A 72,089-nucleotide genomic window follows, 5' to 3' on the forward strand; every position below is an offset into this window, starting at 1 on the left:
TCCTCTAATACATGTCAACTAGCTCTTTAAAAGCAAAAGTCTTTGTCTTTTCTAAGTTCCCAGCATTTTTCACAAAAGAATTATAATGCAAAATTGAAGTGCAAAGTATATTTAGTGAGCTAAATTCAGAGCAAGGAGCTGACATCATATAATGTAGTAAGGGCATAAGAAGTAGGGTAATTATGAATGACCACACTGAGCTTGAGAAGTAAGCTCCCCCTCTCCACTCTTAGTTTCTTATTAGCCAACAACAGAACCCAGCCTTCCATCACACCCTGTCACCATCACCCAACAGACATTGACTAGTGCTACCTGGTGCCCAGACTCAATAGGACACCAGAGGGTGGATGTGGAAAAAAAAGCAGAGTGCACATAAGAGGTGAAAAGTCATGGAGGAAGGGAGGGGGAGAGAGAGACAGAGACAGAGAGACAGAGAGAGAGACAGAGAGATGGATGGAGATGGGGGAGAGATGGAGATAGGGGAGAGAGAGAGAGAGAGAGAGAGAGAGAGATGAAATAGAAAGAGATGGAGATGGAGGAGAGAGAGAGAGAAAGATGGAGAGGTTGAGGGCCAGAGAGATATGGAAAGGGATATGAAGATATAAGAAAGAGAGGCAGAGGCAGAGCTGGAAATATGGGGACAAGCAGAGAGAAAAGAAAAGCAGAAAAAGAAAAGTGGAAAATAGAAACTAGCAGTAATGAGATATTGGGAAAAATCACTGTTCCGAGAATGAAGGATACCAACGGTATTCATTTTGTCTGCTCCCTGAAATCTGAATCTTCATGTTATACTTGGAAATGCTTACATATTGAAAGTATGCCACTGTATGCATTTCCTCTCCCCTCCTTTGCCTCTCTGTTTCAGTTTTTGGCCTCTCACCTCAAAGATTGCATGATATTGGGTGTAAATCTCCAAGTCATTCCAGAACTAGACCCTTCTATGTCACTGGATACCCTTTCCTTCCATTTTGGGATTGTTCTCAGTTTTAAACATTATCTGTACTCATCAGTCCTTGTTGGGCCCTGTGACTTCCTTACTTGAAGATAGAAGCTATTAGTTGTATTAGGTTTGCTGACTGTGACCACAGGACTTCCCACTGGCCATGCTACTGTGACCCTTTTGAGTTTGCTTTCCCGAATGTTTTCCTTAGTCTACATTTTACTCATTCCACATTTTTCCAGAATGCATCCACCCTCACTGCTAATGGTAATGGTTCAGACTCACAGAATCTTTTTGTCTTACTAAAAAATTTTTAAGTGTTTATTTATACCAAAGTCAATGATGACACATTTTTATTAATTATAACTCTTTGGCTATGAGTGACAGAAATCTTTTTTAAATTATTTTTATTCATTTAACCAAAAGAAGACTTTATTGGCCTGTATAATTAAGGTAGATGAAGGGCTACTCAAGCTGGCTTAAGAAATGATGGAAACCAGAGGCTCCTGTGTAACCAAGAACTCCTATGTCCCTTCCTATTTCTCTATTTTCTTTTTTTGAAAAAAATTTATTTATTTATTTACTTGAGAGAGGGAACACAAGTGGGGAGGGGCAGAGGGAAAAGCAGACTCCCTGCTGAGCAAGGAGCCTGATGTGGGACATTATTCCAGCACCCCAAGATCATGACCCGAGCCAAAGGTAAACACTTCACCGACTGAGCCACCCAGGAGCATCTCCTTTACTCTATTTTCTGTCTTCCGGGCAGGTTCCTGTGCACAAAAGACCTGGTTTCCATGCATCCATGCTTAGCCCATTATTGTCTTGCATATAAGAGAAAAGGAGCCTCTTCTTTCAGCTTCGGTTAGAAAAAGCTTGAGAAAAAGGTATCAGGAAAGACAAATCAATAAACACCCATTACACGTGGTTGAAGCAAGTAGTAAAATTTTGTTGGTGATTTCTCCCACTCATGATTAGTTATCACCAAATATGTTACGAAAAAGTTATAACTGAATTCTAGTACTACGTTTAGCCTCTCAGACAAAAACTTGCTCAAATTAAAAATAAACACAAAGGGTGCCTGCCTCAGATTTGTATTCTACAAGGATGTGTCTACTTTTCACTACTACTGCTGAGCAGTTGATCCCAAGGATACCTGCATAGGTTATAAGATTCAGAACATCAAAAGTTGTCTAATCCTATCTCCTGTTCAATGCAGAAGTCACTAAAACAGACAAACAAACATGAGATTATTCATCTACTTGTTGAGAAACTGAATAGCTTCAAAGTACCGAGGTCATAATAATTTTGTCAATTTATAATTCACAAATTTATATTTCTTTATAATAAGCCCAATATTTCTCCTTAAAACTCCTTCCATTCCTCATAGTTTTAAACTTTAAGACTCCATCTGTCTGTCTCTTGCACATAAACACACAAATACACACACACTGAAAAACCCATTTTTTATATATATTTAAGATAATCATAATGTCCTCCAACCCCAAACACTTCATATTTTCTCTTTTTTATGTCAATATATTAGATTCATTCAAATATTTTATATAGTTTCTAAATGCCTTTTCACCTGGTTAACATCTCTGGACAAATTCTAATTCAATACTGTTTTGAAAATGTGACCTCAAAACCAAATAAGCATAAGGTGTCCTCACTGAAAACATGATGAGAATGTTGACTTTATATGGGCATACTCTCAATAATAAAAATCCTACCAGCTTTGGAAGACATGCACACTTATTAACTCTTAGTACACTGCCCAGAGAATTTCACCATGGATCAGGCTGATGCCATTTCCTAGGGAAATCCAAACCCATTTCCTAGGGAAAGTATCCTGAGGGCCTGGGGCCCCAAAAGATAGATTACAAATCAGACTTTGAAAATCAATAAAGAACAATGCAAAATATCAGATTCAATAGTGAATGAATTTATTAGGTCAAACAAAACTGGACCTCCATACATTTTGTAAGAAAGATCTATGTAATTCTGAGCCAATTGTTTAAAATTGTAGGCACACACTTAATATTGTGGTCATTCATTAATTTCACTGTCTGAAGGAAGTAATCTATCAGCTGGTATTTGATGCCAGACAAAGGGTGAAGAGCTGGTGATAAGAGGCTTTAGCTAACATGCCTGAGAAACTCTATGGTAGCAGCTCTAAGTAGAGGCTGAAAAATTTTACTCAAAGGGTCTGGAAACTCAACAAGTTGATTTACAGAAAGCTGATATATAGGTTGGCCTGTAACAAGACTGGAAACTTCTAGAAGCCAAGGAGGTCGGGTAGCAGCTTCTGGATCCATAGCCCAGGGAACGGCAGCTGCTAGACCCCAAACCCAGAGACCCAGAGCAAGTCGTCTGGCAGGGACTGCAGAGCGTGGAGGTCCTTGGGCGATAGCAGGACGTCGGGCAAGGTCTGGACACCACACAGGATGTCTGGCAGCTGGTGGGCTTACAGCAGGTCTCCTGACAGCCACTGTGAAGGGAGGAGCCCACCTGGCAGGTGCTGGGAGAGCAGACGTCAGTGCGGTAGACCAGGTTGCTGGGGTGGGATGAGCCACAGGAGGAGCTGGGGTAGCGCAGGTATCCCCCAAAGGAGCGGGAGGAGGAGAAGTTTCCAGAGCAGCAGCTGTAGGACATGTTGGAAGGAGATGTGAGTTCAGCTGAGGAGCAGTGAGGAGATGCTCTGAGTTTCAATGCCATGGTCTGGACTCCAAGTTATATATACTCTTAGACGTGGATGTGTCACCGTCCAGATGCTCCCTCCTCCTCACTTGTCACCCTATGTCAGAATGCCTCTCTCGGTTATTGCTTAACTCTAATTTATCACATCTTCACATAGTTAATTGTGTTTTAATCACTCTGATACACTTTGGGAGAAGCTACTCAGTCTTTCCCCAGGAATTCTCTGTGATTTGACCTTTGAAGTCCCATGTCATCACACTTCCAAATATCCTCCCCCTTTTAATCCACGTGGACTGTGAGTCTTTATCCCACCAAATGGACTTGCATAAACTTATCCTTTATTTCCTTAAGGCTAGCAGAAGCATCAGTGGTTACTATTCAACATACTTTGTCCTTTTCTTCACAAGCATATCACAATGGATTTCTCCAAATACTAACTATACTTAGCAGTATAGCAGTGAACCTTTTATTCTTTTCTCTTTGAATTAATCCATGTAATTACTGATATCCGTTAATTTATCTTAATTAAATTGTGAATTCTTTGGCAAAGCACTCAGCCTGCCTTTTCTGTGATACACTTGACTTTCTCATATCTTGAATTAAGGGGTATGGATATCATCCCTGCTGACCATGCCATTGGACTTCCTTAAAGGGAATGGGAGCCTAAAAGGCTTCCTTAGAGGATGCTTTCGCGGGGAAAGGGAGTCTCTCTATCTCCGAAATATAACCAGTCCTGACTTCTCTTTTTCTTTTCCCTCTGTCCTCTTCTATTCTTCTCTACTCTTCTCTTCTTCTTCTTCTTCTTCTTCTTCTTCTTCTTCTTCTTCTTCTTCTTCTTCTTCTTCTTTCTTCTGCTTCTTCTTCTTCTTCTTAAGATTTATTTATTTATTCATGAGAGACATAGAGAGAGGCAGAGACACAGGCAGAAGGAGAAGGAGGCTCCCTGCGGGGAGCCCGATGTGGGACTCAATCCCAAGCTCCTGGAATCATAACCTGAGCTGGAAGTAGATGCTCAACTGCTGAGCCACTCAGGTGTCCCGAGAGGATGGTCTTCTAAGAAACAATAAACACAATCCTTTGAGTGAGACTTTAAAAGGAAGTGTTTGCTGGAACTGAATTTCTGTGTGTATTTTCTGAGAAGCCTATCTTGTAGCAGGCATTATTCTCTGCTTATGCCCTAAACCAACTCAGTTTTTATTGTTGTTGTTATTTGGTTTTATTTCTGAGTGAAGGGACATATTCTCAGTTGCAGTTATTAATTTATATCTGAAATTATACTTCAGGAATTAACGTCTAACATTTTCTGAAGCAGCTAACTTGAAGCATTAGAGCTACATGGGTCTTTGATATCTGTGGTCAAACCATACATTGAAAAATTATGCCAAAGAAAGTTCAGTAAATTCCTGCTAACTGCTAAGAAAGATAGAAGCTCAAACCATGGTCTCCTTATGCAGCATCAAGATCTGAATACTCTGCAAATATAAAAGCAAATTTAAATTTAACTTGTCTCAGAAAAGAATCTATTAAGTTTATTTATACTAAGATATAAAAGCCTAATAAAGCCTTATTTACCTCTCTTAAGAATATTTGCATTAAATAGTGTTCAACAGAATTCCATGCATCACTGATCTTTATGCATTTAAAATATATTATACATTCTAGCACAGAAAGAGAAAAGAATCTGGATAATCCATACTTAGATTAATGAAAAACAAAAACAAAAACAAAAAAACCAAAAAAAACAAAAAAAAAAGGAAGAAGAAAAAGGGCTTCTTCTTATCTGGTTTGTGCCCATTCATCTTCTTTAGAATCTGACATTTTATTTGGTTTAACTAAGGGGAATGGCATTTACAATTGTCATTGAAAAGAAAGCTCCTTAACTACCTGAAAATTAACTTGCTGAATTCCAAAGCACGCTGCTTCGGAGCACTTAGTTACTTTGTTTTATGATTATCTCTCCCATGCAGAATCCAAAGTGTGGCATGCATCACATGAAGTGCCCTTGTGCAATACTTAAACCATCACTCTGATTCACAGAAGTAAAATAAGTTATGCTTTATGAATGGACACCTATTAAATTTACTGAAGAAATATGTGCCATCCCCAACACATGGGATTCCTTAAAATGCCAGCCTTTAAACTCCTTTAGAATGCACAATATTTCTCTCTCCCTATTAATAATTGATTCTACTAAAACTAAATAAATAAATAAAAAAGATCTTGCTTTTTCAGGCCAGCTCCCCATGCCTGGGAATTAACATTAAAATAACTCGAGAATAAGTCAATTCCAATTAACATCGCCCCACACCCATTCCTAATTAGGTTAACACTTTTCATTAGTCATTCGTGCACTTTGTACAGATACTAGTGAATAACTCAGAAATGCTAATAAATGTGTTCCTCTGAAAGGAAGAAAAAGCAAAACAAACTAGAGTGGTTTTAATAGTTCAGAAGTGGATCCTGAAACTAATAAAATGCTCTGTGTACTCTACAAACACAGGCAAAGTTTTCAAGAAAACAAAAATCACTATCTGGATATGTCAAAAGAAAAATGCTATATTGCAATTTTTTTTTCTTTTTTGGAAATGGAAAAATACCAGTAGTACATAGAACAAACAAGCATTAGAGGGCTCAGAAGCCACAAGGAACTTTATGACCTGAATTACCTGAATCATGATTATTTTTCCAGGTCATCACTTTAATAGAGTTCACTCTTTACGCTGACAGTCCCCTTTTGCAATGTTTTCAGAAATTTTTGAATACCTTTCAAATCAGGTGAATATTAGTAGAAATAAAATAAATCATATATTCCAGCCTATACCTTTATCTTTCCCTTTCACTTCTTTCTTATATTCTCAAAACTGCCTCCTCAAGACCTACAAGGGCCTTTTATTGCCCTGTCTGCAAAGGTTCTTCTTCCTAACAGCTATTGCTCACTTGGATTTTACTTTCCAAATTCTCTCACCGAGGGAGTGATTTGTCTGTTAAAGGTTATCGCTAAGTATAGGCTGAAAGACCCATCTGTGGGTAAAGGAGAAGAAAACCACTCAACCTCTCTGCTCTGGCTTCTGGCCCAAGTACCAAGCAAGATGGCCATGAGCCACTACTTTCCCAGAGGTCATCCTACCCCATGTCTCTTCCTGCTTCAAACTGACCAAACGTTTTAAGTCTGCAGAACTGCATCGTCCGTAACTTGTATTTTAAATGAAAAAGCCAGTGTAGCTGATTTCTGGACTCTGCTTCCAGACCTCGCTGATCTTCTGACATTTGCATTTGCCTGATTCATTTTGAAAATGGAAAAAAGAATATGTAGAGTGATTAAGCAAACTCGAGTGGTTTTCTAGAATGCCTAAACTCCAATTGTTACCATTTTATCATACTTGTTTCATCTCTCTCTCTCTCAATTAAAGAAATACAACACTACAGATATGATCCCTGGGTGGGCCAACCTCAGTTTCCTGCTTTTTCCTATCTTTCCACTAATGCATTCAGTTTGAAGGAGTCTTCCAGGAAATTTTTTGCACACATATTTATAAGTGTATATACTTTATTACTTTGTTATTATTATTATTATTATTATTTAAGATTTCATTTATTTATTTAAGAGAGCGGTGGGGAGAGGTGCAAAAGGAAAAAGAGAATCCTTAGACTCCCTGCTGCGTGCAGAACTTGTGAGGCTTGATTCCATGACCCTGAGATCATGACCCGAGTTGTGTAGTCAAGAGTCTGATGCTTAACTGACTGAGCCACTCAAGCACCCCTGTTTCTCTATTATTGTTTTACGTTGTAAGAATGCAGTCTTATTGCACATATATTTGTAAATGTCTTTTTATGAAAGAATACTTTTTTATTTCTAAAAAATTCCTTTAAAAATATATCTATGTTGATATTTATATATTTGGGTATAGTTCTATTATCACTTCAGTGGTGCTTTTGAGTCCCAGGCACTGTTCTAAGCATTTTATTATAAATATTAGTTCATTGAATCTTCATAACAATCCTATTCAGTAAATATTGCTATTGTTCTTATTTTAGAGATGATAAAGTTGAGACAAACAAGTTGAGTTTCTTGCCCATGGCCACTCATGTAGTAAGTGGCAGAAATGGGATTTGAACCCGGAGATTGGAACCATTGTCAGAATTCATGCAAATAAGCACCTTATTATAATATAAAGATCTAGTTTCTTTCTTGTTATTACTGTATAGAGTTCTTCCATAATACCAAATTTTATTGATCTATTTCCTTATTATTTTTGATTTCTTACTATCACAAATCATGTGACAAAGAACATACTTGTACTTAGGCCTACATCTAGGATTTCCATCAGGTAAACACTTAGAAGTAGACTTGTTAGGTATTTTTCAATTTCATTTTCAATTTTAGTATAGTAATTAGGAGCAGGGATCTTGGACTCAGAATCACTGGATTTGAATCCTGACTCCATCATTTGCTAGTTATATAACTCAGGCTCATTCAAGTTTATTCTTTTATTATTACCTTTTATCAATTATTCTATAGAGTCATTTCCCCTTTCAAATTAGCTTTTTTAGGAGTCTTTGTATATTCTTTATTTTATGTCCTCATCTTCCATATGTTATAAATATACTTCTCCACTCAGTTTGACTTTTTTTTAAAGCTCAGCTCTATTGAGGTACAATTTACACATAATGAAATTCACCTCTTTTAAGTATACAGTTCAATGAGTTTTGACAAATGTATAGTCATGTAACCACCAACACAGTGGAAATATAGGACATTTCCATTATCACCCAGAGGTTCCTCATGCTCATTTGTGTCAATCTCTTCCCACCATATATCTGAATTTCTGCCTTACAGTCTTTTCTGAAATGCACCGTAAATGGAATTGTCCATTACACAGTTTTTGTGGTTGGATTCCTTCACAGAGTACACTGCTTTTGAGATTCATTTATGTTATTGTACAGTTCAATAGCTCCTTCCTTCTTATTGCTAAGTGGCATTTCACTGTATGTATGTTCTTCACTCACACCATCCATGACATTTCGATGATTTCCAGTTTGGGGCTATTAGAGACCAAACTGCCATGAACATTTACATGCAAGCTTCTTCATAGACAAAAGTTTTGGGGTTTTTTTCTGGATAAAGACTTGGGATTGGGATTGCTAGTTTACATGGTAACTGCATATTTAGCCTTACAAAAACACTGCTATGCCATTTGCCACTGTGGCTGTACCATTTTGCATTCCCAACAGCAAACTATGAAAGTTCCAGTTGTTCCAAATCCTCAATAGCACCATGCATATTATTATTATTATCATTACCATTATCCGTTATTATTTTGCCTAGCTAGGAGGCATGTAGTGGTGTCACATGTGATTTTAGCTTTCATATCCCTAATGATAATAATCGTGTACAGCTTTTGATGTGCGATTTGCCTTCCATGTTTCTCCTTCAATGGTATCTATTCAAAAAATTTATTTGAGTTGTTTCTCTTTGTATAATTGAGTTGTAATATATACCAGATCCAAGGCTTCTATCAAACAGGTGTTTTTCAGATATTTTCTCCAAGGTTGTGGCTTGTGTCTTGTCATTTCATTTTATTGAAGTGTTTTGAAGACCAGATGGATTTTGTTTTGATTAGGTTCAGTTTACAAAAAAAAATAATTGGTATATGGTACAAAATTTGAGTCAAGGAATTTTTTTTTTTTTTTTTTTTTTTGCGTATATCATATGGATGTCCAATTATCCCGATATCATTTGTTGAATAGACTGTCCTTTTCCCACTGGATCACCATGACACCTTTGAAAGGTCAATTAATCATATATGTATAGAACTATTTCTGGGGTCACTCCTCTGTTCCATTAATGCACATCTCTATCCAATATTATCATGCCTTAATTACTATAGCTTTGTAGTAAGCTTTGACATCTGATTGTAAATCCCCAAACTTTGTTCTTCATTTTCAAAAGTATTTGCCTATATGAGTTCCTCTTTATTTCCATATAAATTTTAGAATGAGTTTGCCAATTTCTACACAAAACCTGATGCTTTTTTTTCATCAGGATTATGTCAAACTTACATCCAATTTGGGGGAGAGTTGAAATCCTAATAGTCTTTGTTTCATGAGCATGATATATCTCTTCATTCATTTGAATACTCTTTAATATCTCTCATCAATGTGTTTTGGCTTTCATTATACAAACCCTGCAAACATGTTGTTGGATTTACAGCTAAGTACTTTGTGGGTTTGGTGCTATTTTGAGTAGTATTTTAAAATTTCAGTCCCTATTTGTTCATCATTTTTACATAGAATTACATTTTTTTTTATGACTTTGCATCCTGTGACTGAACTTCATTTATTAGTTCTAGCAGATTTTTATGAATTATTTCAGGTCTTAGGTCATCTGCAAAAGATAATTTTCTTCCTGTAGATATGTATGACTCTTTTCTTTTGGTCTTATTTTATTAGGTAGAACATCCAATACAATGCTGAATGGAAGCGGTCAAAGCAGATACCCTTGCCTTTTTCCTGAGCATTCAGTTTTTCTTTAACTATGACACTAATAGTATGGTTTTCTAAATGCCAATTATTAGGCCTAGTAAATTCTCTTCTAAATCTTGTTTACTGGGAGCTTTCACAGTGAGTACATGCATGTTGAATTTTTCCAAATACTTTTTCATATTTATTGAGATTACTATATAGTTGAGTTATTAATCCTTTAATGTGATACATTGCACTAGGTGATTTTGAATATTAAATAAACTTTGTAGGGTGCCTGGGTGGCTCAGTTGATTAAGTGTCTGCTTTTGGGTCAGATTCATGATCCTGGGGTCCTGGAATCGAGCCCCTCATCAGGCTCCCTGCTCAGTGGAGAGTCTGCTTCTGACTCTGCCCCTCTCTTTTGTTCATACTTTCTCTCTGGCTCCCTGTCTCTCTTAAATAAATAAATAAAATCTTAAAAAAACAAATCAACTTTACATTCCTTGGAAAAACATCCTTGATTATGATGTATTATACTTTTAATACATTACTGGAGTAGATTTACTGACATATTTTCTAAGGTTTTTTAAATGCCTATTGTTTATTATGGGTATTGGTTTGTGATTTTCTTTTTTTTTTTTTTAATTGTTATTTATTTATGATAGTCACACAGAGAGAGAGAGAGGCAGAGGCACAGGCAGAGGGAGAAGCAGGCTCCATACACCGGGAGCCTGACACGGGATTCGATCCCTGAGTCTCCAGGATCACGCCCTGGGCCAAAGGCAGGCGCTAAACTGCTGCGCCACCCAGGGATCCCGGTTTGTGATTTTCTTATGACAGTGTCCATGTCTAGTTTTCCACCAGAGTAAGGTTGGCCTTATAGAATTAGTTGGAAAGTATTTATGCTTCTCTTTTCCCAAATATTTTATGTAGATTTTTTCAAATACTTTGAATAATTTTCTAATGAAGCCAACTCAGCTTGGACTTTGCTTTCTTTATTGAAATGTTTTTAATTGTCAGTTTATTTCTTTTATAAGTATAGGGCTATCCAGGATGTCTCATTATTCCTGATTGAGCTGTTAGTGGGTATCTGTCAAGGAGTTTTCCCATTTCACCTATGGTGTTCAGGCAAGTGACCTCAGAATCCAGCTACAGTGGTCATATAAATATGCTTGGGTTATAAAAAAAAAAAAAAAAAAAGCAGAAATAGTGGTGACCTGTCTCATGACCACATGGACAACGTAAAACTTTGCTAGGGCCACTCTGGCTGGAAAGCAAAGTGAGTTCAGTGATACGAGTTTGAGTAACAATTGAATCCAGAAGATAAAAAACCAACAACCCCATATGTATTTTTTTTTATTTTTTTATTTATGATAGTCACAGAGAGAGAGAGAGAGAGAGGCAGAGACATAGGCAGAGGGAGAAGCAGGCTCCATGCACCGGGAGCCCGATGTGGGATTCGATCCCGGGTCCCCAGGATCGCGCCCTGGGCCAAAGGCAGGCGCCAAACCGCTGCGCCACCCAGGGATCCCAACCCCATATGTATTATCTCATTTGTTTTATTTTCATGCTAATCATTTCTACCATGATACTAATATACCTGCCCTCACTCAGATGTTCATTCAAATGAAATTTTATTGTTTCTCTTTATTAAAAGTATTTTAAGGAAATCAAACATCTTTTGAATCTTATTAAACTTGATAGCCTCAAAGCAGAATACATGCTCCAGTTGAACAGATGTCCTAGTTCTCTCCTTTCCATCATTTTGTGCAGACACTCATGGGCACTTTTCTACCCTACTTTGCTCTCAGTGCCTCTTTTAGCTGTGGGTTACTTAGGTGCAGAATGTGGTGATAGGTTTCACCTTGCAAGTAAAGATTATTACCTGGGTGTTGGCTGGATCGTTTACCTGGAGGAGATTCAGTCTTCAGTCTCCTGGTCAGTTGATAAACACAGCTGGTTTTTCTATGAGAATTAGAAAATATCCAACTCATTATCTGTTTCCAAAATTTAGTTCTCAAATCCCCATCTTGAAAGTTTTCAAAGATGTGCATAATCTACAAAACAAAAATTAGGGGACCTGGGATGCCTGGATGGCTCTATGTTTGAGTGTCAGTCTTTGGCTCAGGGCGTGATCCCAGGGGGCTGGGATGGAGTCCCACATAGAGCTTCCTGCAAGGAGCCAGCTACTCCCTCTGCCTATGTCTCTGCCTCTCTTTCTGGGTCTCTCATGAATAAATAAATGAAATCTTAAACAAAAATTAAGGGACCGGAAAGGGAGTCCAGTATTACATTCAATTTCTATGTTCCTTATTGTTTGAATTCAGCACTGTAGACAAAAGAGAAACACAGGCTAACTGGGAATTGAACAAAATACAGATAGAGTTTACAGACCCAGATATTATCAAACATACCAAGGGAATGCTAGTGTGTGAAACTACAGATTACAGTATCTGATTTTTATACTGATAAAGGTGAGTTTTAGTGTATGATGGTGGAAACAAACCCTGAATTACAGCAGTTTATTTTAGGTTGTTACATAGATCAGAGGCAGGACCAGATGGGTGCTGAAGGTCTTGACAATTGTGAAATTCAATGACTTTAAGGTAAAATTTACTTTCTGATAATTCAGTCTCCAAATCAGTTTCCATATGACCGCATTTTGTTGTTTAATAGTTGCCAAAGAACAACTATTATTAAACAACAAGGTACATTCCTCCCTAGTGAAGTATAAGCAAGATTCAAGAAATACATGATCAGTTTGGTTAGAGGATACTGATAGCAAACATGAAGAAAGTCATCTATTTCTTAGAGAGTGTGTTAGAGTTCTCCAGAGAAACAGAACCAATCATATGTGCATGTGTATGTATGGATAGTATGTTTATATTAGATATGTATATGTACACACATACATATGTGACATGTATGTTTGTGAGTGTGTGTGTGTGTGTGTACAGAGGCAGAGAGATTTATTTTTTTTAAATTAGCTTGTGTGGTTGCGGGGCTGATAAGTTTGAAGCATATAAGACAAGCCAGCAGGCTGGAAATTCATCCTGTTGTGGAAGTCGTGAGTCTGAATTCCATAATATGGCAGGATGAAAACTCAGGCAGGGTTTCTATGTTGCAGCCTTAAAAATTCCTTCTTCGGGAAACCTTGGTTTTGCTCTGAAGGGCCTTCAACTGATTGGATGAGGCTCACCCACAATATGGAAGTAATCTGATTTACTCAAAATCTACTGATTTATATGATAATTACAGGAACATCTTGATTGATGTTTGACAAATAACTGGACACCACAACTTAGCCAAGTGGAAACATTATAGTTATCACTGTAACAGATAGTTATTAAGGCATTATATAATACCAGCAAATAAGGCATTATCAGACATTAAAGTGTTAGCAGACAATTCTTTCATCAGAAAAATGTAATTATTTGTAAATAATGTAAATGTCATCCTTTTATTTACTCCTTATGTTGATTTATTATTTCTTCTTTTATTTCAATAATATTAATAATACGGAACTTATGGATATTTTAATATCTTTGAGTCATTCTGGATTAAATTATATTTAAAATCACAAGCTTTAAAATCTCAATAGCACTTAAAGGAAATCAAAATTTCTCTCAACACAAGTGTTTTGAAAAGGTAAAACACCATTTAGGCAAGACATTAGTCTTGTCTATTTATAAAAGAGAATGGTTAAAGATATTCATAAGTCAGTACCATTCAGTATAAATTAAATCTATACATACTCTATATCTTATCATAATGACAGATATATTCTATGTATTTACTTACCAAAAGTACAAATTGATTTCTGGTAATATTGAAATGTTTAGTATAATTGTTTTAAGAACTCTTGACTTGAAACATGAGACTATGAATCTTTGTTACAGGAAACCACACTTGTTAGGATGTATTTGTTGACTTAAAGTTGTAAACTACATTTGCCATTTGCTGTAAGATGTGAGTTTTTACACATTATACTTGTAATTATTTACATCTTAACTATGACATCACTAAGTTGGCTATCATTAACTCATTCAAGCTATATGAAAGCCTTGAAGAATTCTCTGGAACTAGAAACATACCTAAAAGCATTTCTAATTTGTTTGTTTTTAATATGCAGGTAATATAGAGAGTTTAATGATTAATTTTTTTTTTTTTTTTTTTTTTTAATGATAGGCACACAGTGAGAGAGAGAGAGGCAGAGACACAGGCAGAGGGAGAAGCAGGCTCCATGCACCGGGAGCCCGACGTGGGATTCGATCCCGGGTCTCCAGGATCGCGCCCTGGGCCAAAAGCAGGCGCCAAACCGCTGCACCACCCAGGGATCCCTAATGATTAATTTTGAATGACAATACAGAATCTAAATTTTCTCTCTTAATAAAATAATAGTGGTAATATTTAATAATCATTTTATAGGGCCCAGGCCATGTGCTAAACATTACACATGACACATATAAATGATCCTATTTAACTCACAGCAGTTCTGCAATAATTTCTATCCTCTTATAGATGATCCACAATGTAGCAGAGACCATATACCATATAGCTTTATCTGAGTCTACTCTTAGTTCTTAACTGTACTGCCTCAGTAACAAGAACGATGGATAAGATGGTAGAGTGAAAGACTGGAAGCAGGGTAAGGAATGAAGAAATATTAGGAGAACAAAATGATATCTATTGGAATGATTAGGATTCAGGCATGCTCACAATCTGTTTTTTGGTTTTCTGTTATTCAGTGCTGTTAAAAATAAATTTTAATTACACTGTTGTCTATGCTTTACTCATCCAAACCAGGAAAATCAATAAGATCTACTACAACTTCATGCCATTCCCTAGGCTTCAATGATACTCTAATCTTTTATCTCCCCAACAATAAAAAAAATAAAATTTGCATTCTGATTATATAAACTTTTACAAATCCTTCTATCTTTTCTAAAATATATCCTTCTTCTTTTGCTTCAACTGTAACTCCAAAGGGTTGGACTTTAGATCTCCTTCAGAGAATGGCTCCCTTGAAGACTTTCTTAGCTTTTTCTCTGACAAGACCCCCTTGGTTAAAAAACATTCATCAATTTACTGTGAGTCAACCCTGAAAATTACTTTGTTTTAATTTCTAATTGACATGTCATAGATTATGAGCATACAAATTCATAAAAAGATAAATTAAAGACTGCTAATAATCAAAAGCAAGTTCATTTGGGGGAAATCCCAGATGCAAATACTAAAAAAGTTGAGAAAATTTCATCCAAAAAGTTGTCCTGGGTAAAAAAGAGATTTCCTGGAAGAGAGATCAAAACAAAGGGAAAAGGAGTAACATAGAACTTAGATGGAAAGGAAACAACATATGGTCAATATGTGTGAAAAAAACTCTATACCAGGAATTTTGCATTTATAAATTATTTCTCCTAAGAAATATATGCCATTATCATTTACATTTTCCGGATGCAGAAGCAGAGGCAAACAAAACCTTTATAAGATCACTTCACCTAAGAAATGGAATGAAGATTCAAGTTCATTTTTGTCTCACTCTAAACTCCATTCTTTACATTCATTCATTCACTCATTCATTCACTCACTCCATTCACTCACTTATTCTATTTATTTCATCTGCTCCCATAAGCATGAGTTACTTGAGCAGGATAGATATTTACTAATTCTGAATAGACAAATTAATATATAGATACATAAACAAGTGAGCAAATGACTAAAGTCTATGAGGTCATTACAGTCTGATTATTAGTAGCAAATCTATTCCCAAATTTTCCAAAACTGACTCTCTCAGGAGCCTGAAATATATTTCTGGATGACAAGAACTATATTCTGATCCTAGGTTGACTTTGGATTCTGCTTCTTTGAGATAACACTTAGGTCTCAAATGGAGCATGTAGCACAAAAGAAAGATCTTTTCTCAGCACATTTCTTAAGCTGCACTCTTTGCTTTATCTCACTAGGAATGGAGAGAAGTTAATCATTGTTGGGCTTAAAAAAATATATCTTGCTTGGGGCTCAAATTTTGGAAAGAGACCAAGAGAAGTAAAAAAGAGAAAAAGGAGACATAATTAAAAATCTAACTATAGCAGTGATTTCAATATCTGGGGCACCTGGCTTGCATATTCTCCAGAAACTCTATACCTTGCATTTAAATCATTGATATACCTTAGGGAAAGCAGGACCAATGCATTTTCATGCAAAAGAAAACTGATTAATGATACATAAACACACTGAAGTAAATAAATAGAAACATGAGCTGGATTCCTGTTAAGTTAAGCAAATTATTGTAAAATAAGCTAACATCTTTCTATTCCTTTGTGACATACTAGAAAGAGATGATCTAGAAAGTAGAGAAAATTAACTGTGTTCTAAGAAAGGAGGAGGAAAGGGAGTGGGGAGTGAAGTAGGGAAGAATGAGAGAATTTTGGAAGTAATGATTTGTAGATTTCTAGTTGTAGCATAGATTATTGATGAATTAAAATGCTTCAGTTAATGACAGAAGATGGCTTTTGAAGGTTTCATTTCTTAGAAACGGATAGGTGGTTCTTGAGTTAAAAGATCTAGTACTTCCTTAGCAATAATTTTTTTTTTTTAATTCATTGTTTGAGATCTTAGAAATGCAACATGCTGGTTTATAGACTTCTGAACACATATTGGTCAGGAAAAAGGTGACTGACCTTTCCCAGAGAAACAACAGGAGTGTCAAAGAAGCCCAATTCATCATAAGAAGGTGGGGAAGGTCCCAGATCCACAGCCTCTGGACTAGAAAACAGAGTCCACAGCCCCAAGCTCACAGTCCCATCCCCTGAAAAGACTGATGTGAGGAAGGATACTCATAAGTGGGCACAGGATGGCTGGAAGGTTCCCTGGTAGCTAGCAGAAACTTGATAAGCATGGGCAAAGGGAACCAATCATTGTGGTAATTCAATTCTTGGGGAGATAGGACTCTCTTTTGACAGATGGAGTGTATTAATTTGACAAAGTGCCACAAACTGGTGCTCAAACAACAGAAATGCATGATGTCACAGTTCTGGAGGCTGAAAGTCCTAGATCAAGGTATTGGCAGGGTTGAGTCCTTCTTTTTTTATTTTCCTCATTTATTCCTTTATCCTTATTTATTCCTTTTCAAAAATTCAATTAACCACCATATAGTACATCATTATTTTCAGATGTAGTGTTTAATAATTTATCAGTTGCATATAGCACCCAGTGTTCATCACATCATGTGCCCTTCTTAATGCCCATTACTCAATTACCCCATGCCACCACCCACCTTCCCTCCAGCAACCCTCATTTTGTTCCCCAGAGTTAAGAGTCTCTCATGGTTTGTCTCTCTCTCTGATTTCTTCTCATTCAGTTAGTTCCTTCTAAGGGCGGTGAGGGAAAGACCTGTTCCAGGCGATTCTCCTTGGCTTATATGCATCCATCTTCTCCCTGCGTCTCAGCAGATCCTTCCTTCTATGTATGAATATCTCTGTGCCTAAATTTCACCTGTTTATGACAATAGTCATATTGGATTGCAGCCTATCATCATAACCTCACTATATAACTTGATTGCTTCTCTAAAGACCCTATCTTCCTGTAAAGTCATATTCTGAAATACTGGGATTTAGTACTTCAACATATGAATTCTGAGGGACACAATTTAACTTATAACAAGGACAGGTAGTCATTAAAGTGTGGGGGGAAAGCATTTTAAGATTTTGATTAGATATTATCTCAAACTTCAGTTTTCCCTGGGTTTAATGAGGAACTGGAGTGAATTTTCTCCTAAGGAACTTTATAAACCCTTTCCATTGGGTGCGGTATGTGAGGAAAACAACCCAGCAGAGTCCTTTGAGGTTTCACTAATCAGTTATCTAATTAAAATGAAATTGATTTTCCTTTGCACAGACAGGACTGAATATGTTTTATTCACTTACTAAAGAGACATAGATCATTTCTTTCTCATATATAGGATGGAGGTGACTATTTTCACCAGTAATCACCATGCAATGCTGCAGGGCCTGGCCACATCCTACTCCTTAGCGTCTCATACTGACAAAATACTGTGTTTTTCTATTTCCTGTCCTAAGGTGCCAGGCAGCAGAATCTTGGTTCTTGAAGTGATGATCACATATTTTCAATTGTCAAGAAATACAAATAATACAAGCAGTACTAAGAATGCCTGTATTCTTTTTCACAAACATTGCCACAAGTCCACTATAAGCCAGTAACGGAGGAAGAATGTCATCCTTTCTGGGTTCACTCTCTGTCTGAGAGATTAAGACAGGATGAAAAAACTCAGGATTCCTAAAGTACACTGTAAGAGCAACAGACTAATGACTATAGAGACCAGATATGTACAGTTGTGAGCAAAGTTGCATCAAGGCCTCATTTGCAAATCATCTTGAAATTGTGTGTCTTGGGGCATATTTGATCAAAAAGACATTATAACATGGAGATTCCCAATTTTTATTTTATTGTTTTAAAATATTTTATTTATTTATTTTTAGAGAGACAGAGCACACAGGAATGTATGAGTGGGGGAGGGGCAGAAGGGGAGAGAGAGGGAGAGAATCTCAAGCAGAGTCTATGCTGGGCAAGAAGCCCCATGCCGGGCTCCCATCTCACAATCCTGAGATCATGACCTGAGCCGAAACCAAGAGTTTGAGGTTTAGCTGACTGAGGCATCCAGGTGCCCCTTGAGATTCCAAAATTTTAAATGGAACTAGAAACCTTTCGTTCAGATGAATGGATAAAGAAGATGTGGTCTATGTATACAATGGAATATTCCTCAGGCATTAGAAATGACAAATACCCACCATTTGCTTCGACGTGGATGGAACTGGGGAGTATTATGCTGAGTGAGGTAAGTCAATCGAGAAGGACAAACATTATATGGTCTCATTCATTTGGGGAATATAAAAAAATAGTGAAAGGGAATAAAGGGGAAAGGAGAAAAAATGAGTGGGAAATATCAGAAAGGGAGACAGAACATGAGAGACTCCTAACTCTGGGAAACAAACTAGGGGTGGTAGAAAGGGAGGTGGGTGAGGGGTGGGGGTGACTGGGTGATGGGCACTGAGGGGGGCACTTGATGAGATGAGCACTGGGTGTTATTCTATATGTTGGCAAATTGAACACCAATAAAAAATAAATTTATAAAAAAAAAGAAACCTTTCATTCAAAGATGTCTATCTGATCCAAAATTAAATAAAATACCAATAAAACTAATTAAACTGCAAGCATTTTAAGAGAAATGAATAGAAATGGTTAACTACTCTTAAAAATAAGCACAGAGGAGAGTCAACTTTAATGAATGAGACAAATGGAAACATTTCTTTGGTTTGACAGTATTGCCAGTTTAGAAGGCTAAACCAGGATAAACGGTGTGTGAAAGAAAGATGGAGGAAAAGACAGAAGGAAGGGGGAGAAAGGGATGTATGGAAATGAGAAAGAAAGGGACATTCTAGGATAAGAAACACAGCATGGGAGCACAGCATTAAGCCATTAAGTTAGGAGGTCAATTATCACGAGTTTTGTGGTGTTGATTAGTCCCGTGAAGGTTTAAAGCTGTGCTTTCTATATAGGGTTATAGTTGCTACGCTCTTATTTTTAAACAAGCATACTTTTTGGAGTCTCAAGTTTCTCATTTAATTATAAACATCTTCCTTTTTTTGTTGAAGAATGACTCAGGCAATAAAAAAAAAAGAATGACTCAGGCAATAAAAATGTATTTAAGATATTTACAGTAGTGATTCTCAAATTTGATATCTCAGTAGGACTTGGGAAGTGTTTTCTTTGATTCTTTGAACAAAGATTCACGTGTACTCTTTACTAATTGCCAGGCAATACCTGTATTTTACTTATATTATTATCTCATTTAATTCTCATAGTAACCCAATGCAAGAGATACTATTTTTTCCCATGTAACAGAGCAAAAAAAGTGAGGCATGGAGAGCTCAAGCTGATGGCACAAGATCACAGTGCTGGGAAAGATAGTGCCAGGGTTCACCTTCCTGGCGTTCTGACAGCAGAACTGGGGCTTTGAGCTTCCATGTTACCTTCTTCTCAAATACAAAAGTGCTCTCCACCACCTCCCCACCACACACACATACAGCCACGCACTGTGCTGGTGGCATCCTGACATGTATGTTTTAATAGGCATTACTTATACTCACTGGAGTTTAAGATCCTGAGTAATCACATATAGTTCATTCCAGAATGCCCTAAGATTATGTTGTTTGTTTTAAATTCCAACCATCTAGGGACACCTGGGTGTCTCAGTGGTTGAGCATCTGCCTTCGGCTCAGGGCGTGATCATGGAGTCCCGGGATCAAGTCCCACATCAGGCTTCCTGCATGGAGCCTGCTTCTCCCTCTGCCTATGTCTCTGCCTCTTTAATGAATAAATAAATAAAATCTAGATAGATAGATAGATAGATAGATAGATAGATAGATAGATAGATGATAGATAGATAGATGATAGATAGATAAATTCCAACCCTCTAAAAATGAATCAAATTCTGGTATTAGGATAAGTTAAAAAGTCACTATCAAGAAAGGTAGCAAACAAGGAAAAAAGGAACCTGTATATAAACATTTCTCAAAGAATACACAGGCTAAACTCTGTTTTACAGCCTTTAACCCCTCCTGTCAAAACCTTAGTCTATTTTGAATGGGGCAGAACTTGCAAGGGAGACTTGCCCATTAGTCTCTCGGCACAAAAACCAAATTTTAGCATCATAGAATTTGAGCACAGAAATGGGAAAATGAGTAAATGGAGTTAAGCAGTTTATTCCACTAATAAGTGAGATAACCAGAGCAAGACCCTGGATTGGAGGCATCCCAGATGTTGGCACTCTCTCCAGTTGCTTCAACAGACACTGGGAAGCCAGGACCTCTGCTATGTTTGTGTCTCCAGCCATCCATCAATGAAGCTCAGCCAATTGGGCAGCACTATAAAGGTCCCCTCCAGAGAGAATCAGGCTGTCTTCCTGTCAAGGGCTCCTACCTAATTACAAGGGTAGATAAGCTGAGGGGACGAAGAAACCTTAAGTACCCTCTACTGAAGCCTCTGAAAACCCAGAAGTACTCTGGCATAATTTCTTCCTCTTTACCTTTTCTTTTCCTGTTCTTCTCTCCATGCCATACCCCATGCCCACATAGGTACCCTCCCCTCCACCCCTGAACTGGAGATGAAGGAAATTTGTGAACAGAGAGCTCACCTAACCTTATGTCACCTTCCAGAGGCTCACCTAACCCTATGTCACCTTCCAGAGAGAGCTCACCTAACCCTATGTCACCTTCCAGAGAGAGCTCACCTAACCCTATGTCACCTTCCAGAGAGAGCTCACCTAACCCTTTGTCACCTTCCAGAGGTTAGGTGAATAGATGCAGAGTAAATATGGAGTTGCTTCCTCATATTCTACTCCTTCTGCCTTCAGTCAGTAAAGTCTGGGGAAAGAGAGAAATGAGGCAGGAGATGGTGATATTCCACCATGAGGAAGAGGCCAAGACCTCTTCTGTGGCAGGAGACGAAGTTGCATACACACACACACACACACACACACACACACTTCTGCTCACCTGTGCTTTTTCTCCTCCTCTCACTACTTTCCACTAGGTCAAGACTTGATATCATCTGGAAAACTTTAAGCCCGTGGGTCTTAGCTGACCTGTGACATCTGAGTAGAAAAACTTCCATGTCGATTAGATACATATAGTCAACCTTCATTAAGCTGCCAATCAAAGAAAGAACACACAAAAGTAGTTAATATTTACATAATTTTCTTAGGTGACATATCTAGTTCATTTAAGACATTGAAAACATTAAGAAAATTTCCCTTTTCATTCAATCAACAATGTCTATAGAGTGCCTACTATTTACCACAGACCGATTTTAGTTCCACTCGTACATTTAACATCTGATTTCTAACTCAAATGCCTTTTTTATTCTGCTTTCCAATTTTAGCTATCACAGTCTGTCAAAATCGCTATTCTTCTCTCCTGTATTTATGGTGAGTCGTTACTACTCATCATGAGGCCATCTGCACAATGTCACTGGGTAGTGACACAGAGCCTTTGTTCAAACCCTAGGATGCTGCATCTTGCAGGATGGATATTAATGCTACTAAATCCATCTTCAACATTTCCAAACAACAGCATTCATAACAGCTATTATATCTGCACAGCAGCAAGAAGAGAGGGTGTAGCATATTATTAGAAGGAACTGCCCATTACAATAGAATTATGACGTTATAAAGAGAAAATAGATTTCCTTTTCTCTGTAATGTTATACTTCATATTCTTAAAAGACGATCCCTGTACAGAGATGGTTACAGTTGTCAGGCATATAGTATGATGTCACACGGCTATGACATCTCCTGTGGGCTCCTGACTAGATGTTAACCCTTTAGTTTAATAATTTAACTTAATTTAATTCAGTTTAATTTTGTTAACCCATTAATCTAACCATGGTTGTACATCAGAATCACATATGGAGCAGCCTGAGGAGGAGTACAATCATTTGGTTTATAAAATTGTGTATTTATTTTCTGATTGGTTTGTATGTTCTAAAATGATTCGTTTGTTAATTCTGTTGCATATTCAGAAGTAAGACACCACTGATTTAAGTCATTGCCCAGTATATAAAAACCACGTCAAATTCTGCAAGCATGTATTTTAAATCGAGGATCATAAGCATCAGTGAGTTGGTCCGGTTGACCTGTCATTTGTTTCATGATTGGTGTTTTATATTCCAGTCCACCAACACAGACGCATTATATTTTCCTATTAAACATAGAAGAGTATCCTTCAAGTGCACAGGGAAGTTGTTTTCACAAAATATCTTAAAACCCAAAGCCTCTCAATTTACCTCTTGTTACTACTCGTTACTACTTATTTATGAAAGAGACATTAATTAATACAGGAAAATGACAGCACATGCTTTATGACTAATGACAGCTGAAATTTGGTCCCATAGCTATAAAATAAAGAGGAGTAGCTGAACTTGGGAATTTTGGAGAGCCCATCCTCTATGAATGGAACTGCTTGTAGTGAGTTCCAGACACCTGCAAGCAAGGATCCCAGCATAGCCAGATTTTCAGAATTTTTAAAAGATGTCAGAAATCGATATATGCATGAATTTTTTATTTTTAAATATTGGCAAGTAATTTAGAGTTTAATAAAAAAAAAACCTGTGTGTGGGGGGGTTCCATGCTTATGTGATGAACAAACATGTGTGGGCTGGATTTAGTAGAGGACCTGGGAGTTTGTGATTTGTTATTTCAGCTGATATCAACACTATCACATTGACGTGAGGAAGGTCAGATGTATAGGGAAGAGGACAACATTGTGTGCCTGTGAGGGCAGCCAAAAGGTTGTGTCACCATAGACAAATTTTGCTGACTTTATTATTTTGGTTAATAAAGTCCTATCTCCAGTGAGCAAAAATCACTCTTACTTGTGATAAGACAACTATTTTCAAGAAGTTCTTTGAAAAACAGTTATTTGAGAAAGGCATGGTGTTCACAGCATTGAGTGCGCTTTTATCTCAGTGGCTAGAAACCGTTAGGAAAAAAAATCTAGAAATTTAAAAGATCATAACATAAACTTTTTAAAAGTATTTGTTTGATGTGAATCAAGTTACTTCATCATTTCTTGGACTTATGGAAGTCCTATATACAGTGTTTTCTTTTGTAAAATTGCAGTGAAACCTACTTTTACATTGAGGAAAAGTTGTTAATTTAAGCACATACAGTAGAATTGTATTGTAGTTTTTTCAAATAGAGTTGCAACTCAATCCTTAAGCCATAGCAGTATACTTTCTGAGTGCCTGATACCACATAATTGACTTTTGGTGTACGTTACATTGGTGTATTCATCTTGAAATTGGCAGGAAACAGCAATATACTCAAAAAATGTGATAAATCTATCAGATATTTTCCTTTAAAAAAAAAAAAAAAAACTTGGAGTTAAAGAGGACCAGAGGCAAATAACAAAAACAATAACAAATCACAACAATACAATTACTGAAAGTTAAGTTAGGGCTCTGGGCAGAGACATTTCCATGGAAAGTATATTGAAGAGAGACCTGGGCACTCTACATGAGTCCCTGATATCTCAGACAGAACATGACCAGCACATGTTCAAGCATCTTGGATAGAGCAACTTAAGTGAAGACAGAGACAGATTTAACCCAATGAAGCTTCCGTGGGAGGGTCGTCTTTTGTCTGACTTTTTCCAAGGGAGGTTTGGAGGAATCCACTGCTCCAGTTGTGCTGCTGTAGTCTGAGAGTCAATTATTTGCCCTTGAAGTAGTTCTGGAGCTCTGGGTGGATCCAGAAAACTGCCTGTACTACCTCTAGCCTCTAGAATCAACCTGATGAACCTCAGCACTTCAGAGAGTTTTGACTTTAAGAAGAAGGATTAGAACCAAGACATTACTCTGCTACCTGATAGATCACTAAAACCAAGGGTCCATAGCCATTTGTAGCTGATTTTTTTAAAAGATTTTATTTATTTATCCATAAGAGACACAGAAAGAGAGGCAGAGACATTGGCAGAGGGAGAAGCAGGCCTCCGACAAGGAGCCTGATGTAGGACTCCATCCCAGGACCCTGGGATCATGCCCTAAGCCAAAGGCAGATGTTCAACCGCTGAGCCACCCAGGCATCCCTATAGCTAATTTTTACATAAGTCCACAACCTCTAGGGCCAGCAGACTGGGATAAGAAGGTGAATCAGGGACACCAGACTGAGATAATCATAATCCCAGGATTGAAGCACCAACTAAGAAGAAACTATACAGGATGTTATAGATGTGGCATTAATAATAAATAGTAATGTTGAAAGGAACTTTTCTGTGTCATCAAAAATAATTTTTTGATTCATAATTTTAGAAGAAAACCTGAATTCTATTCTATTCTTTGTAAAGAAAATCATGTTTATAAAATTATTGTCATATGTAAAAGTGATCAAAGACTATGTAGCCAATAAAAATAGACGAAATGTTATAGATGATGGTAATGATTATGATGATATCATATTATTGTCTTGATTTTGTGATATTTGTTTTTGTCATCTTGTAATTTATATTTATTAATATTGTTTTATTCTAAATTAGTGTTCATATTTTTATCTACTATTATGTTCATAATGGTGTATTCTTTTTCTTAAAAAAAGTGCCCCCAAGTTATAAACTTCAAGATTCATATAACCTGGATCCCCTCTAGTAAGAAAGCTGAGACAGAAGCATGTACCAAAAGTAGGAAGAAAATTATAGGATCTGCCATGACCTTGGAAATACTCAGAGAACATTCAAAATTTTGAGGTATTGTGGGAGGGTAGCCCTCACAATGTTTCACACATATAAATGTATTGCACAAAAGTCATGAATTAAGTTCATTTTGAAACAATTTGATATGACTGAACTAAGAAGTAGAATATTCATAAATCACCCAATGGGGTAGAAGAAAATCTTGACAGTCTTGTCCCTCTCTCTACCACTGTCCCTTGTTTCCTCATTTCATCTCAATAGCATCTCCTACTTCAGTTTTCTTCACATGTGTTCATGTTGGTCTCGTCTTGCTTTGGATTAGATTTCATTTTTCTAAAGACTAAATTTTTACAACATATTTGATCAGGATTATGCCCACTTCTAATTGTCTCTGTCAATCCTCTTGGCTTACTTTTATAACAGCCCTCTAGATTGGATATAGTAAGCATTTCTAGTAGGAAGTAATAGATGCAAAATTATATTAGAGAGAGTGAATCAATGGTTGGATGTAGGAGCAATCTTTAGAAGGTTCCTTAAGACCAGATTTCTGCTTCTCAGCTACTGACACAAAAGGGAGATGACTGCACTGTAATCCCCACCCTAGGAAGAAAGCATTCCTCAGCCAAAGCTGAGCACATGTAAGTAGTCATGACCAGAAAAATCAGAGGGGCTTCCCTGGCCATGATGGAGTAGATATTAATTATACACCATCATAGCATTTGTAACATAGATTTACTTCATTGACATAGAGCTGTAAAAACAAAATGAGTGAACCCATAAACGAAAGATGAAGAGAGGTAGTGAACTCCAATTACAAAAAGGACTACTGCATTAAACATATGCAGATGAGGGACTCCAAATTTGGAAAAGATGACCCTGTAAAGTGCCACACCCATTCCTGAGAGTATATAAATGCCTCACTTGAGGAGTAGTGATATATTCAAACGTAGAATCTTCTGTCAGTCAGCTGAACTCACATCTCCTGCCAACATGTCCTACAGCTGCTGCTCTGGAAACTTCTCCTCCCGCTCCTTTGGGGGATACTTGCGTTATCCCAGCTCCTCCTGTGGCTCATCCCACCCCAGCAACCTGGTCTACCGCACTGATGTCTGCTCTCCCAGCACCTGCCAGGTGGGCTCCTCCCTCCACAGTGGCTGTCAGGAGACCTGCTGTGAACCTACCAGCTGCCAGACATCCTGTGTGGTGTCCAGACCTTGCCAGACGTCCTGCTACCGCCCGAGGACCTCCACGCTCTGCAGTCCCTGCCAGACGACTTGCTCTGAATCTCTGGGTTTGGGGTCCAGCAGCTGCCGTTCCCTGAGCTATGGATCCAGAAGCTGCTACTCAGGCTGTGGATCCCAGGGTTTAAGACCCATGAGTTACAGAGTCTGTGGCTTCCCTTCTCTGGGCAATGGATCCAGATTCTGCCCCTCAACCTACTTGGCTTCTAGGAGCTGTCAGCCTTCTTGTTATAGACCAACATGTGGATCTGGCTTCTTCTGATCACCTTATTAAATTTCTAATCTTGTTGTCCAATCTCACCAATGTCTTTACTCATAATCTTTATTATCTCTGTCACCTACAGGAAGATCTTTGATTATCAAATCTTCACCTTGTCTCTGGCCCCAAATAGTGGCTGACAGACTTTATTTGAAAAATTCTGTAATTAATGTACTAATTGAAAATAAAATCTAAAGTCTGCATTGGAGATAAAATTTGTTATTGGATTTTCTTTCAAAATTATATTAAAAGCCAAATCATTATAATCTAACAAACTTACTAGTTCTGATAACCAGCTATGTTTATTGTTGCTATTAGTTATTTCTTGACTAGGCTTTTGATTGTGATAGATAATGATGATATTATTAAAAGATCAATATGCACCTGGAAATATTTTGAAATCCTAAGAAATTGAGGATTTGAATTTTGAGGGACCTCAGATATTTTTCTTTAACTACAAGTAGTAGTAAACTATTCTTTAAGTACATAGACTTTTATGAATTGAAATTTGACTCAGGAATTAAATTGATTCCCTCACAAGATGTGGGAACACCAACAAGCATAATGCAGCAGACTAGTTGATAGTTATATAAGGAATGCAGAGAACAAAAATAATATTTACATTTATATGGTAAGGCTTATACATAAAAGAAAAATTGAATAGAAGACAAATGAAAATGATTATGTATGAATTTTAAGTTATTTTGCTTGAAGTCACCTACCATTTCTTGATAAAAGTGATAAACACCTGCATCTCACTGATGAGTATTCAACATGGTCTTATCTCCATATGTGTAATGAACAATACCACAAAATTTGAGTGAAGAATCTAAAATCATAAGGATAATTTCCACCTTGGTTTTTACTCATGTTTCAAACTAAAAGATAATTAACATTTGATACCATCAGGAGTGATGATTTAATGTGTATCTCAACAAAAAATGGGGAAATATTACTTCTCTTTTTCATGGTAATATTGTCTGTTATCTCAGGCAAAGTATTTTCAGGAATAACAAAGTGCAAAAATAGATTTTGATAAAGAACCTAAAACTGAGAACAAAAAGAGTTAACATATGTTTAGTAAATGTGCCTGCACCTTATTTCTTTAAGCTGTACAACAGCCCTTGGAGAAAGATACCCATTATGAATCTGTTATGTTAAATGCAAGAAAAGGGAGATGCAGAAAGAATAAGGAACTCATAAAGAATACCTGTCCCATAGCATCTTAAAAGGTGAAATTTGTTTAGAATTGCAAAGACATAACAGTATTAGAAGGGGCAAAGGGGAAATCTGGGCAGATGAAATAAAATAAGCACAGTAGAAAAGACTGAAAATTATTTTTATATTCAAGGAATGAATGGAAATTTGGTTAACTTACAATTGAAGATTTTATACAGTGTGAGAAAAACAAACATGGTTAAAAATAGTTAAGTAACTGCCCCTCAATCATTTAGAGGTATTACATTTTCTTTACTTCTTTTTTTAAAAGATTTTTATTTATTTAGGAGAGACACAGAAAGAGAGGCAGAGACACAGAGAGAGGGAGGAGAAGCAAGCTCCATGCAAGGAGCCTGATATGGGACTCGATCCTGGGAATCTGGGATCATGCCCTGAGCCAAACACAGACACTCAACCGCTGAGCCACCCAAGTGTCCCACATTTTGGTTACTTATTTAGGGGTATTATACTTTAAATTGCAATAATTCTTGTTTCCATTGCATCCATTCAAACTTTTAAAATAGGTTTGTGGGATGCCTGCGTAGCACAGTTGGTTAAGCCTCCGACTCTTGGTCTTGGCTCAGTTCCTGATCTCAGGACTATGAAATCAAGTCTCAGGTTGGGCTCAGCACTCAGCTTGGAGTTAAGACTCTCCTTCTGCTTTTCTCCTGTCCCCCTACGCTTTCTAACATAAATAAATAGATATTTAAAGTAAAATAATTTTGTGATTGGACACTCTTACTCTTATTTCTCACCTATTCTAGCCACTCTTTAATATATTATAAGATAAATCTTTCATCCAAGAATTGGTTAGGAATTTTAAGCTTATTCCTAAAGGGGGAATAAGATAAAAATTAATATACTTACAAATGAAAATATTATTTGGAAATTTCTTTTTTGTCTAGAAAATTTAAGCAAAGAAAATATATGTGAAAATGTCCAGAAATTATTATGGCCAAAATGTCGGGGAGATTTTAACAACAACAACAAAGTCGTAGAATTTGTGACTACTTTTAGATTAGGGATATTGTTGAATCCAAAAGAGGCTGATGAGACTCATGAGCTCAGGTAACTCCAAATGAAAGTTAGAAATTTCCAATGATTTTGACCAAAACTGAGACTCTGAACAATATGTTAGGACTAGGGAGAACCTTAAATATTTACCCCTTCCTATGAACTGAAATTAAGCTCCTAATCATGTCAATGCTTGATTAGATTAGCATGGTACACAAACTGGAGTAGCCACCCTGAAAAACAGTATGGAAGATCCCTAAAAAATTAAAAATAAAGCTATGCTATGATATGGGAATTTCACTACTAGGTAATTACCCAAAGAATACAAAAATGCAGATTCAACGGGATACACAGACCCTGATGTTTATAACAGCATTATCAACAACAGCCAAATTATGAAAAAAGCACAAATGTTCATCAACTAATGAATGGATAGAGAAGTTTTAGTATGTGTGTGTGTATATTATATATATATATATATATATATATATATATATAATATGTGTGAATGGATAGAGAAGTCATAGTGTGAATGGATATAGTGTGTGTGTATATTTATATATATATTATGTATGTGTGAATGGATAGAGAAATTTTATAGTGTGTGTATAATATACATATATATATGGAATATTGCTCAACCATGAAAAAGAATTAAATCTTGCCATTTGCAGTGATGTAGATAGAGCTAGAGAGTATTATGCTAAGTAAAAGAAGTCAGAGAAAGACAAATACCATATGACTTCACTCATATGTAGAATTTAAGAAAAATCCAGATGAACGCAGGGGTGAAAAAGACAGAGAGAGATAGAAGCAAACCATAAAACAGACTCTTAAATATTCAGAACTCAGACTGAGGGTTGATGGAGGGAAGGTGGGCAGGGGGATGGGTTAAACAGGTGATAGGCATTAACGACTTCACTTGTTGTGATGAGCACCAGATAGATGTTGTATGGAAATGTTAAATCACTGTATTGTACAGGCAGCCCGGGTGGCTCAGTGGTTTAGCACCGCTTCAGCCCAGGGTGTGATCCTGGAGACCTGAGATCAAGTCCCACGTCAGGCTCCCTACATGGAGCCTGCTTCTCCCTCTGTCTGTGTCTGTGCCCCCCCCCCCCCTCTCTGTGTCTTTCATGGATAAATAAATAAAATCTTAAAAAAAAATCACTGTATAGTACACCTGAAACTAATATCACACTATATGTTAACTAATAGGAATTTAAATAAAAACTTGAAACTACAAAAAAAATTATCATGGTATAGAGGTGAACTTAAACTATTTCTTTACATAGATAAACATAAATTATAAATGCAGGTATAGATTTAGAGGTATAGATATAATTGTATAGTTTTATACATAGATGAGTATATAGATGGTATACATAGATGACATAGATATAGATCATCTGATACCTTAGGGAAATTTACCAGACTTCAATAAGTGAAGAAATAACAAAATCCAAACTATATGCCAGGTAGTAGAATTCACTTTAGAAATAAAAAGATAGATTTAAAATTTTAAGAGAGAGAAGCATATTAAAAGAACCAAGTAGAGGGATGCCTGGGTGACTCAGTCTGCTAAGTGTCCAACTCTTGATTTTGGCTAGGGTCTTGATCTCAGGGTCATGAGATCCTCCTTCTCTCTCTCAAAATTTTCCCTCTTCCTCTGCCCCTCCCTCCACCTCTGCTCATGCTTGCTCTCCCTAAAAAAAAAAAAAAAAAAAAAAAAAAAAAAATTCAATAAGTTAAATGTAAATTGTTGAATGGATTGAAAATACATTATACATAGCTTGAGAGACAATTAGAGATTGTTATGGAGAACATATTTAAACTAACAAAGAGAATATATTGGCGTCAAACTGATGAACAAAAAAGAAGAGACAAATTTAAAGCAATAGTAAGATTGACAGCTGAATTCTAAACAGAAAAAGGAAAGTAGGAAGACATATATTCTCAAATTTCTGAAGAAAGAAAACTTTAGAGTACTTGACTAATGAGTATATATTTCAAAAATGAGGAGGGGGCACCTGGGTGGTTTAGTTGACTATCTGACTCTTGATTTTGGCACAGGTCATGATCTCAAGGTCATGGGATCAAGCCTGGAGTCGGGCTCTGGGCTGGGCATGGAGCCTGCTTGGGATTCTCTCTCTGTGCCTCCCCACTGCCTTGCTCCCTTTAAAAAAAAAAAAAAAAAGGAGAAATGTAGACATTTTCAGATAATCAAAACTGTAAATAATGAGTTACTAGCCTTTCATACCTAAAATATATAATAGAAATTATATATAGTCAGAAGCAAAATAATCCCAGAACATAGAAAAATATGTAAGAAGAAATGAAGAGTAAACAAAAGATATATATATATATATATATCTTTATGTATAATTAAAAATGTAGAGTAAATTGGTCATATATATAATTATTACAATATATAATAAAATATACATATATTGGGTAAATTTAAACAAATTTTGGTCATAAAAACATGGAGGCAAATATATATCAATATGCATAAGCATACATGAAATTGCATTACAGAAAATCCTAACATAGTAGTACCTGACTTGGGATAAGGATAATTGACCTCAAGCTTTCTGACATTCTTGCACTGAACTAGAAATAGTAAAAGTATTCATTTCTATTAGCAAGTCAACAAGGCATGCTGTGAACTTTAAGGCAGTGCTGTCCAATAGAAATTTCTGTGTTGCTGAAAATATTTTTCTTCTAAAGATTTTATTTATTTATTTGAGAGAGAGAAAAAGAGAGTAAGCATGAGCAGAGGGGAGAGGGAGAGGGAGAAGCAAACCACCCCTTGAGCAGGGAGCCCAGTGTGAGACTTGATCCTAGGACCCTGGGATCATGATCTGAGCCAAAGGCAGATACTCAACCGACTGAGCCACTCAGGCACCCAAAATATTTTTGTCTGCATTTTCCAATATATGATATCCCACAGCCACATGTATCTATTTTGCACATGAAATGTGGCTAATATAACTGAGGAATAATTTTTTTTTAAGATTTTATTTATTTATTCATGAAAGACACAGAGACAGAGAGAGTAAAAGACACAGGCAGAAGGAGAAGCAGGCTCCCTGCAGGGAGCCCCATGTGGGACTCCAGGATCACACCCTGAGCCGAAGGCAGATGTTCAACCACTGAGCCACCCAGGCATCCCACAAATTTTTATTTTAACTTAATTTTAATTGGTGTAAATTGAACTTGATATATGTGGCTAGTGGCTACTCTGTTGGATGGTTGGATGGTGTGGTGTTGGGGTAACCTCTAATGAATACAAAAATAATGGATATCATCCTGGAAGGTTGACAGAATGACTGTTAAGAAATATCTTTGTATTACATCTAATAACATGATGCTTTATATCTTATAGCAAACTTTGAAGTTAGTAAAATGGAAGTAGCATTTTCTTTCTTTCTTTCTTTCTTTCTTTCTTTCTTTCTTTCTTTCTTTCTTTTTCTTTCTTTCTTTCTTTTTCTTTCTTTCTTCTTTCTTTCTTTCTTTCTTTCTTTCTTTCTTTCTTTCTTTCTTTCTGTCTTTCTTTCTTTCTTTTTCTTTCTTCTTTCTTTCTTTTTTCCTGATGTATCTTTTTACTTTCTCTGTTTCCTTATGTTCAGGAAAATCTATTTTAAGCAGAAAATAGGTTTGATTTCCAGGTGCCTATGTAGGTTAAGCATCTACTTTCAGGTCAGGTCATGATCTTAGAGTCTTGGGATTGAGCCCTGCTTCAGGCTCCCTACTCTGCGAGGAGTCTGCTTTTCCCTCTGTCCTTCCCCCCTGCTCGTGATCTCTATCTCTCAATCAAATAAATAAAATGTTTAAAAAAATAGTTTTGATTTCTAGTCCAATATGATATTCTAAGTATTTTATATAGATTATTTAGTGTATTATATTTAATTATCAATACTTTAAGATCGAGATTTCTACTTACACGTTTACTTATGTAATAGTAAATTTTCACACTTTCAGGAGTAGTAGTAAAATGATGAAAGCTATAACTTTACCCTTTTAAGTTATTATTTTATAATCTTTAAAATTTTTAGTAAGTTTTCAAGAGATTTTCGTGATCATTCTCGATTACTATTTACTTCCACCTATATATTCAGAACCACGAATCACTTTATTAGTGTTATGGACAATGAATATTTAGACAACTCACTTATATTTCACTCTTTTTTATTGTTTCTTTCAATTACAAGTTCCCCTCTGAGGTAATTGTCTTCCTAACAGAAGAAAACACTTCAGTATTTGTTTTAGCTTAGGTTTGCTTCATGTGGAGAGTTCTATAAAAGAAAGTATTTTATAGTAGAAAGATAATCTTAAAGAAGTGTAGTAGGAAAAAAGTGTTTTTACAATGAAGGAGACAATTGAAGGAAAGAATCTAAGATAAAAATATGTAATAAGAGCTGTTCTAGGAGAGTAGGATCACTGGACACATTGTAATGACAGGTTACAAAGGGACAATGTATATATGAAAGGCCATAAACTATATTGATCCAGAACCCATTTTTATTGGAATTACACAGAAATGGGAAGATCTATAGTGTCACTAGTTATCTTCTCTTACCTCAAGACTATTTGACTCTTTGGGATTTTTCTCATATGTACAAGTTGGTATCCATTGAGACTCTTTCAAATTAGTCTTACTTAGTCATTTTGCCCTTAAATACTTGTCCTGATTCATCTCTGTGATCCACCATGTTTCTCGATCAATTTGTCTTATCTATTTTCCCTTTTCCATTGGATTTGAGAGGCAATATGTAATATAATGTAATATATGTAAATGAATTTTAGGGGAAGAAATAAATTTACAAAAAGAAAATCATTGGTGACAAATAGGGTGCCTCTATTCCACTGGGGAAAAAAAAAAGACTTAATCTCAATCTCTGTCTTTAGATCTAAGCATTTCCTCAGCCAACATAGGGGCAAAGGCAAAATGAGTCTCATCCAAGGAGAAGAGTAGGGGCTTTTCTGGCCATGATTAGCTGTCATTAATGACATACAGTCATAGCATTTCTGACTTTGGAATAGTTCGTTGGCTTGGTGCTATAACAACATGATGAATTCTGTAAGTATGAGATGGAAGGAATCATCTGCAATTACAGAAAATATCATTGAATTACACATATGGAATGAGAGATTCCAAGTGTGGGAAAGGCAACTGTAAAAAATGCCACACCCGTGGCTGAGAGTATAAAAGTGCCCCAGTCTAGCAGATGACATTCAACATCAGAATCTTCTCACCGTCAGTCAGCTGAACTCACATCTCCTGCCAACATGTCCTACAGCTGCTGCTCTGGAAACTTCTCCTCCCGCTCCTTTGGGGGATACCTGCGCTACCCCAGCTCCTCCTGTGGCTCATCCCACCCCAGCAACCTGGTCTACTGCACTGATGTCTGCTCTCCCAGCACCTGCCAGGTGGGCTCCTCCCTCCACAGTGGCTGTCAGGAGACCTGCTGTGAACCTACCAGCTGCCAGACATCCTGTGTGGTGTCCAGACCTTGCCCGACGTCCTGCTACCGCCCGAGGACCTCCACGCTCTGCAGTCCCTGCCAGACGACTTGCTCTGGGTCTCTGGGTTTTGGGACCAGCAGCTGCCATTCCCTGGGCTATGGATCCAGAAGCTGCTACTCAGTGGGCTGTGGATCCAAGGGTTTCAGATCCCTGGGTTCTGGAGTCTGTGGCTTCCCTTCCCTGAGCTATGGATCCAGATTCTGCCGCCCAACCTTCTTCACCTCCAGGAGCTGTCAGTCATCCTGTTACAGACCAACATGTGGATCTGGCTTCTATAGATCCACTTGTTGAGGGTCCAGACATTTTGAGCAATATGTCTAACCTCTAAACAGAGAGTTTATCATCTTTATGATCTTCAAGAAATACTATCTAGTCAACTTTCTTCCAGCCAGAAAGTATTGGCCAAAAAACTGTCCCTAGCATATATTTAATCTTATTGGATGAATTTATAGAATTAGTGGAATTAATGAAATAAATTGTGAGATAAATTAATGGTATTTATGTTAATAAACATGAACTAATGTTAATGAATTAATGGGATTCTTATTGATATACTTTACTCAAAAGAATGATGAAAACATTTATGAATATAATGTAATAAACTCATTCTGGCTTCCAAATTTTTTGCTTATTTTATTGTTAGTTTCAATTGGGTAATTTTATTTTTTCTTTTGTTTTTCTGGAGGTATTCAAGTTAATGTTTACTAAGTCTCTGGGAACAAACTCTGGAAGTCTGATAGATTGATAAACTTGAACTAATTTATTTGAGGCTTTAGACACTTTTTCCTCTAAAATTTTTTTTTTTTTTTGGAATTCTTTTTTTGCATGCATAAATTGTATATGAACAATAACCTCAGAGCAATATAGAGCATGTTTACTCCAAAGTTATATGGGACCTTCATGTTTGCTGACAAAAGGAAAAAACACATCTGATTCATCTTAGATTTGTGGACAATTGGCCTGATCAGCTAGGTAGGGACCTGGAAGGGCAAATATTAGAAAGTCGGTACAAAGAAATCTGGTTTGCAGACATGTAGATAGACACATGCAGGTGTGATCTGTGTGTTTCTTCTTTTGCATTTACCATGGAAGAGGAATGAAACAATCAAGTAGATAAAATGACTCTGCCAGTTAATGTGAGCCTACCTTTGTCAGCTGTCCTTATGATGCAGATAAGCTGAACAAGAAACCGCAGAAGCTATGGATGGGTCCATTATCATAAGCTCCTACTTACAAGGCTGATATAATTAATGCCACCTCTGAATATCCAATCTTGGCAATGGAGGCTAATGCTAAAATCCCAGCATTTTATTCCTCAAGACCAACTGGCTGCTTGGTTACAAGTTGAACGTGGTCCTCTTCTGCCCTGGAAAGGTCAGTGTTCATTCTCAAATGTATAGATATGTATTTAGAGTATGAGTTTGTTTCTTATGCTTACCTCAGCAGCACCATTATTCAGGAGTTAATGAATACCTTGTTCTACCAGCATGGATTGCTCACAATGTAGCATCCACTCAGGAAATCTGCTTCATAGTAGAGACAGTATAAGTGAGATCCACAGGTTTTATCAAAAAACCCACACCACTATGAAGCTGCCTGTCTGATGGTACATTGGATTGGTCTACTGACTGTAAAGTTGAAGTGTTAGCATGGAGGCTCTATCCTCAAAAGATTGGGCTCCAAATATCCACCTATCACTTCTAAAGACCCATTTAAGAACTTTGTGCTTCCTATTTCTGTAGCTGGAATTTTAAAGTCTGCCGCCCAAAGGCAGACTTGCTGAGGAACACATCAAGGATCTCGCTGAACTACAACTACAGCTGCTGCCTGAGCACTTTTGGCTCCTTGTTTTCAGAAACCAAAAGGAAAAAAAAAAAAAAAAAAAGGAGTTGTCATCTATCCGAGGGGAGGTGATTATGATTAGTAGAAAGTGGTAGGGTTGCTGTTACACAATGAAGGAAAGGGAAATACCTGTGAAGCTCAGTTGATCTCCTTGAATGGGTCTTGGAACCTTCCATCCACCTGTGGACATAACTTGTTGAATGCAACAACTCTAGCAAGAAAAAGGTACAGTTATCAGGATTCATATTTCTAAGGAATGAGGTTTGGGTAAGACCACCAAGAAATCCACCATGACCACCAGAGGTGGTAACTAAGGGTGAGACAAATCTCTAATGGATAGTGAAGGAGGAAGATGGTGAGCAGCAGCTGCAGCTCCAAAACCAAATGCAGGGATGTTGACCGTGTTTCATGCCACTGGCACTGCCCTTTTATAGTTCCCCTGAAAAAAGAGCCATAGCCGAGCCATGAAGAATCTCTTTCCTGACAAGTTGACCCTGAAGGTGCAACCAGTGAACTGGAACAGGTACAGATCTGCACTGGAATGCACATCACATCACTTCACAAAAGGAATGGCTGCTTGGTTGTGACAAGGGAGGCCAGAAGACAGGCTTTCTCTGCTGGCTTCTTTGGGCTCTGCCTCAGCTTTTAAGCCAAGGTTAAGTTCTCCTCGTGGCAGTTCCTGGTCAGTGACTAGAACACAGTGGTAGAATGGCTTTTTTCATTCTACTCTTACAAACTTTTTTTTCTTCTATCTGTGTCTTGGTGCTTGCTTCCTAGAGAATACAATTAGTAAATAGTATGCCTAACCTTTCTTGGAATTGTTTCCACCTAAGATTATTTTCCTTCAGCCCTCCAAAAATCTGTTAGTATTTATTTCAGTGCAAATTTATCTGACATAGTGAACCCATGGGAAATTAATACTTAGTTATTATACTATTCAAAAGAAAATGAAGAGTGATAAAAGAAGGCTATTTTATATATATATATATATATATATATATTTTTTTTTTTTTTTTTTGAAAAAAGAGAGAGGTGGGGGAGGCAGAGGAAAATGGAGAGGAAGAATCTTAAGCAGGCAGTATAGAGCCTGATGGGGGTCTTAATCTCATGACCCTGAGATCATGACCTGAGTTGAAATCAAGAGTTGCTTAACCAACTGAGCCATACAGGGACACCTATTTTATATTTTTGGAGGGAATTACAGGAAAAGAAATGACTTTGAAAATGCACAAAATTCATTCAGTCTGAGCAGTTGAGAGGCTGAGTTGTTCTAGGAGGAGGCCCCAGATTCTCTAAAAATTTGGATAATGTAAAATTAAAATATGTGATACTATTTGTTTTAAATGTCATTTAGATTAAAAGATCCATTAGGCTAAAAATAGGTAGAAGACATCATTGAAATCCTTGTCTCTTCATTTCCTTTTTCTAGATAACTACGTTGTCACCATCATCTCTGCTCCCTCTTCAAATGGTCTGAGTCAAACTTTTCTTGTGACTCCACCTCTGTTTAGTCTTTTTGAGTCTCTTTGCCTTTAAATGTTTGACTCCTTCCTATTTCTAGCCACATTCCATTATGTGTTATTTTTCTTCCTTCTATTGGATGTGAGAAGTGCTATAAAATATGTGATAGATGGAGAATAAATTTGGAGAATGTAAATCAGTGGTGACAAGTGGAATCAATCACTAGAAGTATCCTTATAAGAAATAAAGCTATGTCACTTAGCACTTGACATAGTAGAAAAGTGACAGAAAGTATCCTGGAGCAAAGCAGGAATTGATATACATGGAGTCATAGCCAGCGAGAGAAGAAGAAGCTTTCCTGGCCATAGAACTATTACTGACAAATAGTTCTGGAATTACTGAGATAGGAATGATCATTGTATTCATTGTATCCATAAGGACAACAGGTACGAAGTTAGTCAACTGCAATGACAGAGAAGGTTAATGAATTGCACAAATGCAGAAGAGGATGCACAGATGATACAGAGGACTGTATCTGTAACTGTGCCATATCAACTGATGAGTATGTAAAATATCCAGTGCACAAAATCATCTTAAAATCTCAGAATTTTCTCATGGTGACTAATCAGAACTCTTATCTCCTGCCAACACGTCCCACAGTTGCTGCTCTAGAAAATTCTCCTTCCAGTTCCTGGGGGGGCGGGGGGATGAAGTGTCCTGAGCTACCTACCCAGGCTCCTCCTGTGGCTCTTACCCCCAAAATCTGGTCTACAACACTGACCTCTGCTGTCCCAGCACCTGTCATCTGGGATCCTCTCTCTATAGTGACTGTCAGGAGACCTGCTGTGAGCCCACCAGCTGCTAAGCATCCTATGTGGTGTCCAGCCCCTATCAGACATTCTGCTACCACCCAAGGATCTCCATGCTCTGCAGTCCCTGCCAGTCAATTTATATTGTATCTATGGGCCCAACACCAGCCTCTCTCTAGGTTATGGATCGAGAAGCTGCTATTCATGGGACTGTCGATCCAGTGGTAGATTACAGTCTGTGGCTTCTCTTTCCTGAGCTATGGATCCAATTTCTGCCACCCAACCGACTTTGCTTGTAGTAGCCACCAGGGATTTGTTGCCAACCTACCTATCTATCTGGCTTCTGCTAATCAACTTGTTGAGTTCTAGTACATTTATGCAAAGCTATCAAAATGTCTACTCAGAGTTTCATCATGCTCATTATTTCCAGGGGTAACTGTCTTAAACTTTGATCACCAGTTCCTTACCCAATTTCTTTCCATCAAGCATAGTCTAACAGAGTGATTGCATCTTTCTGATTTAATGACTTATCTCTAAAACAAGTGTAATATCAGCATTATGGATGGAGTTCATGCTAATTTATTTCCTGCTCCAAATAGATAAAAAGTTAAATGATTATAATCCAATAAACTAATTTATTCTGCAATATTTTATGTTTTTGTTTATACATAATTGAGTAGAATTTTTGTTAAGTTTGATTGGACAGGTTTAAAAAAGCTCAGTATGCATCTCAGAGTAAATTTTGGAAGTCTAAAACTTGTGAATTTGATATAATTATTTTTTTAAAAAATTTTATTTATTTATTCATGAGAGACACCTAAACAGAGTCAGAGACATAGGAAGAGGGAGAAACAGGCTCCCTGCAGGGACCCAAATGCAGGACTCAATCCCCAGAGGCTGGGATCATGCCCTAAGCTGAAGGCAGATGCTAAACCTCTGAGGCACCCAGGCATTCCATGAATTTGATATAATTTCTTTGAACTATGGATATTTTTCTTATTCAAACTATAGTTATTGGGCATTCATATTTTTTTAGTTTTAGAGTCTTATGGAGAAAGTCTGAGAATTAGGATACAGTTTGAATCCTTCAAAAATGATGTGGTTTTTACCTATGTGGACAGAGGGAATGTGATTATGAAGTTGACAGATTCTTCAGGAATTCTGTGAACAAGAATGATATTTAGCCTTATATAGTTAATATAGTAAAGGAAAGAAAAACTAAAAGGCCACTCTGAAAATTCATATTAACCTTAAATGAACTCTAATGAGTTTAACTAAATCTTATTGTTAAAAATGGCCTGACTCACACATCCGTTGATATATGTCTAACATAATACACTTTTTTTTTTAATGTATGGAAAGAATGTGTGTGATTCCTTATCAATGCTTTACTAAAGCTCAAACTAAATATAGGTGAAAAAAAAAAGCACTTTATAGCAACAGACCTATTTATTTTAGACCTCACTATAAAGTTGGGGACAATATATGTTTACTCTTTTGGTAATTTTCTCAGCTTTTGCAGACCAAGTACTTAAACTTGTATAAGACTAAGATAAATAGCAGGTTACTAAGGAATAAAAACAAATTACAAAAAGACATTATCCCTAAATAGTGCTATAATCAAGGTTCAAAGAATATCTTACTCATTATTTCCTTCGACCCTCAAATAGATCTATGACAAAGACTCCTTTCAAAATTCAGGTTTGTTTGTTTAGAGGCAGAGGGAGAGGAAGAAAGAATCGTAAGCAGGCTACACACCCAGCACAGAGCCTGATGCAGGACTCTATCTCAGAACCTTGAGATTATGACCTGAGCCAAAATCAAAAGTTGGATGCTTAAACAAGTGAGCCACCCAATGCATCCAGGTTATTTTAAATAGAAGGAAATGAACACAAAGCAGATCAGAGGCTTCCTAGTCATGAAAGCCAGAATTGTCTTTCCAGATATTGCCAAATATTACCTGGGGGATAGAAGGCACAATCACTCTTAATTGAGAAATATTTATCTAAACTAGTGCATGGAGAGAAATGGAGATAAAAAATAGAGAAGGGAATTCATGCAAATATGGACCACAATGAAAAGATTTAACATACTTATATTCGGGGTCCTGAACCAAATAAGAAAAAGAATTAGAGAGAAAATATATTGGGGAGAAACTGCAAAAATTTTCCCAAAAAAGTCAGTATAGGCTGCAAACAAAAAGTTAAAGACAGAGAATACCATGCCTACATACTAGTAAATCTGATGAATACCAATGACAGAAACATTTCTAAGAAATCTGAGAAAGAAAGCTGATTTAAAAAAAAAAGTGACAATAGGACTAAGATATGAATTACTTACAAAGACGATTGAATAAAATATTCAAAATTCTGAAAGAACACAGATGCCATCCTAGAATAATATTGTGCTCAATAAATGTGTGCTTTAAAATTGAAGATAATAAAGACAACAAAAAGTTGAGAGAATATCTCAGCAGCAAAGAATTGCAAATAGGTTTTTAGTACCTAAAATAGGTACTAAAAGTTGTCTGTGAGAAAGAAAATATCTTTACCACCAATACAAAAAAGTCTGAAATTCAGATATTAGCTGCCTTCTTCTTCCACTTCTTCCTTGGTCATGGTATAGCTTCCCAGTGGATGTATTTACCATTTTTGCAGGACACAAGTAACTCCTATCTACATTGAGCAAATATAACAGAAACACTTTCTAGATAACAAATAGATAACACATTATCTGATGGCATCAGCTTTAATATTCCAACTCATGCCTTTTAAATGCCTGGTTACTTGTTAAGATGATTCATCAAAGTTGAATCCTCTGGATGGTTAATAACAAGTTGAATAGCAACTCCCATAAAATAATTATATGGGTGGCAAAAGTAGGAGCTAAAATATATAATGGAAATCTGATAGTTCCACAAACCACAGATATGAAAAAAAAATTAGGTAGAATAGAGAGATAAGAATCAAATACATATTTGGAAGCCATTATTTCCACAACTCAGAGTCAACATTTTAATTAAAAAAAATCTGTGTGTGTGTATATATATATATATATATATATATATATATACACACACATAAATATGCATAAATATATGCACATGTATATGTTTTAGAGAGAGAGGGAGAAAGAGAGAGAGAGGGAAAGAGTGAGCATGAATGGGGGAGGGGAAAGAGGGAGAAGAAGAGTCAGAATCTCCATACCCAGCGTAGAGCTCTATTCAGAGTTCCATCTCACAACCCTGAGGTCAGGACCTGAGCTGAAATCAAGAGTTGGATTCTTAATCGACTGAGCCACCCAGGTGCCTCTTTATCACTTACTCTTAAAAGTGGAATATTATGGTTTTTCTATCTCTACCTCAATATGGCATTCCAAATCTTTGAATTGGACCTGTTAGTCCTTTTATGTTTTATACATACTCATATGTATATATGCACATACATGTATACATGAGTTTATATCTACCAACCTATAATTTTCCTATTATTTTATTTTTTAATTGTTATTCTTTTCCTTTTCTGCTTTTTAAATATTAGTTAAAAACCTTAATATTCTCACTTCCCCCATTTAAGTGTAATATTTGCAGTGTTTTACTGATTTTAGAATGTCTTAGAAATTTCAATGTACATTCTTGATTTATTTCTGTTTTAATATGAATTATTATTTTACAACTTTCCTAATAATGCTAAAACCTTAGAATGCCTTATATGAAACGCATCTCTTTTTAAGCATTATTGTCCTTGTGCATTTTAATTCTACATATGTTTTAAAACCAAAAATAATTTCAATTATTCGTTTGTAAATTTGTACTCAAATGTAGTTTATGTTTACCCACACATCTACCTTTTATTTCTTCTTATATTCCCATATTTATTTCTGAGAATATTCTGTTTGTACCTAAAGAGAGTCCTATAGTATTTAGTTTAGAGAGCTCATTAGAACTAGGCATTTCTCCAAAGAGATACAATTGGCCAACAGACACATGAAAAAAATGATCAACATCACTCAGCATCAGGGAAATACAAATCAAAACCACAGTGGGATACCACTTCACACCAGTCAGAATGACTAAAATTGACAAGTCAAGAAACAACGAATGTTGGTGAGGATGTGGAGAAAGGAGAACCCTCTTACACCATTGGTGGGAATGCAAGCTGGTGAAGCCACTCTGGAAAACAGTATGGAAGTTCCTCAAAAAGTTGAAAATAGGGATCCCTGGGTGGCGCAGCGGTTTGGCGCCTGCCTTTGGCCCAGGGCGCGATCCTGGAGACCCGGGATCGAATCCCACGTCGGGCTCCCGGTGCATGGAGCCTGCTTCTCCCTCTGCCTGTGTCTCTGCCTCTCTCTCTCTCTGTGACTATCATAAATAAATAAAAATTAAAAAAAAAAAGTTGAAAATAAAGCTACTCTATGATCTAGCAATTGCCCTACCAGTTAATAACCCAAAGGATACAAACATAGTGACTCAAAGGTGCACAAGGACCCAATCCCAATGTTTATTGCAGCAATGTCCACAATAGCCAAACTATGGAAAGAGCCCAGATGTTCATCAACAGATGAATGGATAAAGAAGATATGGTATGAGATGTCTGGGTGGCTCAGTGGTTGACCATCTGCCTTTGGCTCAGGGCATGATCCTGGAGTCCAGGATTGAGTCCCACATCAGGCTCTTTGCTGGGAGTCTGCTTCTCCCTCTTCCTGTGTCTCTGCCTCTCTCTGTGTGTCTCTCATGAATAAATAAATAAAATCTTTTTTAAAAAAGAAGAAGAAGAAGATATGGGGTATTACTCAGCCATCAAAAAAGATGAACTCTTACCTTGTGCAATGACATGGGTGGAACTGGAGGGTATTAAACCAAGTGAAATAAGCCAATCAAAGACCTTATCCTATGGTTTCACTCATATGTGGAGTTTAAGAAACAATACAGGATCATAGGGGAAGGGAGGGAAAAATAAAATGAGACAATGTCAGAGAGGGAGGCAAACCATTAGAGACTCAACTATAGGAAATTAACTGAGGGTTGCTGGAGGAGAGGTGGGGGGATGATGGGCATTAAGGAGGGCATGTAATAAAATGTGCGCTGGGTTTTACATATAATTGATGAATAACTGAACTCTACATCTGAAACTAATGCTACATTATATGTTAATTAATTGCATTTAAATCAAATAAGATAAAAAAAGAAGTAGACATTCAGGTATCCTGCACTGGAATACTAATCTTAAGGAGATGGTCCAGGGAAGAAAGAAGACGATTGACAATAAGTGAGAAAAATGTGAGAGAAAAGTTGATGGTGCTGCAAGGCCCAAACAGGACTATTTCAGAAGAGCGAGATATCTATAAAGGCAGACTGTAAAAAGGTGCAATGTATTTAAAAATTCATAAGGGATCCCTGGGTGGCGCAGCGGTTTGGCGCCTGCCTTTGGCCCAGGGAGCGATCCTGGAGACCCGGGATCGAATCCCACGTCGGGCTCCCGGTGCATGGAGCCTGCTTCTCCTTCTGCCTATGTCTCTGCCTCTCTCTCTCTCTCTCTGTGTGACTATCATAAATAAATAAAAATTAAAAAAAAATTCATAAATTTCATCCTTTTGGAAGTGTTTTGATTTGAATAACATTTATATCCAACGGATTATAAATTTAAAATAAGGTAGAGAAGCCTAAATGTCTCACTCTGTCCTCTGTCACTTACTTCTTCCCTTCACCTCAATTGATAAATGCTCTTTGATTCTCTTTTCATGGGCTCAAATTGATCTCCATTTGCAATTCTGTTCCAACATACTGCTCTTATATCTTGCTTCCAAATACTTGTCCAAGGTTCCTTCTGTTCCTAGCCTCTCTCCATTCAATTTGTAACATTGTTGGGGCCTTCTTCATTGGGCATGAGATACTCTGTATTGATATTTAATACTTGGAAAATAAGTTTTGGACAAAAATGAATGGTCACAAGTAGTTTTCAATCTTTTGAAGCCTTTTTTGTCAAGTCTAAAGCTCTGCTTATAACCAAACAACCAAATTAAAAGAAAGACAGAAAAAGAAAGAAGAAAGAAAGAAGAAAGAAAGAAAAAGAAGAAAGGAAAGAAAGAAAAGAAAGAAAGAGAAAGAAAGAAAGAAGAAAGAAAGAAGAAGAAAGAAAGAAAGAAAGAAAGAAAGAAAGAAAGAAAGAAAGAAAGAAAGAAAGAAAGAGAGAGAAAGAGTCATTTAATCTCCACCCTTAGAAGGAACTCACACCCCATAAAAATGAGGGTCAGATACACATATGGCATATACCAGGAAGAAAAGGAGGGGCATTCCTGTCCAGAATGGCATGGCCATTTGCGCAAAATGACCATAGCATTTCTGACGTAAGAATAGTTCATTGGCTTTCTGTTATAACAAAATTTATTACAACCCTCATAAATACCATAGATAGGAAACTATGCAACTGCAATTACAGAAATGATGATTAAGTTAATACTATGCAAATGAAGGAGTACAAATATAGGGATGAAGCTTTTGTTGCTTTTAACATCTACGGCTGAGAGTATATAAATGCCACAGTCCAGAAGGTAGAATAAACCTCAGAATATTCTCACTGTGAATTCAGTATTTTCAGTGTTTTCTCAGCTGAACTCACATATCCTATGAATATGTCCTACAGCTGCTGCTCTGTAAACTTCTCCCGCTCCTATGAGGGACACCTGCACTACCCAGGTTCCTCCTGTGGCTCTTCTTATCCCAGCAACCTGGTCTACTGCACTGACCTCTGCTCTCCCAGCACCTGCCAGCTGGGGCTTCTCCCTCCACAGTGGCTGTCAGGAGACCTGCTCTGAGCCCACCAGCTGTAGGACACCCTGCTATCACCCAAGGACCCCTAAGCTCTGCAGTCCCTCCTGGATGACTTCTGCTGGGTCCAGCTTTGGGTCTAGAAGCTGCTGTTCTCTGGGCTATGGACCTAGAAGCTGCTACTCACTTAGCTGTCAGCCCAGGAGCTTCAGAACCCTGCATTATAGAATCTGTGTCTTCCCTGCATTGGGCTGTGAATCCAGATTATGCTACCCAAATTATTTTGGTTTTTGGAATCTCCAGCTATTTTTCTACGAGCCAATCTATGGATCTGGCTTCTACAGAATAACTTGTTGAACGTCCAGATCTTTTTGCTGAATGTTAACTATTTTATTGTCACAAGAAACAACGCTCTTTAAGGTGTCCAAAGATTAATTGCTCACCCACTCTATGACCACCTAGTTTAGGTTTCAGATTGGTTCTTGCAAAATGTAAAATTAAGCAATTAACCTAAGTTTTAAATCATATAGCTGCATTGGTAATGGAAATTGTTTAATTATTACATAACCTTCAATTTTTTAAAGAAATCTAATTATTTTAAGTAAATAAACATATTGAACTTGGCCTCTGTATATATTGTTTTTATTATTTATTACATATTTATTGACTAGGAATTTATTTTAGTATTATTGGGTATATACATGTACAGACATATATTATGTATATATTTATACAAGATTAATTTGTTTCACAAAGTAAGCTTTGAATTCTTAGAGGTTGGGGAATTTGAAATAAAATTTTCATCTTTAGTTGTTTTCTATTTATATAAATCTTGTATAAAGAAATGTCTCAAGAACTAGGAAAGCCCAATCCTTTATATCATGTGAATCCTTGCATCTCTCATCATAGGAGAAGAAAAGTACAAAAGTTGGTGGATATATATGAAGTGCAGAAAAAAAATAATAAAATATAGATATACTGGTAGGTTTGCACATAAAACAAAAATTAAATATAAATCTAACTTGTGGCTTTATATTTTTAGAAAATACTAAATATAAAGCTTGAATAACATCCATTAAACTCATCTAATGTTGGCTGGGAAAAGTAGCCAAACCTTTGAATCCCAAGAGAATGTTTCGATGGAATTCATTTCTTTATGGTATATAAGAAGGAAGCCAATTATCCTTGCTGTAAAGATTTTTGGTTCAAAATATGTGAATATTTCCTCTGTGTTCTCCAGTGATTCAAACTACAAATGCCTGAGAACCACAGTCTTTATGTTGGTGAAAAATGGAGATTATCTATTTACTTATTTAACTTAATATTTTGGGGGGTATATTTTTTATTGGAGTTCAATTTGCCAACATATAGCATAACACCCAGTGCTCATCCCATCAAATGCCCCCCTCAGTGCCTGTCATCCTGTCACCCCAACCCCCCACCCACCTCCCTTTCCACTATCCGTTGTTCATTTCTCAGAAGTCTCTGATGTTCTGTCACTCTCTCTGATTTTTCTGACTCTTTTCTCTCCTTTCCCCATTATTCCCTTTCACTATTTTTTATATTCCCCATATGAGTGAAACCATATAATATTTGTCCTTCTCTGATCGACTTATTTCACTCAGCATAATACCCTCCAGTTCCATCCACGATGAAGCAAATGGTGGGTATTTCTCATTTCTAATGGCTGAGTAATATTCCACTGTATACATAAACCACATCTTCTTTATCCATTCACCTGTCGATGGAAACAGAGGCTCCCTTCACAGTTTGGCTATTGTGGACATTGCTGCTATAAACATTGGGGTGAAGGTGTCTTGGTCTTTCACTGCATCTGTATCTTTGGGGTAAACACCTAGCAGTGCAATTGCTGGGTCACAGGGCAAATCTATTTTTAACTCTTTGAAGAACCTCCACACGGTTTTCCCATGTGGCTGTACCAGTTCACATTCCCACCAACAGTGCAAGAGGGTTCCCCTTCCTCTACATCCTTTCCAACATTTGTTGTTTCCTGCCTTGTTAATTTTCCCCATTCTCACTGGTGTGAGGTGGTCTCTCATTGTGGTTTTGATTTGTATTTCCCTGATGGCCAGTGATGCGGAGCATTTTCTCATGTGCTTGTTGGCCATGTGTAGGTCTTCTTCGGTGAAATTTCTGTTCATGTATTTTGCCCATTTCATGATTGGATTGTTTGTTTCTTTGCTGTTGAGTTTAATAAGTTCTTTATAGATCTTGGATACTAGCCCTTTATCTGATATGTCATTTGCAAATACCTTCTCCCATTCTGTAGGTTGTCTTTTAGTTTTGTTGACTGTTTCTTTTGCTGTGCAGAAGCTTTTTATCTTGATTAAGTCTCAATAGTTTATTTTTGCTTTTGTTTCCCTTGCCTTCATAGATGTGTCTTGCAAGAATTGCTGTGGCCAAGTTCAAAAAGGGTGTTGCCTGGGTTCTCCTCTCAGATTTTGATGGAATCTTGTCTCACATTTAGATCTTTTATCCATTTTGAGTTTATCTTTGTGTCTGGTGTAAGAGAATGGTCCAGTTTCATTCTTCTGAATGTGAATGGAAAATGGTTCTCCAACCTTTCACTTTCAGGCTGGATGTGTCCTTAGGCCTAAATGAGTCTCCTATAGACAGCAAATAGGTGGGTCTTGCTTTTTTATCCAGTCAGAAATACTGAATCTTTTGATGGGATCATTTAGCCCATTCAGGTTCAGAGTAACTATTGAAAGATATGAATTTAGTGTCATTATAATGCCTATTCAGTCCCTGTTTTTGTGGATTATTTCTTTGGGCTTCCTCTTTCTTTTACAGAGTCCCCCTTAATATTTCTTGCAGAGGTGGTTTAGTGGTCACATATTCTTTCAGTTTCTGCTTATCTTGGAAGCTCCTTATCTCTCCTTCTATTCTGAATGAGAGCCTTGCTGGATATAGTATTCTTGACTACATGTTCTTCTCATTTAGGACCCTGAATATATCCTGCCAGCCTTTTCTGGCCAGCCAGGTCTTTGTGGAGAGGTCTGCTGTTAATCTAATATTTCTCCCCATATTAGTTAGGGATCTCTTGTCTCTCACTGCTTTAAGGATCTTCTCTTTATATTTGGAATTTGCAAGTTTTACTATTAAATGTTGAGGTGTTGAACAGTTTTTATTGATTGGGGGGGAACCTCTCTATCTTCTGAATCTGAATGCCTGATTTTCCCTCCCCAAAGTAGGGGAGTTCTCAGCTTTGTTCATATATGCTTTCTGGCCCTCTGGCCCTTTAGTGTTTTCTGGAACCCCAATTATATGTAGATTCTTCCTTCTGAGGCTATCATTTGTTTCCCTTAACCTTTCCTCATGGTCTTTTGTTTTTCTCTTTTTTCCTCAGCGTTCCTCCTTGCCATCAACTTGTCTTCTATGTCACTCACTCTTTCTTTCACCTTATTAACCCTCATCGTTAGGACCTCCAGTTTGGATTGTATCTCATTTAATTGATTTTTAATTTTGGCCTGATTAGATCTAAATTCTGCAGTCATGAAGTCTCTTGAATCCTTTATGCTTTTTTTCCAGAGCCACGAGTAGCTTTATAATTGTGGTTCTGAATTGGGTTTCTGACATTGAATTGTAATCCAAATTCTGTAACTCTGTGGGAGAGAGTACTGTTTCTGATTCTTTCTTTTGTGGTAAGTTCTTCCTTCTAGTCATTTTGGTCAGTGTAGAGTGGCTGTGTTAGTGGGTTGAGTTAGGAATATCAAGCACGAGCTAAGCAAATTTCACCCTAGATGATTCTGCTGAGGTCAGAGACCAGAAATTGAAAACAAAGATCAGAATGAAATAAAACAAAGAACCACTAAAGTGAAAAACAAATTTTAAAACAAAGTAGTAAAAAATAAAAGGTGAAGAATCCCAAAAAAGAAAAAAAAAAGAGAAAACAAAAAATAAAAAGAAGAGAAAAAAGCAAAAGTAAAGGGGAAAAAAGAGAAAAAAGGAAAAAAGAAAAAAAGAGAAGAAAAAAAAGAGGAAGGGACTGGGAGATGGTGATACTGAAGAAGTTGAGGTGGAGGGAGAATGTAAACTACCTGAGGGGTCCTAGAGGGTTATCCTCTTGGTTCTGAGTGTATTAAGTTCTGTATGTTAGAAGATGCTCAGTTCCAAATCTTTATAAACCAGCAATGCTTGTAGAAAGCCCCAACATTGACCATCAAAACATAAACGAGATAAGGAGTGGGAGAATGGGAATGAAGAGAGAGTATAATCTCCCCCAAATGAACCAGCATGGTATACCACTTGGCTCTGGGTGCATCCTGGTCATCCTGGGTTTTAGAAGGTATTAACTTCCACCATTATAGAACAAAATGAGGCAGAGGAAACAAAAGACACAAAACAAAAAAACATATTTTGTATATCTCTCAAAATTAAATTGAGTATGTTGAAGGGATTCCAGAAGTGGAAAATATATCTAAGACATGTAATTGTAGAAACATGAAAGTCAAAAAGGAAGAAACTTGCTAAAAGTGAAGACTCTTCTCTCTGTCACATTCCAGCTATTCTTTTTTTAAATCTCAGGTAGAATTCACAGGTGTTCAGGATGATTTGAAAGTTACCTAGGTAAGTTGAGGGGGGTTCAGGTGAGTTGAGGACCCCTACTCTTCTGCCATCTTGCTCCACCCTCAGAGATCCTTTATTTTTTATTTTTTTTATAGATGTGCTAATCTTTTACAGGCCATGTATTCCAGAAAACAATACGTTGCTATTTGAGATACAGTTTGATAAAAGAGATAAATCTAATAAAAAAGAATAACCTTTGTGTTGAGATAAATAATGTTCAAATAATTATTTTAATGATAAAAAATGTTCAAATACATTTTCAAGTCATTATTTCTTTAGAATCTTAAGCAGCATTCTGGGGTTGGGGGCGTATTTTATGTGCTATGTGCTATGTACTAAATTTCTTTTAAACATGAGGCAATGGAAGCTTAAAGTGAGTCAAGGACTGGCCAAAGATCCCAGTTTTATAGAGAAATCAATGTTCACAATTTCCTGAAAGAGGCTACCATGAAAAGCAAAAACAGAAATAATAGAGGGTGGAATAGAGGAGGTTCAGAAAAATAAAATGGAACGAACAAAGCAGAGCAGCATAAAGTTAGCTAGTTTGTATAGGGAACATTTGAACAGTTAATTTACAATGAAGGGAGGGTTTATTTGGCAAATAGGGCTAGATATTAATAACAGCTGCATATTACCCCATCATCTTGAAGTCTGATTAGTGAATGACAATAATCCTAAATTGCATATTCACCTATTAAATTTACTAGAATATATTTCTAGTGATAACCCTCTAGTTTCCTTGTCTATTCTAAATAATTTTGTATATATCACAAAATAAATATTCTTATTAGCCATTCTCATATATAGAAACGTAACATGATATTTATACCAAATATAACTTTGACAGCATCAGACTAGATAGTTTAAATGATTTCTATGAATAAGAACCTTGGTAAAGCTTGATAAAATAATCTATGCACAAACTCTAGAGCACTATCAGCTCATAATTGCTAGATCAAAATTAAGACAAGTTTTAAGTAAAAATAAAGGGATGCCTGGGTGGCTCAGTGGTTGAATGCCAACCTTTGGCTCAGGGTGTGATCTTGGGGCCCTGGGATCGAGTCCTGCATTGGGTTCCCCACAGGGAGCCTGCTTCTCCTTCTGCCTATGTCTTCCCTCTCTCTCTGTATCTCTCATGAATAAATAAATAAAACCTTAAAAAATTAGGACAAGTTTCAAGTAAAAAAAAAAAAATGTTGGTATTTGGGCTACTTGTCTTCCTGACTTGTCCACTGATTCCAAAAATTTTAATAGTCTCCTAGTGTGAGTGAATAGAATCAGATTCCAGAGTCTTTTTTTTTAAGACTATTTATGAATTTATTTATTTATTTGAGAGAGAGGGTGCCCAGAAGAAGGGCAGAGGGGCAGAGGGAATAGGAGAGAGACAACCCCAAAGCAGACTCCCCACTGAGCATGGAGCCTGCCCTTGGCTTCATCTCAGGATCCCAAGATCTTGAAATGAGTTAAAGTCAGATACTTAACCAACTGAGCCACCCAGGTGCCCCACGGCCTTTTTTCTAAGGAGCTTGGAATACAGGCAAACATTCTAGACTAATTTTAAAGACTCTACTAGAATTTTATGAGTAAGTGAACATAGAATGTGCTTCATAGGAACTGAAGTCAACTACCAAACTGCATCATTCTTGATATGTGTTAGTAATCTTACTACAAGTTGGTAAAACCAGGGTAAATTCCTGTGCAAATAGAATCATTAGAGCCTCAAATTACCGATGGTAATTGATAAAAAATTACCAATGATACAAAAACACAAAACAAGACAAAACCAAGAGACAACATGGAGTACAAACAGACAGGATATCCAGATAATGTACATATTAGAAATGTACAGAAAAATAATTGTGGTTATTACTTTTAAGAAATTAAAGACAGACGAGATCGGGCACGTTCAGGGTGGTATGGCTGGTGAATGGGTGACGGGCACTGAGGGGGGCACTTGACGGGATGAGCACTGGGTGTTATTCTGTATGTTGGTAAATTGAACACCAATAAAAAATAAATTTATTAAAAAAAAAGAAAGACAAAGTTTAAGAATTTTGACAGGAGTGCAAGAATATATGAAAATGAACATGAAAATAATAAAAATGTAAAACACAATGACTAAAATGAAGGAAACTCAAATGAATTCAAGGTAAACTGAAAGAATCTGAAGCTATGGGCCAGCTTCCCCTCAGCTGAAATATAGATTATACTAATGAGCTTAGATCATAGTGGCAATATATCTGGTGGAAGTATAGGGAATGTGGAGATATATTGAAGCTGATTTAAACTGGGGACAGTCCTGCTTGACTCAATTCTTTAGGGAATCTTACTGTTAAACCCTTTGCCTTTCTAACATGCAGAAGGAAGGACTTATATTCTCCAGAAAACAATAAATCAATATATTTGTATATGTATGTTTTTGTGTATAAATGTGTATTGATCATATAATCATGTGTTTACACATGATTATAACTCTGTGTACTTATAAATATTTATATTTCAAAATCCACTAATTTTTGTTTACACAAACAAAAACAGTTTACAGTTCAATGAAACTTCAAAGTGTGTAAATGTTACCTGATCAAAACAATCAATAGAAGCGAATTCATATTTACTACAAATATTAGACCTAGTTGGCACAGACTTTAAAAGGACTATGATGAGTATGTAAATAATTTAAGAAAAAGAGGATATAATGAATAAGTATATGGGAAATTTTAAGAGATGGAAATAATTGAAGAAAAACCTAATGGATATCCTTAGAAAGTTAGACATAAAATTAAGTTAAAGACTTAAAATAAGGTTAAGAGAATATTTGACAAAACAGAAACAAGGATAAGTGAACCTGAAAATAGATTTTTAAAAAATATGTTATCTAATCTAAACTACACAGAGAAATAAAGACTGGGGAAAAAAGATGGATTAAAGATTTGGAAACTTGTTCAAAAACATCAAGCAATCTAAAAAAAAAAAAAAATGTAAGAAAAGTCCTAGGGGGAAAAAAAAAAAAAGACTATAGTAAAAACTTTTGTACATTTGATTAACAACAACAGAAAGCCAAGAACAAACAAATCAATAAAACCTCCAACTCAAAAATCCAAGATCTTAGGGTACTTGAATCAGAAGAAATCCACATTTAGGCACATTGTAGTGAATTGATTGAAAGCAAAGATAAAAAGAAAATCTTAAAGTAGCTAGAGGAAAAAAGAGACATTAGTTATGGAGAATAGTAATAAGAAATACAGCTAATGTTAACACCAGAATGATAATTTTAAAAGGCTGAATAGAAAAAAATATATATTCAGCCTCCTAGAATTTTATATTTTATTTTATCACAAAGAATGCCAGTCTTTGTGATAGAATTTATTTCAAAGATTTTTCTACCCAAAATGAAATTCACATGATTTACATGTAATAAGCTCTGTAATCCAAAATGATGTGATGGTCTCTTATCTGCTTATTTTCTACCTTTGGTTTGTTGTGTATTTGTGAAATTAAAATGATAGATTATATTTTTCTGTAAATGGACCTTGAAAACTTGTCTGTGCAAGGTCTTAACTGATATCTTTAGGGTTTTAATTATCTTAAAGCAGTAATTTCCTGGAAGTTCATAGTTTGAAGGTACTAGTATCTCTAATGATAAATCTCAGGAGCAGAGGAAAGTGGAATTCACTCAATGAACAACTGACCATGTGTCTATGCTGACAGAATGAGGAACTTAATAAGTTGACACATATACCAGGAATCTAGAAAACAAAGAAATAAGTTAGTTTATATGATTTGGTCCATCAAAAAAAAAAAAAGTAAATAGAAAACTACTATGCATTTGAAAATTGAGAGAAAAAGGCCTATGAGCTTTAAGGAACTAGAATTGAATTTTCCTCATTTTGGTTAAAAGTGTCTGAATTTTGCATTCAAACAATCAGTTTCTAGCCTGATTCATTTCTCTGAGTCTGTATAAGGAGATAATCACTGAAGCTAGGTGGAAAGGGTCCAGATTCAGAAGACATGGTTCCATCTTGGTGCCTTCCCAAATGAGCTTCTAGAGCAGCCTATATGTCTGTTTCAATTGTATCTCAATATGTAATTGTATACTCTTTGATTTTTGTATGATTCCTTTCTAAACTTTTGTAAATACAATATTTCAGGAAATGATAAGATGTTAAAAATAGGGCTTACTGCAAATGTGCTAAACATAAAAATAAAATGATATCTTTGTGTTAAGCCAGGGTATATATAAAGAAGTTTTCTGCACATTATACACACAAGCATACCAGTGTGGAACTCACTCATTATATTCTAAGGTCCTTTTTGCATATGAGAAAATATAAGCTCAAACAGAATCATAGGCTTGTCAAAGGTGCCATTTCTTTAAGAAAATAAAATGTCCCACTAAATGCATTAATATGCATTAAATATCAGATACATAAGTGACTGTATAGATCACCAAGTTAAACTTATTATATAGGCATGGATCTTGAGATCTAGAAGAGTTATTTTCTAGATCTCACAGAGAGTTAATGGTAAAGCTAAGGGTAGACCCCTGGTTCCTAAGTTCATTTTAATGCAATTTCAATTGTGTCATGTGATCTTATCTTCTGTCTTCTCCAGTCATCCTTCTTCCTTCTTCTGTTCCCCATTGTCGTCATGAGTTTCTGGAACCCAATCTTCTCTTATTCTCTTATAAGGACACCAGCCATGTTGGATTAGAGCCCACCCATATAACCTCATCTTACCTTAATTACCTCTTTAAGATCCCATTTCCAAATACAATCACATTCTGAGATACTGTGGGTTAGGACTCCAACCTAAGAATGTTGGGGTGGGGGGACACAAGTCAGCTCACCCATTTGGTCAATGTTGTAATCATTCAAGACCATGAGGTGACAAATATAAGACTCAAAGTCGTCATGTTGAGGAGAGTGGAGTAGAAGAGTTGAAAAACTCATCACCATTGCCATTAGGTAGCTTGAGAAATTACCATGATTTCTAGATTGTTACTGGGAAATCTTAAAGGAATTGTAATTATGAGATAAAATACAAAAAAAAAAAAAACAACATTTGGCTTTCCCTGACAGAAATAGAAGTGGCAATGCTCAGTACTCCTCTATGCACTTATTTTTATTACATTTACCATGATTTTTGAAAATCAAATAATACAAATGATCCCCACATACACATTTCCACATGTGGGCCAGTCATTTTAGAGATCTGGACCATAGACAAAATAGAATTAACATGGAAGATTACTTTTTGACTAAATTGGAGCGATCTCTAATGATTAAAAAATTATCTGATTAAAAATGTAAAAGTGGTTCTCTGGCCCAAGGAAATATTCTAGCTAAAAAAGCAAACAACCAGGCAGCCCTGGTGGCTCAGCAGTTTAGCGCTGCCTTGAGCCCAGGGCCTGATCCTGGAGACCCGGGATCAGGTCCCATGTCAGACTCCCTGCATAGAGCTTGCTTCTCCCTCTGCCTGTGTCTCTGCCTCTCCCTCTCTCTCTCTCTCTCTCTGTGACTCTCATGAATAAATAAATAAAATATTAAAAATATATATTAAAAAAAAAAAAGCAAACAGGCTTTTAAAGACCATCCGGGACTGATTTGATAGTCATTACACCTCAATATAATGAAATACACACAACCCCCGATTACAATGTTGGAGATAGAAATTTGTAACATCACAACTGATACTGAAGTTAGATACAATGTCTCATTTAAGGATATCAGCATGAAAGTATAAAAACTATCATTACATCTTTTTTTTTTTTAATTTTTATTTATTTATGATAGTCACACAGAGAGAGAGAGAGGCAGAGACACAGGCAGAGGGAGAAGCAGGCTCCATGCACCGGGAGCCCGATGTGGGATTCGATCCCGGGTCTCCAGGATCGCGCCCTGGGCCAAAGGCAGGCGCTAAACTGCTGCGCCACCCAGGGATCCCCTATCATTACATCTTAAGAAATTGTCTCAATCCCAAATAAAAGCTGCTCTAGAAACAGCCAAACACCTACCCCCCAAGTCTTCTGCAACATACCAGGATTAAGGTACAGTTCTCTCTATAGTCAGGCAACAGTGTGATTCTTGTTTCCTACAAAGGGAGCCCTGCTCTCTACAGATTCCTACTAGATCTCCCATAGGTCCTGTCCCTACCAAACTTCTGACTTTGTCTTGCTGTATTTCCTGCCCATCTGATATACTCACTGGCTCTGTAAATTTTGAACCTGGGAATTCAGTTCCCAAGGTCCTGCTGCCTAAGCAACTCTATTTCCAGGAATTGCCAGTCTTCTTTTTACCAGCCAGCATGTGGTTCTGATTTCTAGGGATTGATGTATTCAGTTTCCCAGGAAACTCATCATGAGTCATTTCTATGCAATTGATTTCACCAATTCCTATTTATTTATTCTTGTCACACTAGTGATTACAGATAACAGCTTTGTTCCCCTTCAACCTTGACTCTCATATTTTTTATTAGTCATGCCTCAGTAGTATGTTGTCAAACATCTTGTCGATACTAGTCAGTTCTCAAAATGATATTCATTCAGCTCTGCTCATAAGGAATGCATGATGAACAAATGTTCCATCATATTTTTTTTCAAGGAGAATGCATTCATTCATCTGCTACTGTTAGTGAGAAAATTTAAAAACAATATTTAATGATGTGCTTCCTGTTTCTTTGAACTTACCATCTAGCGAGGTTAACCAAATAATTACTAAATTCCAGCAGCGGGTAAAGCTGTACACAGCAAATCCTCAACATATAAGAACATTTAACAATGAGATCCTGAATGTCTTAGAAGGCAACAAGGCCTCCCAGATAAAGTAGTTTATCCAGCTGCAGCTGGAGAATGAGCAGTACAGCTTGATCAAGGTAGAATGTGGAGCGAGGACATCCGATTAGAAGATGGTTGTACTAATTTGAATGAGAAGGAGAAAATCTGGGATAATGAGGGCCAAGAGCATCACATGTACACATCCTGCACTGCTTTTTTTTTTTTTTTATCATTGTCTCCCAATTTCTACATAAACCCTCCCTTTACTGTAAACCAACTGAACTTCAATTCTTCCCTGAACACACTGTATGCATTTTCCCTGCTCTGCTTTGGTCATTTCATTTCATCATCCTATACTTCCCCTTATCTGTTCTGAGTTCTCATGTCTTTGATATTTAAGAATGTCCCAGCTTTTAGAATCATTTTTAAATGCCATTTCCTTTATAGTGCTTCCCTCACTAAATAAATGTTATCTTTCAATCTTCTGAAATTGGGCTAAACTGAATTACAGTGAAATTTGAAGTGGGAGATGATAGGGATGGAACGAGATAGTGACTATGCCAATCTTGAGTTAGGAGAAATTCAATGAGTAAATTGCTATGTGTAAAGTTCCCATTTCCTGATCTGAGGGGAGTTTGAAAACAGAGTTCCCAGGTGCACTGGGGATGTGAAAGCAAGGATTTTGCTGCAGATGTCCTCTAAATTAACTCAATTAATAGTCAATTTCCCCCCATTTCCATGATTGGATATAATTTGATACCATAAACAACAGGCTCTTAAAACTAAAAAGATACATCTTTATTAATGTGAGCAGAGAAAGTAGCTCATTACACACTGATACATATGCACACAAAATCAACCACATTAACATATCTCCACATTTTTAGTCATCATTACATTATAGATTTTAGCCAGAGCAATAGAATAAAAATGAGTAAAAGGCATACATATGAGCAAGGGAGCAGGAAAGTTTTCTGTATTCACAGAATGACACAAAAATCCAATGAATCTATAAAATTACCATTAAATCCATTTTATTTCTATGTAATAACCAAAAATATATGAAAAATCAAATCTAAAGTATAATATGAACAAAACATATAACCTAAGGGACACATTTCAAGATTCAAGTTTCTCATATTTAATACTATAAAATATTGCAGAAATAAATGAAATAAGACCAAAATAAATAGAGAGACATCATGGATTTAAAGATGTTTATTATGCCTAATTTATAAATTCCACACATTCTGAACAAAAATGCCAGCAGGCGTTTTTATAAAAAATGAAAACTGATTCTCAAATTTGTATTATGCAAGGGAGCAAGAATGATCTTCAAACAGAAGTAAAGTTAGAAGACTTTCACTTATTTCAGGACTTAATATAAAGGTGTATTAAAATACTGTGGCACTGAAATAAGTATAGATAATTAATCAATGAAACAGTATAGAGTTCTAGAATAGATTCATATGTATACTAAGTTTTTTTTACAAAGATGTCAAATCAACTCAAGTGAGGAAAAATATCTTAATTAATTAAATATTAATGGATCCATTAATGGATACATGTAAAGAACATATCTATCTATATGTGTGTGTGTGTGTGTATATATATATATATGTTGATATATGTCATAGACATATCTAAAAGCTGAAATTTTAAAGCTTCTAGGAAAAAAATAAGAGAATACTTTTCCAATCTGTGGGAGGCAAAACTTTTCTTGGAGCATACAAAAAAGTACAATAAAAGAAAAATAGGGATCCCTGCGTGGTTCAGCAGTTGAGCATCTGTCTTCAGCTCAGGGTGTGATCCTGGAGTTCCAGGATTAAGTCCCACATTGGGCTCCCTATGGAGCCATGTCTGCCTATGTCTCTGCCTCTACCTATGTCTCTGCCTCTCTCTCTGTGTCTCATGAATAAATAAATAAAATATTTTTAAAAAAATCCCCACCACCAACAGGAGAGCATTTAAAAATTAAAAGAAAAATAACTGATAAATTTGATTTAATCAAAATGAAAGCTTTTGCTTATCCAAAGTCATCATTAAAGGGTGCTGGGTGGCTCCGTTAAGTGTCTGCCTTTGGCCCAGGTCACAATCCTGGGTTCTGGGATCCAGCCCCACATAGGGCTCCCTGTTTAGTAGAGAGTTTGCTTCTCCCTCTGTTTTTCTCCCACCCCCTACTCATGCTCTCTCTTGTGAGCTTTTTCTGTCTCTCATAAATAAAATCTTTAAAACAAAAACCCAACAAAGTCATTATTAAGATAAGGAGGCAAGTCACAAATATGAAATTACTAACAATACATAAATCTAACAATGGACTTATTTCCAGAGTAGGTAAAAAATTCCAACATATTAGCAAAAAAAAAAAAAAAATTAAATGCATAAAAACATGAATAAACACGCTACAAAAGAAGTCAAGAAGATAACCAATAAGGACAAGAAGAGGTTCTCAAAATCATTATTCACCAAGTAAATGAAACTTAAAAATCACAATGAGATAACACCTTCATCCAGCAAATGGTTAAGAGAAAGAAGATATCAATGTTGATAAGAACGTAGAGCTCCTAGAAATTGAGAGAATTGCTGGGGGTAGAGTAAAATGATAAAACCAACTTTGAAAATAGCATATTCTAATGACTTTAAGCTTATGATCACTGTATGACCCAGAAATTCCAATTGAAGTTTTTTCTCAAAAAAAAAAAAAAAAAAACAGATACAAAAACACTAACATCATATGTCCACAAAAAGACTAGAACAATCAATGTTCAACTGCAGCTTTATTGATTAAAAAAATTTCTTCAATCTTGAAACAATTCAATGTCCACTCAGAGGTGAAGGAATAAACACATTGTCATCTATTTCCACAAGGGACCACTGCACAGAAATAAAATGAATAAAACATAAACACCATAGAGAATTTCAAGAATATTATGTTGAATGAGAAAAGCTGGGTACACCTAAGAACAACCAGTTTTGTCTAATTTTTATGAAATTTTGGAGGCAAAATCATTTTATAACAACAGAAATCATTACAGTAGTTGGCTCTAGTTGGCATGGATTGATTTAAAGGAAGCATGAAGATATTTTCTGGGACGAGAAAATGTTCTGTATCTTGATCAGGTAGTTATAACAAAAGTGTATGTATTTGTCAAAAGTATCAAACTCTATCCTTAAAATATGTTCATTTCATTTTGTGCAAATATTAATTGAATAACAAAGATTATTTTAAAAACTAACAAATCAGACAATCTCGGACTTCTGCCTAAAACCATTCAAAGACCCTCATTGCTTTCAGAAGAAAGTGCAATTCTGAGTCAGACCACCGAAGACCTACAAAGAATGGCCCCCAAATCTTTCTGACCTAATTTCAAGTCCTTCTTTCATTTTCTCTCACTGACAAGACAAAATGGCTTTCAGTTTGATAAGACACATCTCAAGATGTGAGTCCTAAAAATACTTCTCCAAGTCCTACCTATCCAAACTCTACTAACTCTTCCAATCTTGTTTCAAATGTTATTCCTCTGAAACTTTTCTCGACTTCTAAGGCTTGGTAAGTTTCTCTTGACATTATTTTAGTATCAAAAACTCATTCATAATTCATTATTATTATAATTAAATAATTATTTATTTAGTGTTTGCTTTCTGTCTTTGACTTTCAGTCTGGATAGAACAGAGATTCCACACATTTCCTTAATATATTTTAAATTATGGAGTAATACACAAATAAAATCTCATTTAAAAAATACATTCACTAACACATTTCCATTCCATGGATTCTGATCATGGTAAAGGCTCAGTGAAAACGTCGTGAAAACTAATGGTCCTAAGGAAACGTTTGACAATGTGTTCTGAGGCGCAACTAATTAGAAAAAAAACAAACATGAAGGCAGGGAGTTGGGGAGGATAAAGCTGCTCTCTGTAATCACTAATGAGATAAACATTAATAAATAGAAATTGTTGAGATCAAGTGCCTAGGAATGATTCATGAGAGCATTTCCTGGGAAACTGGTTACACTTATTCTTGGAAGTCAGATTTGGAAATGAGTTGGCAGACAGATGATCAACAGCTTCTGGAATTATAGTTGTGGGGCATCAGAAGCTTGGGACCTAATCCCGAGGTTCAAAATCTAAGATGCTAAGCATTTGTCAAACAATGCGGCAGGAGGAAGCCAGACAAGTGCCAGCTGGTCTCCTGCTCATTGTGAGGAGTGGGATTAATTTGGTTAAAACTGAAAGATCACAATTCACTATGCTGAAATATAGAAAGAAGAAATATAGAAAGAAGAAAGTCTATACTCTAGGAAATTTAGAATGTGCCAGAGACCTGGAATGGAGGAAGGGGCAATTTCTTAAATGAACATGGCAAGACATCAGCTCAGGAGTCACTAAACTAAAATATTACTTTTCTTATCTTGGCTATCAATGTGAGATGGGATTTTAAAATTTCAGGTATAACTGTGGTATTTCCGGTTTGCTGTCCTCGCCATTGAATTTTGCTCTTTGTCTGAGAGCGCTTCATGACACAGCTATTTACAATCAGTCTCTGAGGTTTTGTGGTTGTTGTTGTTGTTTTAAGTAAACTTGCTTATTTGTGTTGGGAGGCAGAATAATGATCCCTCAAACATATCCATATCCTAAATCTCAGAATCAGTGAATACGTTACTTTATGTAGAAAGGTTTATCAAGGAAGTAGATGGAATTAAAGTTGCCAATCAGTTGACCTTAAAACAGGGAGATTAGCAAATGGGCACAACATAATCTTAGGCATCCTTAATAATGGAAGAGAGAAGCAAAAGAGTAGATCAGACTTGACCCACCATTGCTGGCTTGACCCACCATTGCTGGCTCTGGAAATGGAAGAAGGGGAGCATGAGCTAAGAAATGCAGCTGGCCTCCAGAAACTAAAAAAGACAAGAAAGTGGATTTTCCCCTAGAGCCTCTAGAAAGGAATGCAGCCCTGTTAGCATGTTGATTTTAGCCCATTGAGACTGTACCTGACTTTTTACCTACAAAACTGTGAGACAATAAAATTGTGTTGTTTAAGCCACAAATTTTGATGGAATTTATTTTAGCAATAGAAAAACTAGGATGCTAATATATTTCTGAAAGCCAGAAAACTTTCCATTCTGACATCTAAAATCTGGAGACATTAACAGATGAGGCCTCAGCTTGGCCAAAAAGCTCCAGCTGCTTCTCATGACTGCTCTGCCATTGCTTATGTTTTGGGGTACAAAATTGGATTCTTTCTCTTGGTTGAAGATAATGGGCAGGAGACCAACTTGGATCATTAAAATTCATGAGCAGGACTGTTTACAGAGGAGTTTACTATTTTAAATTTTATAATGCAATGGCTGATGAAATTTTTCCCGAAATCTCTTTTTTTTCATGATTCCTTTATGTTTTCCTCTGGCTATGTCAGTGTCAAGACTATTTTCTAAATATAGTGGAGGGAGAGGAGGAGGAGGAGGAGGGAGAGGAAGATGAGGAAGAGAGGGAGCATATGAGAGAAGAGAGAGGATTAGAGAGAATGCATGGAATAAACAATTCTACTAATAACTATAATAACTTGCTGTGTAATCTTGTAAAATTCTATCTAGCTCTTTTTTCTTGCAGTTTCTACCTCTGTAGAGTAAGTAGATTGAATTTGATGAACCCTACTGCTCCTCTTATATTTCATATTTTATTACATTGGTGGTAAAGGAGGAAATAAAGAGAGCATGGTGAGATATACCAAGATAAACTTAGAAGACTGGGCTTTTTTCCAAGCTTTGAGTACTCTGCATTCCATTCCTAATTTCAGGGATGTTTGAGGGTCTTATAAAATAAAGAATAGGAAAAAAATATTTAAACATTGCTTGTTCTATATGAATATCATGTCTCCGGTTGTTATCATGCTGTCTACGTTAGTTTGTCATGCTATCTGTATCATCTACTATGTGGTTAGTATCTGTGTTACATGTTAGTAGTACCTTCCATTTATAACACTCAGATGTAGGAGAGAAGAATGGTGTAAATAAAGGATACCCAATTTTTATTTCAACATATAGCAGAAACAGTCATTTTCAATGATATTAAAGATTTATCATTTAGCTTATATTCTCATCTATTTAGAATTCAGTGTATATATTGGCAAAGAACCCAGGTGCAACTTCACACCTGCTGAGTCTAGTTCCTTCCCAGCTAAGTTTGTTCCCAGCTAAGTTGTTCTTATACAAATGGGGATAATTTGAGCAGATTAAAGATAGTAATTGGAGTACAGGGATTTAGTCAATTAAAAAAAATATGTAGCATCCCTTCACTGTGATTAGCTAAAGCTCATAGGTGCTCTTTTTTCTAAAACTTTACACCCACACACTAGTCTTCCATTTGAATAACCTGCATGCAAAGGCCTCATCATGTAAATCTGAATTTTGTTCCTATACTCCTCAAATTTCTCTGATACACAATGTCTTTATTATATCTTTGTATGCATAGTCTATATTCATTGTATGAACAAGATATTCAAATCTCTTGAGATTTCATTGAGAAAAAGGTTATACCTAGAAGCTGCAGGCATCCCAGGAACTGCTTAAACGGGGAAATATCCAAACTCTACCAAAATTAGTGCACAGCCATTAAAATCTGAGCTTTCCGAAGCCCATGAACAAAAGCAATGATAACACAAATCCTAGTTGATGCATTACTAATAAATAACAACATTAACAGCATATTTGGATGGCACTGTAAAGATTTTATTAAAATAAAATCGTTTGACTTTCCATCTATATTTGGGAAAAATGCGAAATCATAAATTCTATCAACAATACCATTTAATTATTATTAATCTTGTAGTTTCACAGAGTTCTTCTATCAATCAAGGTTTCAGGGTTGATGAGGTAAAGTTGCTGGTGATCAGGAATTATTAGATAATTTTTTAATGTAGGAAATTAAGATAATAGGTAATCTCAGGACAGAACCTGTATTTCTCAAATGGATTTTGCTCTTTAACACACTAACTGGTAGAAGCCAGATCTACAGCGTGGCCAGTAAGAAGATGAGCAGAAATTCCTGGAAGGAAAATACATTGGGTGATAGACACTGGATCCATAGCTCAGAGAAGGGAAGCCACAGACTCTATAACCCAGGGGTCTGAAGCCCTGGGATCCATAGCCCAGTGAGTAGCAGCTTCTGGACCCAAGGCCTACAGACCCAGGATAAGTAGTCCACCAGGGACTGCAGAGCATGGAGGTCCTTGGGCGGTAGCAGGATGTCTGGCAGGGGCTGGACACCACACACGATGTCTGGAAGCTAGCAGGTTCACAGCAGGTCTCCTGACAGCCATTGTAGAGGGAGGAGCCCACCTGGCAGGTGCTAGGAGAGCAGACGTCAGTGCGGTAGACCAGGTTGCTGGGGTAGGATGAGCCACAGGAGGAAGCTGGGGTAGCGCAGGTATCCCCCAAAGGAGCGGGAGGAGAAGTTGCCAGAGCAGCAGCTGTAGGACATGTTGGCAGGAGATGTGAGTTCAGCTGACTGACAGAAGATTCTGTGTTTGAATTTCACCTCTGGACTGGTGCATTTATATATTCTCAGCAAGAGGTGTGGTAACCTACATGGTCATCTTTTTCATAGTTGTGTACCCTCATTTACATATGTGTAACTCCGTGATCTCTGTAATTGCAGGTGAATAGTTTCCCATATCTTGTATTTACAAGTGCTATAATTTTGGTGTTACAGCCAAAGCCAATGAACTGCTCCTATGTCAGAAATACCATGAGTGTTTGACATTAATGATCATCCCATTGAGGCAGGAAAGCCCTTCCTTTCCTCTTGCCATAAACTTCATGTGTTTTGTTTCTGGCAGTAATGGGCACATACTTTTCTCAAATGGTAGGAAATAAGATATAGCTATTTTTCTGCTTTGTCAATTGACCAGAGCCATAATTTTGGCTTTAATAGGAACAGACTAAATACTGACCTTACTTGTCACCATGTTTTCTCATTTTCCAAAATTATTGTCCCTCCATATCCACATTCTATTACACAGTATGTCTCAGAGGCAATGGAAAGGAAGGAAAATGTCAGCCAAAATACAAATTAGATATCATTGATGTTTTAAAGACATAGAGAAGCCTGGACATTTATTTGGAGACATGGTCACAATGAAGGACAGAGCTAAGATAGGGTCACAAGTGGAGATCAATTGGAGCCCTCCAGAGGAGAACCAAAGAGCTAAACAATATTGAAATGAGGGGAGAAAATAATTGGGTTTTAGGTTTAGTGTGTCTGATATAAGGCCTATAATCCTAACAGCTTCCCATCCACATGCATATCAACCCTGTGACTTTCCTTCTCAGATTTTCAACTGCAGAAGGCTTAGTTGACCAAGGGGCCCATGTGCTACAGTGCAGCAGAGATATTAGATAGGCTCTGTCTTGGAACACATGGGATTTCTCTGATGGCTGTTGGCTGGGGATTCCCCAATGGCCTTGGGGAGTTATACCTAGTTTGTTTGGCTGCCTTAGGCACTGTGGTCAGCCTTGTACCCAATCTGACAGCTCTCGTAGCCTTCTTCACCCCCTATTCCAACTCCTCTCACAGACATTTCCCAAATGAAATTCTTATGCCTTTAATTCCATCTTGATGTCAAGCCAACTCTACTCATGTCTTCCATCAATTTTGGTAAATTCTCAGCTACAGTCTCTTCAAATATTATTTGTCTCACTTTCATCTCAATTTTTTCTAGATTCCAATTATAAGCAAAATATACTACTAAACTATGTTACATATGCTTCTTATCCTCTTTGTTGTCATTCTTTTTATGCTTTACTTTGAGAGTTTCTTTTTATCCCATCTCCCAATTCATCAATTGTTCAGTTTTGTTTCATCTCCTGATAAAACATATCAATTAAGTTTTACAGATCAGTTATTATATTGTAAATTTCCAAAATTTCTGTTGCATGACTTTTGGTTTTCTGACAAAATTCCCAATCATATCTTTACTTCCTTAAACATCATTATTCCTTGATAATCTCTCTCTATTTCCTATTGTTAAATTCTTTACATAGGTATTTTAATGTCTGATTTTGGAACATGGATTCTCTTCTGATGTACTCTTTTGTTTCAGTCTTTTCTTCTCATATTCCTATTATATATATATATATATATATATATATATATATATATATAGTCCTATATAATAGGAATATATTAAAATACATACACACACATCCCAGAATGATTTCCCTTCCTCCAGAAAGAATTTACTTATGTTTCAGGCAGGCTGCTAGGATAAGGTCACCAGCATCCTAGATCATTTTAATCCAATCAGGGGTTGAGATCATTCAAATCTGGGCTTCAGTCCTTATGAAGAGCTGTTTATCAGCACTTCAGTTTTACCTCTAGGAATTGGCTCTCTAAGGTCTGGGATATTTGCCAGGATCTCAACTCTGCTAGATGCTGAGTTCCAATTTTAATTCTTTTTTTTTTTTTTAAGATTGTATTTATTTATTCACGAGAGAGAGAGAGAGGCAGAGACACAGGCAGAGGGAGAAGCAGATTCCATGCTAGAAGCCTGATGTGGGACTCCATCCCGGGATTCCAGGATCATGCCCTGGGCCAAAGGCAGACGCCCAACTGCTGAGCCACCCAGGCGTCCCTCCAATTTTAATTCTTAAGCCCAGTGAATTTCTGGAATTCTCTTAGCCTCTTGGTCACTATTTTAAAAATCAACATATAATTTTAAGGGAATAGCAACTCCAGATGTTGGTTCATTTCTTTTGACTTTAGCTGTGGCCCCTGTAGTACCCTTGGGATTCTGGAATACTTAGTATTTCTCTGAAGTTTTCAGAGATGATGATGATGGTGATGATGATGATGATGATGATGATGATGATGATGTATTTTCACTATATTTTCTATTCTCATTGAGAAGAAGGGTTCAATGTTTTAAGCCATGTTAGTTTGCTAATTTTACATAATTTTGAAAGATTTACTTATTTTTAAAATACACAGGAATGTTTCAAATAAGTGAGGACCTACAGAGGCCATTGAAAAGTCTTGTTACAGTAGTTTCACTGGTAGATGACAGCTACCAAATTTCAGGAAATTCAAATGCTATAATTGTGGATATCCAGCCTTTCTTTCCAATCCTGTCTTCCATTTCCATACCACATATGCTTTACATTGTGTCACAATACAACCTAAATTCACCACATGCCTTTATACCTTTCTGCTTTTCTCATCCCATTTTATCCTTCCAGATCTTATCTTTAATCCTTCCCATATTTATTGTATCTCTGCTTTTCTAGTAACATCCCATTCCCAACAGAAGCTGTCACAGCCTGTCTATCTGCCTTGAGTAGTCATCTGTAAACACTGAAGCGTACTGATTACCAGGGATATCTATAAAACTCTACCCAAGGACTTTTCCACTCCACAGGGGCTTTATGAGCCTGATGTGGGGAATTCTCCACTAAGATTGAGCCTCAGATGTCTGCAAATGTGCCTGGCTCACTAACACACCCCGCATTGCCTTCCTTCCATTGTCTGCCAATTTCCCACTCCCCTGCAAGTAATTTGCCAGTATCCCCTCCCAAATAAACAACCTGCATTTGAATCCATGTTCCTGACCACTATTTTTGTATAATTTATAGACAAAATACATACTTGGATACCTTACTAATATGTTTATTGAGAAATCGTCAATTTTTCTCTACCTTATAAAGCTTAAATGAAATGATCCCTAGGGAGAAATACCAAGAATATATTACAGAGAGAAATGTGCTTTAATATTGCTTGTAGCACATTTAAGAAATGCAGCCATGATATCTTTGTCCGATGAATACATTTTCAAGAATACAGAATTCAAGAGTCTTCTAATCTATGTTGGATTAATAAAACATTTTGTGGCTATAGATAATAATACATAGTGAGTCAAGAGAATATTTAAATAAGAAGTATTGGCTTTTGCTTACTGAACCCATTTAAGTAGTAAAAGAAAGATCTCCAGCCTGTTAGGGACTGTTAATTTGAAAAAGAGTAACAGGTGGGTGCCTAAAGCAACTTTCAGCTATGGATGAGATTCTTTTGGAAACATGCCTCAAATATCAGAGCCATTTTGTTCATAGCCTAGTGATGGGACTCTGAAATCAAAAGACCAGAAGCCACTGGATGCACAGCCCAGAGTGATGAATTTTATGTGAAATGTAATTTTTTTAATTTTTTTTTTTTTTTTTTTTTTTTTTAGTTTTTTTTTTTTTTTTATTGGTGTTCAATTTACTAACATACAGAATAACACCCAGTGCCCGTCACCCATTCACTCCCACCCCCGCCCTCCTCCCCTTCTACCACCCCTAGTTCGTTTCCCAGAGTTAGCAGTCTTTACGTTCTGTCTCCCTTTCTGATATTTCCCACACATTTCTTCTCCCTTCCCTTATTTTCCCTTTCACTATTATTTATATTCCCCAAATGAATGAGAACATATAATGTTTGTCCTTCTCCGACTGACTTACTTCACTCAGCATAATACCCTCCAGTTCCATCCACGTTGAAGCAAATGGTGGGTATTTGTCATTTCTAATAGCTGAGTAATATTCCATTGTATACATAAACCACATCTTCTTTATCCATTCATCTTTCGTTGGACACCGAGGCTCCTTCCACAGTTTGGCTATCGTGGCCATTGCTGCTAGAAACATCGGGGTGCAGGTGTCCCGGCGTTTCATTGCATTTGTATCTTTGGGGTAAATCCCCAACAGTGCAATTGCTGGGTCGTAGGGCAGGTCTATTTTTAACTGTTTGAGGAACCTCCACACAGTTTTCCAGAGTGGCTGCACCAGTTCACATTCCCACCAACAGTGTAGGAGGGTTCCCTTTTCTCCGCATCCTCTCCAACATTTGTTGTTTCCTGCCTTGTTAATTTTCCCCATTCTCACGGGTGTGAGGTGGTATCTCATTGTAGTTTTGATTTGTATTTCCCTGATGGCAAGTGATGCAGAGCATTTTCTCATATGCATGTTGGCCATGTCTATGTCTTCCTCTGTGAGATTTCTGTTCATGTCTTTTGCCCATTTCATGATTGGATTGTTTGTTTCTTTGGTGTTGAGTTTAATAAGTTCTTTATAGATCTTGGAAACTAGCCCTTTATCTGATATGTCATTTGCAAATATCTTCTCCCATTCTGTAGGTTGTCTTTGAGTTTTGTTGACTGTATCCTTTGCTGTGCAAAAGCTTCTTATCTTGATGAAGTCCCAATAGTTCATTTTTGCTTTTGTTTCTTTTGCCTTCGTGGATGTATCTTGCAAGAAGTTACTGTGGCCGAGTTCAAAAAGGGTGTTGCCTGTGTTCTTCTCTAGGATTTTGATGGAATCTTGTCTCACATTTAGATCTTTCATCCATTTTGAGTTTATCTTTGTGTATGGTGAAAGAGAGTGGTCTAGTTTCATTCTTCTGCATGTGGATGTCCAATTTTCCCAGCACCATTTATTGAAGAGACTGTCTTTCTTCCAATGGATAGTCTTTCCTCCTTTATCGAATATTAGTTGCCCATAAAGTTCAGGGTCCACTTCTGGATTCTCTATTCTGTTCCACTGATCTATGCGTCTGTTTTTGTGCCAGTACCACACTGTCTTGATGACCACAGCTTTGTAGTACAACCTGAAATCTGGCATTGTGATGCCCCCAGATATGGTTTTCTTTTTTAAAATTCCCCTGGCTATTCGGGGTCTTTTCTGATTCCACACAAATCTTAAAATAATTTGTTCTAACTCTCTGAAGAAAGTCCATGGTATTTTGATAGGGATTGCATTAAACGTGTATATTGCCCTGGGTAACATTGACATTTTCACAATATTAATTCTGCCAATCCATGAGCATGGAATATTTTTCCATCTCTTTGTGTCTTCCTCAATTTCTTTCAGAAGCGTTCTATAGTTTTGAGGGTATAGATCCTTTACATCTTTGGTGAGGTTTATTCCTAGGTATCTTATGCTTTTGGGTGCAATTGTAAATGGGATTGACTCCTTAATTTCTCTTTCTTCAGTCTCATTGTTAGTGTATAGAAATGCCACTGACTTCTGGGCATTGATTTTGTATCCTGCCACGCTACCGAATTGCTGTATGAGTTCTAGCAATCTTGGGGTGGAGACTTTTGGGTTTTCTATGTAGAGTATCATGTCATCGGCGAAGAGAGAGAGTTTGACTTCTTCTTTGCCAATGTGAATGCCTTTAATGTCTTTTTGTTGTCTGATTGCTGAGGCTAGGACTTCCAGTACTATGTTGAATAGCAGTGGTGAGAGTGGACATCCCTGTCTTGTTCCTGATCTTAGAGGAAAGGCTCCCAGTGCTTCCCCATTGAGAATGATATTTGCTGTGGGCTTTTCATAGATGGCTTTTAAGATGTCGAGGAATGTTCCCTCTATCCCTACACTCTGAAGAGTTTTAATCAGGAATGGATGCTGTATTTTGTCAAATGCTTTCTCTGCATCCAATGAGAGGATCATATGGTTCTTGGTTTTTCTCTTGCTGATATGATGAATCACATTGATTGTTTTACGGGTGTTGAACCAGCCTTGTGTCCCAGGGATAAATCCTACTTGGTCATGGTGAATAATTTTCTTAATGTACTGTTGGATCCTATTGGCCAGTATCTTGTTGAGAATTTTTGCATCCATGTTCATCAGGGATATTGGTCTGTAATTCTCCTTTTTGGCGGGGTCTTTGTCTGGCTTTGGAATTAAGGTGATGCTGGCTTCATAGAACGAATTTGGAAGTACTCCATCTCTTTCTATCTTTCCAAACAGCTTTAGGAGAATAGGTATGATTTCTTCTTTAAACGTTTGATAAAATTCTCCTGGGAAGCCATCTGGCCCTGGACTCTTGTGTCTTGGGAGGTTTTTGATGACTGCTTCAATTTCCTCCCTGGTTATTGGCCTGTTCAGGTTTTCTATTTCTTCCTGTTCCAGTTTTGGTAGTTTGTGGCTTTCCAGGAATGCGTCCATTTCTTCTAGATTGCCTAATTTATTGGCGTATAGCTGTTCATAATATGTTTTTAAAATCGTTTGTATTTCCTTGGTGTTGGTAGTGATCTCTCCTTTCTCATTCATGATTTTATTAATTTGAGTCTTCTCTCTCTTCTTTTTAATAAGGCTGGCTAATGGTTTATCTATCTTATTAATTCTTTCAAAGAACCAACTCCTGGTTCTGTTGATCTGTTCCACAGTTCTTCTGGTCTCGATTTCGTTGAGTTCTGCTCGAATCTTTATTAACTCCCTTCTTCTCTTGGGTGTAGGATCTATTTGCTGTTTTTTCTCTAGCTCCTTTATGTGTAAGGTTAGCTTTTGTATTTGAGTTCTTTCCAGTTTTTGAATGGATGCTTGTATTGCGATGTATTTCCCCCTTAGGACTGCTTTTCCTGCATCCCAAAGATTTTGAACGGTTGTATCTTCATTCTCATTAGTTTCCATGAATCTTTTTAATTCTTCCTTAATTTCCTGGTTGACCCTTTTATCTTTTAGCAGGATGGTCCTTAACCTCCATGTGTTTGAGGTCCTTCCAAACTTCTTGTTGTGATTTAGTTCTAATTTCAAGGCATTATGGTCCGAGAATATGCAGGGGACAATCCCAATCTTTTGGTATCGGTTCAGACCCGATTTGTGACCCAATATGTGGTCTATTCTGGAGAAAGTTCCATGTGCGCTTGAGAAGAATGTGTATTCAGTTGAGTTTGGATATAAAGTTCTGTAGATATCTGTGAAATCCATCTGTTCCAGTGTATCATTTAAAGCTCTCGTTTCTTTGGAGATGTTTTGCTTAGAAGACCTATCGAGTATAGAAAGAGCTAGATTGAAGTCACCAAGTATAAGTGTATTATTATCTAAGTATTTCTTCACTTTGGTTAATAATTGATTTATATATTTGGCAGCTCCCACATTCGGAGCATATATATTGAGGATTGTTAAGTCCTCTTGTTGAATAGATCCTTTAAGTATGATATAGTGTCCCTCTTCATCTCTCACTACAGTCTTTGGGGTAAATTTTAGTTTATCTGATATAAGGATGGCTACCCCTGCTTTCTTTTGAGGACCATTCGAATGGTAAATGGTTCTCCAACCTTTTATTTTCAGGCTGTAGGTGTCCTTCTGTCTAAAATGAGTCTCTTGTAGACAGCAAATAGATGGGTCCTGCTTTTTTATCCAGTCTGAAACCCTGCGCCTTTTGATGGGGTCATTAAGCCCGTTCACATTCAGAGTTA

General features: G+C 36.8%; 4 protein-coding genes across 5 annotated transcripts; 2 read left to right on the plus strand and 2 right to left on the minus strand.

The window, feature by feature from the left end:
- Positions 1 to 3,154: 3,154 nt before the first annotated feature.
- On the minus strand, positions 3,155 to 3,592 carry LOC119877762 (keratin-associated protein 13-2-like). Its single transcript, XM_038581123.1, has one exon. It carries the CDS (start codon positions 3,590 to 3,592, stop codon positions 3,155 to 3,157), a length of 438 nt encoding a protein of 145 aa, XP_038437051.1.
- Positions 3,593 to 26,331: 22,739 nt separating this feature from the next.
- LOC100686187 (keratin-associated protein 13-1-like) lies at positions 26,332 to 26,865 on the plus strand. Its single transcript, XM_038581124.1, has one exon. It carries the CDS (start codon positions 26,353 to 26,355, stop codon positions 26,863 to 26,865), a length of 513 nt encoding a protein of 170 aa, XP_038437052.1. The 5' UTR covers positions 26,332 to 26,352.
- A 7,472-nt stretch (positions 26,866 to 34,337) lies between these two features.
- On the plus strand, positions 34,338 to 38,748 carry LOC100686265 (keratin-associated protein 13-1-like). Of its 2 annotated transcripts, XM_038581125.1 has the most exons (2): positions 34,384 to 34,499; positions 38,703 to 38,748. In XM_038581125.1, the coding sequence occupies exons 1-2, from the start codon at positions 34,384 to 34,386 to the stop codon at positions 38,746 to 38,748; spliced, it is 162 nt and encodes a 53-aa protein (XP_038437053.1). The 2 variants fall into 2 exon arrangements, with proteins under 2 accessions (XP_038437054.1, XP_038437053.1); XM_038581126.1 differs by lacking the exon at positions 38,703 to 38,748 and having other exon boundaries at positions 34,338 to 34,969.
- Positions 38,749 to 63,843: 25,095 nt separating this feature from the next.
- On the minus strand, positions 63,844 to 64,342 carry LOC100686358 (keratin-associated protein 13-1-like). Its single transcript, XM_038581728.1, is given in 2 exon segments — positions 63,844 to 64,278; positions 64,280 to 64,342. Coding segments are annotated over 2 exon segments (498 nt in total).
- Between the last annotated feature and the right edge of the window lie 7,747 nt (positions 64,343 to 72,089).

This window comes from Canis lupus, chromosome 31 (assembly GCF_011100685.1).
Source record: "Canis lupus familiaris isolate Mischka breed German Shepherd chromosome 31, alternate assembly UU_Cfam_GSD_1.0, whole genome shotgun sequence".
Lineage (NCBI taxonomy): Eukaryota > Metazoa > Chordata > Mammalia > Carnivora > Canidae > Canis > Canis lupus.

What these genes read in the sequence shown, in the direction of transcription:
- LOC100686187 (XM_038581124.1), top strand. Translation starts at nt 26,353, where the DNA reads ATGTCCTACAGCTGCTGCTCTGGAAACTTCTCCTCCCGCTCCTTTGGG.
- LOC100686265 (XM_038581126.1), top strand. Translation starts at nt 34,384, where the DNA reads ATGTCCTACAGCTGCTGCTCTGGAAACTTCTCCTCCCGCTCCTTTGGG.
- LOC119877762 (XM_038581123.1), bottom strand. Translation starts at nt 3,592, where the DNA reads ATGTCCTACAGCTGCTGCTCTGGAAACTTCTCCTCCTCCCGCTCCTTT.